This window comes from Hippocampus zosterae, chromosome 2 (assembly GCF_025434085.1).
Source record: "Hippocampus zosterae strain Florida chromosome 2, ASM2543408v3, whole genome shotgun sequence".
Taxonomy (NCBI): Eukaryota; Metazoa; Chordata; class Actinopteri; order Syngnathiformes; family Syngnathidae; genus Hippocampus; species Hippocampus zosterae.
Window position 1 is genome coordinate 28,796,215 of NC_067452.1, and position 72,089 is coordinate 28,868,303.

At 42.3% G+C, this 72,089-nt stretch overlaps 1 protein-coding gene across 1 annotated transcript; it reads right to left on the reverse strand.

Annotated features, from left to right (window-relative positions):
• Positions 1–3,028: 3,028 nt before the first annotated feature.
• LOC127596654 (teashirt homolog 2) lies at positions 3,029–55,349 on the reverse strand. The gene is made up of 2 exons (XM_052059412.1): positions 54,706–55,349; positions 3,029–6,774 (listed from the first exon to the last, which is right to left on the reverse strand). The coding sequence occupies exons 1-2, from the start codon at positions 54,743–54,745 to the stop codon at positions 3,767–3,769; spliced, it is 3,048 nt and encodes a 1,015-aa protein (XP_051915372.1). The 5' UTR covers positions 54,746–55,349; the 3' UTR covers positions 3,029–3,766.
• Between the last annotated feature and the right edge of the window lie 16,740 nt (positions 55,350–72,089).

The window sequence follows — 72,089 nt, forward strand, 5'->3', positions numbered from 1 at the left end:
TTTTTTTCACATGTGTGGAGGAGTGAAGGCCGAGCTGGGGAGGAGTCCATTTAATTCTGGGCCGGTTCCATTTAAAAGGACTTTAAAAAAATGTCCTTTGTAGAAGACAACCATAAATACTGTAGTAGGGCTTTCTAATGTGAAACAACGAGTCAGCAAATTCGAAAGAGAACACATCTGACGAACAAGAATGACAGTAGCTCATCCATAAGATGTCGAACGATCCTTGTCATCTTCATCCTGACTGCTGTCAGGGAGCCACTGAGCAAGGCACCTAACACCTGGTCACTGCAGCAAAAAATATACAGCGGAGTGTGAGATGAATTGCCCCCTGATGGGTTGTAATCAGTGTCATAAATTCAATTTTAAATACTTGATTCAAAAATTGAAATTCAAATACAGTTTCATTCAACGTGATACACCCTCATTTCCACAGCAGGGGTAAAGAACCCCGGTTCCTCGAGAGCCATATCCTGCCTGTTTTCAATCCATCCCAACTCCAACACACCTGGTTCAATTGTTCATGATCGTTTCAGGCCTCGACCTGAGCTTGCTAATGAGCTGATCATTTGAATCAGGTGTGTTGGAGTAAGGACGGATTGAAAACAGGCAAGATATGGTTCTCGAGGAACCAGAGTTCACTACCCCTGTTCTACGGTATGTTTAAACTAATACCGATTGATTTTTGTGTAATTTCCTCCAGTGGTGAATTTGGGGATTTTTATTCGCTGTAAACTATAATCATCAACATTTTGAAAAATATAACCCTGATTTATTTTACATTACTGTGTCGTAAATCTACAGTCATATTAGTATTCATAGTTTATATTTTTTTTAAGCTGTTAATGGATTTTCACTAAATACAAAGCAATATATAGAATATTGCAGGGCTACGTGCTTGAAACAAACAATGAAATTAAGGAACTATAATTTATAGAAGATGGGAGGTTCTTCATAAATGAATGCTACATTTGCGTGTTTACTTACTACTGGAGCTTGTAGCAGACCGCTTCAAACAATAAAGCATATGTCGAAATGGAGTACAACATTTTGTTGGTTTACTAAGTTGTTTGGGTGATTGGGTTATCTCGGGTTCTGAAAGTGCTTTGTTACAGCTGAAGTTGTTGTGAAAATTGAGTGTTTAGGGTTATGACAAACTTCTTTAGTGAGACATTTCAAAATAAAAAGATTGTTGCTGTTGCTGCGCTGATATCATTTTGGGAATGTGTGAGACTGTTTCGTACATAGTGATTGTTTTCATTTTATTCGTAATTTTTCGTATAATTGTGTGCAAGGATGTCATTGTCTAAATCCTCTGTTGCAAATGTGTGTAAAATGATGTTAAAATACATTTTCAATTAAAAAAAACTGTGATATGCAAAGTAGCTCAATTTTCAGGGGTTGAACAGTATTTGAAGAAATTAAGATAAATATAAATATAAAAACAGAGGTCCAGACCCCCCCTTGCTGGTGGCATTTTGCCCCTAAAATTTGAGAAAGTGCGACAAATATTTATCCAAATGTATATCTGTATCTATATGCGCATGTGCGACCAATAAATGTACATATTTAAAGATTTTTTTTTGTTTTTGTTGTTGTTGTTGTTGTATTGCTTACAACAATACTCTGAGTGGCCTCTTGATTAATTTTCCCAATTTTTGGTTTGGGAGGGATTGGTTCTCAACAGAATGGGTGCAAGGGATATCATCCCAAACTGACATATTTGGATAAAGCCATGTCAAGATCTGTCACAGTGTCCGACTCCCAACCAAAATGACAGAACGCTGTCACGACAAAGGCAATTGAAATGCATTAGAGTTTTCAGCTCTGCACACATATTCAAGGAGCTCTATCCATCCATCCATTTTCAACATCGTTTATCCTCATTAGTTGTGGGTGAGAGCGAGAGCCGATTCCAGTTGACCTTGGGCAGGAGGCGGATACACCCTAAAATGGTTGACAGCCACTCACAGAGCACCTATAGATAAACTCACATTTATACTCACATTCACATCCACGGAAAGTTGAAGGAGGGGTCAGTGACCTTTTTGAAACCGAGACGGGCTTCTTGGCTACTGATTAATGTGAAGGGCTATCAATTTGATCCGTGCTTCTGACTTAACAAATTTGCTCAAACTTTCTTCAATTGTAGGTTATGAATAATAATATTAATATATGTGAAGGCAATTCATGATTTTACACAGTTATTATCAATAATTAATAACACAAGGTAAGGAAGAGATACAGTATTACTATGCGGAATTTTATTTCTATAAATCTTTGAAATTATCACTTTTACAACATTGCAAACTATTATTTTTGTCTTTTTTCACATGTAATATCATCCGGTATTTTCAGAGGCGTGGTCACATTCTGTATTCGCTTTATATGCCCCTTGACCCTGGAGAACCCAAGAACCTTTTTCTTCTTTGGAAAATGATGAATTATACATTAGATGACTGCTATATGTTCACTGAACACCAAAATATGTTTTTTCAAATATTCAATGCTTTAATCCTAATTTAGGATTAGGGCCAAATCTGATCCTTTGGGATTTTGGGGCAGCATTTGCGCAGCAGAATTTATAGGGGCCAAAATTGATCCCGGGTTTAAGTTCGCAGCTTCAATGTACACGTGTTGAATTTTTACGGGATTAAAAAAAACAAAAACAAAAACAAAAACAAAACAAAAATCTCCGTTATTGATTTAAACATATCAACAGACAGAGAGGTGACAGTTAATGGAGTTATTTTTAAAGAAGAAGGAAAAACAAATATAACTAAAATAGAATATTTCTCCTCCTTACTGTCATATCGTCGCACGTTATATTTATCTTTTGATTAAAAAAAAAAAAAGATGTCAGACTATTAACGCGCTGCCTCTGTCTCCTGTGATAACCGCTGAAGGGATCAAAGATGCAAATTCCGGCAGTGAACAGGCCCTTCTTAAGTCTTTAATTGTTACCAAGTTGCATGCATGACTATTTTGTACATAGTCAATTATTTGCAAAGAATAAAATAACACGTGCTGTTGTCAAATGTTAACTCTTTATTTGAATATGTAAAAAAAAAAAGGTGCAGGTATCACATGTATCATTTGTCTTGCAGCTTGTCCTCATTTCTTTTTCATTTAAAACATCATTTACATGTGAAATACTTTTGCTTTTGAAATGCTCGATCCACTTTTGAGACTTGTACAGAATCCAAATTGATGATTAAAGATTAAAGTGCTTTCCCCCGACCCTCTACTCTCTCTCTCTCTCTCTCTCTCTCTCTCTCTCTCTCTCTCTCTCTCTCTCTCTCTCTCTCTCTCTCTCTCTCTCTCTCTCTCTCTCTCTTCTTCCATGGGGCACGAAACAGCTTTCCATAGAAATCGACTGCACAGCTCTGCACAGGGCTACCCACTGCACATGTATTCAGGCGTTCTGTATCCCAAAAGTTGCAAAGTACAATTGTTTTTTTTTCAATATGTTGATTTCCAAATACAATTGAAACTTGGCATATCATACAAATAATAAATAGTAGTCATAGCCGTGGCTACGCATGCAAACATCAGCATTTTTTGTTTTCTTCAAGCAGTAATAGACTTCATTACTGGTGATGCATTGGCGCAGGGTGCAAACGTTTGTCTTAGTGTCACCTAACGTTTTTCTAACCAGTGTGTCTTTTGCCACCGCTCCATCAAATGTTGTACAGTACTACACATTGCTAACTGGGAAAAACAAATGTCCGACCCGTGTGTTGAAACAAAAAACGTGTCAATAAAACTATTCTTTGTCCATCTCTACGTACTGCGAATGGTTGTCAGGGGATTTGCTGTGAGTTTTACTCAAATGGAGTTTGACGGCGTGATTACTGGCGAATGTCCGACAACACAGCTTACATTTAAACTTGGAGTCAATGTCCTCCTCCGGGACCAGAGGTTCTGAGGCTCGGACCCCAAGGACCTTTGGGAGCTCCGCCTCGTCCACCTTGATCTGATGCTCCACGGGCATCTTGTTCATGTCTTTGATTTGGAAGCCCAGATGGGATTCAAGGTGGGAAATGAAGGTGGTTGGTGACCTGAACTGGGAAGCGCAGTCATTGCAGTAGAAGACCGGATGACCCGTGTCCATGTTCTTCAGGAATTTGGTGCCTCCCGTTTTCCGCAACTGGTACTTCACGTTTGCTAACCAATGGCTTATGGTGGTCATAGAGAGTCCCGTGAATTTAGAGATGTGCATCCGCTCCTGAGGGCCGAGGTCAGAGAGAAGATACTTCCCCTCCGAGGTGAGGAAGAGGCTGGAGGCGAACTGAGCTTGCAAGATGAGAAGATGGCGAGGATTCCAGTTGGACTGGCGGCCTTTGCGCTTGTGGACGGAGTACACCTCGGGGGATAAGTCCTCAAAGCGCCTGACGTCCGATTCCAGTTTCATCGCCGGGAGCCGAGATGCTACGGGCGGCTTTGGCGTGGTGGCTTTTGGAAGAACTTTAACCATGTCGGCGATGTCTGACAGAGCGTACTTCTGTGGCATTGGGGTGGCGGGCTGCAGCAGCGAAGCCCTTGGGTTGCTGTGTTTCGATTTAGTCAGGTCTATTGGTTGGTCATCCGTTGCAAAAAGAAATGTCTTTTTCGGCTTATTCCTTGCAGTGTTACCGAGCAAGGCCTTGTCACCGCAATTGTTAGCGTTAGCGAAAATGGACTGGATATGGGACGATAGTTCGTCTGCTCGTGAGTTTTTGGGCTTATTTGCTTTGCCCAAATGATTGTTCAGAACTGACTGCAGAGCACTAAGAGGGTTTACAGCAAGGATATCCAGAGTGTCTTTGAGAGGCTCTGTGGCACTGGCAGAGGGGCTCGGAGTCTTGCCCCTGTCAAAAAAATCGGGGCTCAGCTTCCCTTTGATCGGCTCACTGCCGTCATTCCCGCAGTCGGCGTCGAGCTTTGAAGAGAAAGAGGAATCATCCTGACAATCGCTGTCATCCGTCTCCATCAGATCAAGCTTCACACTTTGACTTTCTTTCCCGTCACTAATCACAACCGTCTCCTGTTTGATGTCCGCGTTTTTATGCGTCCCCTGGGGACTCTCAACGCCCGTGGCACCGTACTTCCCCTTTGGGGCGAGCGCCCTCAGCTTTTGGTTGAACGTCTGCTTCAGCTGAGCAGGGGGCGACGCAGCCGTGACAGGGCTGCTTTTGATAATGCCAGAGATCTGATAGGCGGCGTGAATGCTCGGGTAAGCACTCCAGCTTGGCGTACCTGTTTGAGCTTTATTGATGGCTGAGGCCACTGTGTTGGCTAAAGATTTAAGAATGTCACCCCCTCCACCAGAGTCCTGCTCCAGATCTTCCTCACGAAGATAAGGGTACTTAAATTCCCCATTTCCCGCCTTTTGATCTTCATTCGCTTCCTTGTCATCTTTGACTTCGGTTTCTTCCATTTTGTCTGATGCACCCTCTCCTTGGCCATCCCTCTCGCTGCTTACAGGAGAAACATTCTTGGGGGACAACTTTTCTCCGTCCGGTTCACTGGCAGTGGGCTCGGCTAAACCCTGGATTTTCTCCACAGCCAGCGGGTCAAGCGCTAGCTGTTTACCCTTCTTGGAAGCGGAGTTGGTAACCTTGATGAAATGCCCGGTCACCATCATGTGCGTGGTGAGTTGCTGCAAAGTGTCGTGGGAGCTTCCGCACTCCATGCATTTCAAAATCTGAGACTTGCACGTCTCAAACTGCCACGTGTAACTCGCACCATTCTGATAGCCGTAGCGATTATTGTTTGCATTCGCACCAGCGCGTTGGATGTCGCCGTAGCCGGATGCGCCAGTCGTTGAGTCAGGGGAGCACGGCCTGGCGGTTTCAAAGGCGCGCTTCTTTGCCGGTGGGAGTAGTTTGGGTGTGATTACTGGTATTGGCTCCTTCAAAGGCACTTTTTGGTAATGCTTGGTTTTGATCATATGGACACTCAGATCCTGGAGTGAGTCAAAAGAATGGCCACAGAACATGCACTTCAGAACTTTCTGGGCATCCTCCTTCCCTTCTAGATCCTGCATACTGCGTTTCTTTGATTTAGAGGACGATGCGGAGGAATTACTCTGTTTGCTGAGGTTGTTGTCCTTGTAGTGGCCACTCTTGTTCATGTGGACCGTCAGCTCCACTAGGGTGTCATAAGCAGCACTGCAGTCCTTACAACGAAAGCGGCTTGCACCTGTGAAAACTGAACCGCAGGGTTTGCTGCTTTGCCGGTACAAGTGGACAGAACTGAAGAGATTGGGTTTAGACGTCGGCTTCGGCGAGACCGTCTGCTGCAGGGTCTTAGACAGAGCATCCTGGTGCCAGTCGAAGTCACTCTTGGAGCCTCCGTTGGTGCTGTCGCAGTTGGCTTTGCTGGTGTTTTTGCCCAATTTCAATTCTGTTCCGACTCCTGTCCAGTAGGAATCTGAAAGAAAGTTTGCATAAGCTGCCTTCATTTTCTGCAAACTGTTGCCCGTCTCCTCTTTGCGTTTACAGCTCTCAACATCCGTCTGTCCCTCGTGCGGTGAAGAGTTCTTGAAGTCAGACAGTCTATCACAAGTCTCGCTGAGGTGCGACTCCAGATCTGCCTCTTGGTTCGACAGGAGACTGGAGGGAGAGTTCTGGTTGCTGTAACCGTTGCTGCTCTTGTTGTCCAGCTCGCGGTCCTCGGACACTTTGGGGCTCGTCTTCTCTGAGAACTCCTCTTCCGTCAGGGTATCATTCTCTCCATCTTCCTCGACGATGGCGTCGTGAGGAGCGGTGTCTTCATCATCAGGCATGTATACTAAAACGACAGATGAAAGACATTGAAAAATTAATGACATTCAATTTGTTTTGGGGGGTTATTTGGTTGTGTTGCAAAATGCGGCGGGTGGTCCTAACTGTCTGTTGGCTGAAAGAAGTGAAGATATAGTCTAAACAATACTTTCATTCATTCATTCATTCATCTTCCTAACCGCTTGATCCTCACTAGGGTCGCGGGGGGTGCTGGAGCCTATCCCAGCTGTCTCCGGGCAGTAGGCGGGGGACACCCTGAATCGGTTGCCAGCCAATCGCAGGGCACACAGAGACGAACAACCATTCGCACTCACTTCATCATAACAAAAAAAAAAATTGGGGGGGTGGGAACTCTACAATGCGAAGTGTTTTTTAAGGTGCTGGGTCTGACTTTTTATGCTCATAGTCACCAACAATCAGTAAGCCTAAGTGGATTGTTTTTTTTTTGTTTTACCTTGTACGTTTAATGTGAACAAGTTTACAAACCTCCCTTGCGATACTGCAAACATTTGTCCGCTACTAAGTTTGTCGTCGTCTTTTTGGGTTTTACTAAAATGGTAGTAGTTTAAGGAAAAATAGCCTTTGTATTTTAATTAACATGAACATTGTTGTTATTGTGAGTAAAATCACGCATCTTGCCGCAACTTAAATGGTGAGGTCTGAGAGCATAATGCGCAGGGGAAGCTGTCGCACAGAAGTGCAGCTTGCATAATGGTTATTGTAAATGCAGTCCGAGACTCATGACTTGTGTGCAATTACTGTCATAAAGTAGTGAATACCATTCCAAGCGCTCATTCCCAATTCAAAATGCAAACGACACATTTGAGCCATTTAAGCCAACATTTGTGCCAAGTGAGCCCAGCGCTGGACACAATGTCTTTACCAACAGACTGCTGCAGTCTGTGATTCACGACGGGCCATCGACTTAGTGCTGCGTCCAAGGCTTTTCCGGCCTCAACTTGATGTGTTTACAACAGTCATTGGCGACTGAGTGACAAAAGCAAATTGATTCTTCTGAGGCCTGTTAACTGTTATTGCAAATGACCTATTCCAGAGTGATTAAGGAGGCCGTGAAGTGCAGTGAAAATGCGAGCCTTGTGCTTCTCAGCGCGATCGTCGGCTCCCCCGAAGCCAACACAAAAATCTGACGTACTCATGTCGCAACAGGCGCGAGCGACAAATTACAAGTGCGATGGGAAAGCATGACTTCAGCAGATGGTCTGCGAGTGATTCGACATCAGGAAACTGATTTTGCTGACGGCAAAACAGAATTATGTTGCAAATGTGAACGATGATGAAGAGCAATGAAACTGCTCATAAATAACAACTTTCGAGAGATTACGGGCAATCTGTCAGGTCTTTATATTCCCCCCGACAGCCTCATAAACAATAATTAGATCTTTCATTATTCACCTGTTCCTTCTCCCAACTCATTCTGCACAAACATTATTGCTTTCATTAACAGATAATTAAACAACACTATTGCTAATTGGCACGTTTCCAGTCACGATATTTACGTGTTACTCATTAGAAGAAGTCTGACTCAGCACGAAGCGTATTCACGTGGCTGCGGTAGCGCAGGCAAATGTCGTCTTTAAATGGCCGTCGACGATATCACGACTTTGCCATAAATGAAGTTTGTCAGCGCAAATCTGAAATGTTTTCCACCTCACAGTCATGCAGGGAAAATGTGCATTTTGGGAAAAAGACTTGGCAGATGTGCTCCCGTTTAAAAAATGAATGGGACATAACAGCTGTCCGTGTCCGGGTGCACTTATGCCTTTCACGTGGTTAATATTTCCCCTCTCCACAGAGCAGCATTCGCCGCTCCCACGCCGGCCGGCTCGAGGAATGCCTTCGCCTCTTTGCTTTCTGAAAATAAAACTTTTCCTTTTTTGAATCAATATTTCACAAGTGCCTCCAGAGAAAGCCTGGAGGTGAGCTGCTTGCCTGCTAATGGACACAAGATGAAGATGGGCTTTGGACTTTAGAAACAAATATAGAGAATGCGGCATCATGAACACACAAGAGCCCTCAACGTGCCGTGACCTTGATCCACCGCAAGAGCGACGTTTTGATTGGCCGACCGACATCCGTGATGGCCTCTAAAACACACTGGATGCTGAGGGAGCGTGGAGCGATATTTTATTTAGAGTCTTATATATAGAAGGAGAACACCGGCGGCTCTGACAAGCTCAACTGGCAAGAACAAACGTCAAAATGGAGCTATTAGTATTTCTGAGGCTGGAGGGAAACTGAACGCCGATGCTTGTAGTCAATTCCAAAATTTACTTTAACTTCATCCCTTTATAGGAAAATAATTGTGCATTCCACAAGGGAGTCTCGACCCTTACTGTAATATCAATTTTAATATAAAGGTCCGTCTTATCGTGCTGGGAGGAATCGTGGGAGATTAACAGCTGCCCTTCGCGCTCTTCTACGCGGTCCTATCAGATGCCCCGAGTAGCAAACTTCCAGAGGCACCAATTAACCTTCTGGCAGGCAGCGGCGGAAAGTCCCACTCTTGCCTTTCACTCGACGTTTGGAACTCAAATGTTTCCTCACGGCCTTCGATACAAATTGAGATTTGAGAGTTTTCTCTTGAAATAAAATGGTGGAGAATTACAGTAACGGAAATGTGATAAACCCCAGAGTCACATTTACTCAGTGGCAGATAGCAGTGCGCATATTTAGAGGGAAGGCTTTTTTCTTCTTTTGGAAGAGCACATTTTTGGTTATATTTATTCCTATTACAACGTACATACTGTATGAAAATGAATATATTGAATCCAAAACATGTACCTTTTACCAGTGTATTGCAATAATTCACCAGTATGACTCGTAATATTGCTAACCCTAACATTGAACGTAGCTTAAAACAATGCTTCCCGAGGCAGACATTTTATGCTCCAAAAAAAGGTCACGGCACACCACCCAAAAGAATATCACAAAAAGTGGATACGCATCTTAATCATCACTCCTGCAGCCTTGCAGAAGAGCATTTACTTGTTCTGTAAAAATACATCACTTGCGTTGATACAGTAGAAGAACACAGAAATGTATTTAAAAAAAAATCAAATTCATCGAGTGAAATTTCCCGCGGCAGACTGAAATTCTCCTCACGACACAGTGTCTGCGAATTACGTGTTTAAGACATTATTTTCAGGCTATTCAAGCATATTACGCGAGTGAGAGGCAGACTCCCTCGGTTGAAAATGAATCTGACACAATTTGGGCCTTTTGAAATTCACCCTGGAAACCACGAGATATGTCCTAACAAGGTTAACCCATAGACGTGGTAGGAATGAGCCTCCATTAATTGCCACAGCAAGAGATGAAAATCCCACCACAGAAGAGGAGACCAGTCGATCCTTTGTCCATACTGTCGACAAAAATACGACCATGGAGAAGGAAGAAAGTAACCTGACTACCTAGCTTGCAAAACAAGAAGCTGGCATAGTTTACAGGAGATTTAGCATGTCATAAACCACTGTTAAAGCCTCCAATCGGTGTCAACGCAAATTTATACCTTCAGACGGAGATATGCAAAGGTCAAAAAAGCCGATGTGTCCGTCGTAAATCAACCGGCTGGAGTGTTTAGAACCTTTTATCCGTGAAAGCAGGCTCTTGGCATAGTGAGGCCTAGATTTACAGAGGCAGCCGCCTGTTTGTCAGCAAACACGCTCTTTTCCTCACATCTACAGAAAGCAGCTAAGTGCTATGGCCATAGTAGATTACTTTTATGGCTACCTACATTTCCCAGCAGCAAGATGTCTTGGGCATACATGACCAAATATTTAGTGCGACATTTGCAACTGCCTTGCATGTTCGAGAGACGACTCTCAGGATGTGTCAATCATTTGAGGAATTTCCTGTCTCAACATGCCAGCATGTTAGAATGTTTAACCCGCAAAAAGGTTAACACTTTATAGTAAAAATGCTTGTTACATCAATCAAGTTTAAGGATGGGTTGTGTTTTAAGCCATGTGGCTTTCATTTCCCCGGTTCCCAGAGTAACATAAAAACTGAAAATGGATTGTAGAAATATATGAGAAACTACCACGTGAGGCACACTCCCACCACCTGCAGGACTGGAGTCTACCGCAACTCAAGACTTTCCAATTTACAGTTCAAATTTACAACCAAACTCTCTATCAGATTGAGTTTATATAAACATTCTTGGCTGATTCACGCTACATTTCTGTTTCTGCTGCCTGACAAAGCTAACCCGTGTGTGCGTTAAACACAAACACCAATCTATCATCTTTATCATAACATTATATCAAGAGATAAACGTGAAATAGCCTTTATGTATTTGTACACTTTCATCCAACAGAGCAGTTAAGTTAGCGCTGATGCTAGCGCTAATACACTAAGAAAGCATTGACAACATTTAAACACATGAATAGAAAACTAAAAACATTTAAAAGTAAAATGAATAAATAAAAGTAGGCTTCTAAACTGACTCAATTACCGAATGAACTAATAATCTCACAAAATACAGATAGGAATAAATACAATATGTAAATGTTATCATCAGAATCAAATAAATGCGAAATGCAGTGCACGCATGTGGCGCTTTCTAAATCACCAATACTTTAATTAGATAAATAAATAAGAAATAAATAAAAAAAAATCATGACTACATTTGAATTAACAAGTTTTGCCAAAATTAAGAACATTTATTTAAGTTCCTTAAAAGTAAAATTTTAAAGTATGAAATGGGCTATCATTTGCCCACCCTTGGCATAGATGCGCACGTTACTGGGAATTCAAATTAATTATTATTGCACTAAGATGCAGGAACTAACATTTTAAAATGCTAAGTTTCTTAAAACGTTGCACCGTTCCCTTCTTTTTCTTCACAGCACAAAGGGAAAAAAACAGCTGCAAGCAAAAAAAGTCACAAATTGGAAACAGTTGCTTTTTAGTGGGCTGCAAGTGCATACCTAAACTGATGCTAGCTAGCGTGGACACAATATGAAAGGTAGCCAGAGCAATGACGGAAATGTCATCGTCGTTAAATCAATCTCTATGGAGCGTCCACATGATTCCCAACCGACTGGCTTCAGAGTACAATTACTGTATTACATATTGCTGCTTTCATGTAATAAACCATAGTGAAATCGCGATAGTAACACAAGACCATCTTCTTTCGAATTCAAAGTTATCCATGACATATCTGCATGACTGTCCTCACACCTCCTAATACTCAGCTACTTCCTCCAACATACAAACAACCCCCCCTCCCAACACACACACACACATGCACACACACACACACAAATGCTCTCAGGCTGTCTCAGGCTTCACTTTTGCTGCCCGCCGATCAATATTTCTTTTTATTTCTCATTGATTGCTTAGCGGCGGGTGCGACCTAAGCAGGACTGTTATGACATTTCCAGATTTCCCGCTGTCCTTGCAACAATCAATTACATGTGCACGGCAATCAAAACCTCTTTGCAAAATGAACCTGCCCCGTGACATTTTCATCTTTGAGATTTATGCCACGTAAAGCACAAGAAAAATGGCATCAGTGAACATTCTGTGGGTTGCCGCGGTAACTATCACCCTCTCCCTCACATGAAAGTACCAATTAATGGTGCTTGTCAATTTCAAAACACTTACAATATGTGTGGAGGTGTCAGCCAAAAGACAAAAAGTTGGATTCCAAACAAAGTTGAGGTGCTCTTTTTGTGTCGAGAACAAGCGAAATAAAAGTCGTGTCCTCAGCGAGCTATGATTAGAAGGCGGCGCACACCCGCCACAAGGTGTAATATTTGACATCTTGATATCTGACAACGTGTGTGAGTCACGATCAAACGCCGACGCTGTCAGACATCCCGGTGACAGACTTGATGACATGCTTGACGTCTGAAGTTAATTCTGAACACAGTCACAAAAATAAAGGCAAGAAAATGGCAAAGTGTTAATTCCGAGCCCCGCAGCCATCTGTAAATATCTGCGAATGCTTTTCCTCGTCATCGCTTCCTGTCAGGAAACAGTCTTGGTGCATGCGAGGACGCAGACAGAACAATCAAGCTCGGGCGGCCTCCGTTTGACAAAATATGTCTGGAGGTTAATTGACATCATGGGATGAAATAGTATTTGATTTGCCTTTAAACAGGAGCGTGTCATTACCTCCCTTCTGACCCATTATTTCCTTGCAAGTCTTGAGTCAAGCGGCTCTGATGATGCCCTCGGGGGACTTCAACTACTCTGACATGCTACAACTGAGCATTTTAGGGATTTAGCTCGGAGGAGTGTATGGCACGCTGCGGCGGGATAAGCACATTGGGGATGGTGATTCCAACTCATTTCCTTGATGAGTAAAAAGGGGGGGGGGGGGAGTACCAATAGTTATGAAGTTCGTTTTAGACATTGAAACAATGCTTCAACAAAAGCAAGAAAGAAGGCAAAGTCAGTCTGAGACAATTAATGACTGCTGTGTCACTCAAAGATTATCCAAAGCAATTATCCTGTGGTATAGGATTTGTTCAGAGTTCCTTTCAATTTGGTCGGAAAATGGTTGGTGATTATCCCACGGATTGGACTGATAGGATCTTAAAAATAAAAAAATCTAATTAATGATCGTTCATGAACTGTCCTGTTTAAACAAAGCAACTGCATTCACAGTGCCAGTAAAAGCTTCACAATCAAACAGAGTAAACATTATTTTTAGGGCTGCTGTATGCCCAGTAAAGTGGCTGAAAATGTCAGTGAACCATCACAAAAAATTACAGATGGAGAGTCATCGCGCGCGCACACACACACACACACACACACAAAACAAACAAAAAAAACAATACACGAGTGGTGCCTCCATCTACACGAGGCTCCACATACAATGAACTGCATTGTGATAGTTTTCATTCAACCACAAAAAATAGCTACACGGTCAAGGGAAAAAGTCGATGGTCGTAAAGGAAAGGAAAAGGGTGAGAATAAGCAGACAGTGTAGATATTTTGAGAGAATCTTGGCAATACTCAATCGCCCCAGTCACTCACTGCACCTGTGCATTTTGACAACAGAAATTCTCCATGCTTTGACTTCTCGCCACGCATATTTATTCAATTATAAATATAGTTAGGTATTATTGTAAACCACAAGCTATTGTAATATATTATCATAAGACTGCTTGGGGGGCGGCCCAGTAGTCCAGTGGTTAGCACGTCGGCTTCACAGTGCAGAGTTACCGGGTTCGATTCCAGCTCCGGCCTTCCTGTGTGGAGTTTGCATGTTCTCCCCGTGCCTGTGTGGGTTTTCTCCGGGTACTTCGGTTCCTTCCCGCATTCCGAAAACATGCATGGCAGGTTAATGGAACACACTAAATTCTCCCTAGGTGTGAGTGTGAGCGCGGGTGGTTATTCGTCTCTGTGTGCCCTGCGATTGGCTGGCAACCGATTCAGGGTGTCCCCCGCCTACTGCCCGGAGACAGCTGGGATAGGCTCCAGCACCCCCCGCGACCCTAGTGAGGATCAAGCGGTTCGGAAAATGGATGAATGGACTGCTTGGTTAAATGCTTGAAACCCAAAAAGACGGACGCACGACTGAAGTGAAGGCGGCCTGCAAATGCTCACTCGGCGGCGGCCAAACATAAATCACTCGCAAGTGGAGCTCTTCTTGCAGGTCCATATAAACATACTTTGTGCACGCCAATCTCCTGTACCAACTCAAGTGAGTCTCTAATACTTCTGTCACGTAAACCGCACGCCTCTCCTGTGCTCAATTTAAAGGGAATGAGGGGGAGCCTCTTCGATTGACTGGGAATAAAATCGGTTGTTTTGAGTCCCACAATGGCGCAAAACGCCCATTTCTGACCCCCGAAAGTGCGAAAAGAAAGAAACTCCACCCATGCGCACATTTAGTGCTCAACTTGTGCTGGCCATGAAATTTGGGCCTCAAGTGTTGAAAAGCAGCTGTCCTGAGGGGAGCCTACCGGCTGGCAAGGCTGGTCTGACGCTCACTTCTCTCAGTAGTGCCTCTGGGTAAAAAGATCCGCCAACTCTCACGCGATAACAGTGCAAGAAAAGTGGGTTTCTATAATTGTTCAGTAGGTATTTTGAATTAAAAAAAAAAAGACAATATGTTCTTATTTGCATAACAATTCTTTCTTTTATGTCTGAATTAGTTTGGGATCAAGTTGAATGCAAAAGGAGCATTAGAAATATTCCCAAATGTTAGTAGTCAAAATGTCGCACACTATCTTGGGGAAATAATACAGTGAAAGAAAACCTCTTGTTGTGTCTAGTGGTGTTAAAACCCAAATATTCCATTTCTCTGGACCAATAAAAGTGAAAGTGAGCAATTTTCCAAGGCTCTCTGATTTTTCGAAGAGACGCAAAACTGCATCAAGTTTATTGGTCTCTTGGAAGGTTATTACGTTTCACAAAATAAAATTGATAAAAGCATTAAAATGAAAATGCTTTTACAAAAACTAGTTCAAACTATAGCCAATGTTTATAAAACTAACTAAAAATATATAATTAAAGAGAAATATCCTTTATTATTATAATGTAGTTACCACTTAATACCACATGAGCTTTCAAAGTAAATTGTAGATATATTTGTTTTAGCATTGTTGTATGTCTGTACAAAAGAGCGATATATATATATAAGACTAAAACTAATACACAAACTAATTAAAAACAATATATAATGGTAGAATTAAATAAAAAGTTTAAATGAAATAAAAACCCTGGTGTGTTGACACACTTTGATTTATCTGAAAACTCCACACGATGAACCCGAAACAAAATTTGACACATTGATTTATCATACATATTCCCAGATAAGACCATTAAAAAGCATCTTTAAAAGAAGGGTGCTGAGTTGGTTTTGGCTCCAAAAAGCACAAATGGGGAAAAAGCCCATCTTGACTTCTGTATGCATGACAGAGGAGCTACTTTAAGCACATTACGTCCTCCACTAAACACAAGTTATTCATGCAGATAAATGCTTCGTTCTTGTAGACCCTCAACCTGAATATTTGATGCCCTAATATAATCACATGAAAACTTGCGGCTCAAAGGAGGACAACAGATTGTGTGCGCAGGAAACGATGCTCAAGTGGACCCGGCGCCAGATTAATACGATGAGATGGCGGATGCGACACCATCTTCTGCCATCTGGCTCTTCATTTGGCCAAAAAGGATCACAATAATTAAGGCAATTAATCAAAAAATGTTTTCACAAGCCACATTTGGTAAAAAACAAAACAAAAAAAACCCACTCAGCACACATCCAACTCTAATGAGCATATTCACTCAGCCTCCACCTCGCTTGTGATGTCATCGAGTGAGGTGGACACCTCGTTTGACGATAGCATATTCCGCCTCGGTCGGCCCAAAGCCTAATTGGAAGCGAGCTGTCCAAGAGCGACACAATCTGTCCACCGGAAACCACTGTCATCACTTTGAACAAGCCACGGATGACGCATCACATGAGGCCGCTGCTGCACCTTCAGATCCGGATCCAGATCATGCACTAGCATGCATACACGCAGAAAATAAATAAATAAATAAATAAATAAATAAATAATATATATATATAGTATTTATACACACACACACACACACACACACACCTAATTCATAACACCATTGTCATATTTACTGTATTGTTTAATACATTTATATGACTACATCCTGTGCTCTCCATTAACATTTGCTGTGTTAATCTTTTTGAGCTGTGAACTTTGTACTGCTTTTAATTGAGGTCAGACTGTAAACTGTAAAATGTAAACCAATTAATTAAATTAGGAAATTGAATTACTTTAATGAAGTAACAGCTTCAAAATCACGATGACCATACATTGCCTTATAATAAGGGTGAGGTCCCCCCTCCCCCTCCGCACACACACACACAAACACACAGCATCAACTCCTTTAGCCGGCTGTACTAACATTGAACTAGTCTCGACACCTCTCAAGTTGCTTTAGTCCGAGCTTGGAAGGCAACATTCCCATTCACAGTAGTGAACAGTGGGGGAATTACCTACCTCCCCCACGCCCCCGCACACACACGTACACACACAAATATCAACCAATGTTTACCTCAAGACATGATGGAACACTGAACACAAGAAATGTCTAGCATGCATGTTCCCTGTACATCGTAGTTGTATCCTTCTGGACATCCTTGAATTCTTTATGATAGAGTAGCCAAGATGCACAGCATACACTATGTGCAATCAAGGTTGGGTAATAAAGGCGATTATGTCTTTTGAATGACATTAATATATGAGAAAAATGTCTAAGTTCATCCAAAGAAATTATGCTGAATAATAAAAATGTGAACAATGAACCAAGTGCGGGATACAATTACATTTCACACCCACAGGAGGAGCCCTAGAGTAGAATAATTGTTACTTGAGCATTACTTTCTATCATCTTACTTGATTTCTCGCATTTTCCCGCAAACATCATTTGACTATGGCGCGTTGGTTAAATTTGCGGTTCAATGTGACACAACTTTGGTGTGGCACAACTCGGATTTAAATACATCATGGCCCAAAAAATTAAAAAGGATGGAATCACGCCTTTCCCAAATGTGGATGAAATTTTAAAACATTTTGAAAAGCTACCAATCCAAGCTTCATGTCATCAAAATATAAATGGTCTGCCTAAAAACCAAGGTTATTATTATAGTGAATGAAAACTAATTTGGTGCTGATCCAAATCATAGCCACCTGGCCAACGGAGAAATGCAAGCAATATTCCAACATAGCATGTTCCTCTGCTAACACGCATAGGTAAACAAAAGAAACCGCAAACGTGTAGGAAGTCTTTACAAGCGAGGATGCTCAAAGGCTCCACTTTGTATTTGCCGGATTATGAATGATCCCCCCCCCCCCCCCCCGCCCCGGCTGTTCCAGGCACAGAAACTCACAGTTCCAATCACAGTCGACTTAACCGGTTCGCGCTCGTGACATGGCTTTCCTGCAGCAATGTGATGAGGTCCGATGCTTCCTTTCTGCAGAACAGCAGTTTACCCCTCGTTCACCCTTATCAGAGTGGAGGGCGAGCCATCATCTCGCCATACGCCACTCAAAAAGCGCGGCGCATATTGGAGTTGACCGCTCCAGCAAACAGGGCGGCGCTAATAAAAAGAGCATCCTGCTCGCCTTCAGATTTCCCTGATGGAGTGTCAGTCAGGAATGTTTGCGTGGCGGCCGCCAGGGAAGTGGGCAGCCGTTTAAAGGACCTCGCAACACATGAGGCCTTTGTTCCGCTTACGAGACACTGAGCGCCTCATTTCACTCACTGTGTGAATGCTGAGAGATGAGCTTTCACACTAACGCTATGGCACAGCCCAAAATCTGCCTTCTTTTTTTTCCAATCCTTCATTCGTTTGTCTTTGTATTGTGATTAATAGCAGCAGTATCTCCAATGAAACTTCAAATTACCAAAACATTGTGGAGATTGCAGCATTTGTACCCAATTAGTAAATGAATTCTTCGAAGTGCAAACTCTTTTGAATGCGGGTTCAAAATGAGGCCTTTCAGGCATTGAAATCGATTAAAATCACTGCAAGTTTAGGAAGTAACATTTCTTTACTTTGCTTAAATATTTTCTTTGAAAACGTGGTTCATTCTTGTCACTCTGTAGCCACTCTTGTGCTCTTTGCTTTGCCTTTTGGATGTCTTCATGTGGTCATGTGGTATGAATTTGTGGTTAGCACGTCTGCCTCTCTTTTGAGGAGGTTTGCGGTTCAAGTCTTGGTCCAGGCCTTCCCTGTGTGGCGTTTGCATGTTCTCTTCGTGCTCGTGGAGGTTCTTTGACGGCTACAGCGGCTTCGTCCTACGCTCCAAAAACATGCTTGGTAGGTTCACTGCAGACTTGAACTCATCCATCGGTTTGAATATGAAGTGTGAGTGCTTGTTTGTCTCTATGTGATTTGTGATTGGTCGACTCAGTTGCGACAGGCTCCAGCTTGTTCTCTTCCCTAATAAGGACAAGCGCGATAGAAAATGGTTAGATAATTTTTTTCTCCCCCTCTTCATCTTCAGGCAACATTCGCGGCCATTCCTCAATGGAACAATTGTTGCTCCAGACATTTTGATCGCTTACTGCATGATCTTCAGAAAAGCGATGAGGTCGCAGCCGCGTGTTTCGCATCAGATTGCTCTGAAGTCACATTCGTACTCACAACTAGGGGCATTTTGCAAGATGTCAGGAGGTTGCTTTGACGTGGATTGATGGCACGCATCCTTTTCTGCATTAGATAATGGACAGAATTTGAAAAATGTCATGGCTGCTAGGAATTTGGAAATACCTCAGTCAAAGCTCACAAGCTCTGACCTCAAAGTGTTTCTATCAACTGTCAACAAAAAAACACGGCTGACCATGACAAGCTAATATTTGTACAGCCGAACCTCGTTACAACGTATCTTGAGGGACATAAGGAATCTGTACGTTCTAAGAGTAGTTGGCTGTACCCATTTCCCATAAAATGGCCGCCCACTACGATATATAATACAGGATGAAAATTTATAGTTATAAAAAACATGCAGATGTAATACAGGATAAACATGTCAATTACAAATATGCGTATATGAAGAAAAAATGATTTTATAAAACATGACACACTTGTTTTATGTTGTCTTGAGAGGGAAGAAATTTCATCTGTGCTGTACATTTGAAAATAAAGTTGGATCCAATCCAACAAACAACCGTAGCGCTCCCACTTCATCTATGGGGGTGTTCATACAGCAACGTTCATACGGTGCTACAACTCCGGTGCAGCACCTGGGCTGCCCCCCGTAGAGCGTTCACACGTACAAAGTTATACCGGTGTAGCCCCTGAAAACAGCTTCAACCGGAGCAAATTTAACCCTGCTCAGGAGGTGGTTTAAAAATATACTCTGGGAGTATATGCTAATTTGCATGGCAGCACCGATATAAAATGGGACGCGTGAACGCTACAGGACTAGGCTCGCTACGCGTGAGAAGAGTTGATTACATACGGGTCTTGCATTACTTGCATCCTGGGTATTTTGCACTCCTTTCCTTTCTCTCTCTCATCCTTTTACGGGATCTGATAGACCTCAGCGTTGATTTGTCTGAAAAAGTATAAACCATGGTTTTTCGATATGTCACAAACAAGGCGGGGAAAAGGAAGTTTTATTTCCGTATTATTAATTTCTTGCATATTTCCGTATTATTATCGTATTGCATAGCCGCAGAAACTGCCGTGTGAACGTACAGTAAGTGGGGCTGCACCGGGGTTAACACGCTTCTCTTTACTAAGCAGCTTGATACATGTGAACGCTCCACAAAATTTACAATGGTGTAAGATATATCGCAACAAAATACATCGATGCAGCACCGATGCAAATGTGTGCCGTGTGAACACCCCTTATGAAAGCATTCAGTCAGCAAATGTTCCTCGCCGTAGGCAACTGCCGCCGACTTCTGGGAGACTCTCTTTCGAAAATGAGAGACAACGTCAGCCTTGACACACAGCGAGATTTGCTTCCGTTTACCAGATGCGTTTTCAGACCAGGTGCTCAGGACCGCACTGTGCCTACAGAAGTACAACACTGTGCGGGTCGATCAGTAACGTTGCTCAGTAAATCAGTAAATTATTTTGTTCATAAGCAAGTTCGTGGCGGCAGCAAGCTTCTCACGTTTCGTTTACGTTATAAAGGTGTTTGTTGGAAGCAAAATCGGCAAATGGAAAAGGAAAGATGTGAAATAGGGACTTTGAAATGCAAACGTTATCGTGGTGAAAATGTCGTAATACGCGGTACGTTGAAATGAGGTTCAACTGTAATTATATGTGACATGCTACAGAGTATTGCAAACCTCCCAATTTATTTGTTCCTTTTGATATGTGGTATGTATCCCTCATTCTTCGCATGCAATTTCTCAGGGATATGCAACAGAATCCGAATGCTTATATTGCCATTATAGGCTGTGCCGTTAGCAATAACGTGCAAGACAGATCACTAATACAGATTTTCAATCCAGTCGTTTTCAAGTGCGCTATTAAAAAACAATAAAAGCTTTCTAAAACTACAAATCGCTCGAGACAATGTCAAGTTCTTTCCCGTTTAGCATAATAATCAGACATTGTACGCCCTTGTGACGTCACTTGTTATTTCATTAACAGTATCTCACTCATTCCCGGTGGGACCCTACGAAGACTCCCCCTGAGATCACTCTCTCCCAGCAACATCACCTTCATGTGAACCCAAAACAACGACCTGTCCTCCCCCGAAAAAAAAGCACCCTCCATCAAGGTCAGGCTCTGATGAATGTGATAGTGCAGCTGTGTGTATCCTATTAAAAACAATCTGCATGTCACTAACTCCTCCCGGCTGCTCTCTCTCTTTTTTTCTTTTTTCTTTTTTTTACGAGGCTGCTGGATGAGCTCCAGCCACAGCTTTCCTCGTACAAGCACTTTTAAGTTTTCAGCAAAGGGAGGCACTTTTTTAACATTCCCACTTCATTAATAGTAGATTGCCACTTTTTCCCTTCATTAAATACAATGAGGAGGCTGCGGATGGAAGCTGCGAGTGCGCTCCGGCCCGTTTTTTTCTGGCGGGAGCTAAAAACGTGGCAAGACAGGGAGTGTTTTGAAAAAAGCTCCCAATAAAAGCTCCCCCTCCATAAAATGCTCATTTTTAAGTGCGAAACTTCAATGGAGCTTTGTAATTCTGACAGCCCATTGTGACAACAAGGCAGCCCAAACAGCGACGGTGCTGGAAGAACGCGGTTGAAAGTTTCCCTCTTCCAAAACAGACCTTCTGCTGATCAGTGGCTCTTTCGCAACGTTGATATCTGTATGTTGATTAGAATGAAAAAAATAAGTGCTTTGAATCAGGGCTCCCCAGAGCAGCACGTCGGCCATTGTGTCACAGTGACACTCACTCCATTGAGCCAATTATTTCTCTTTGACAAAAGCTGCTTAAAAGACTGCTGTCACTGTTGGAGTCATAAGAAGAAGAAGAAGAACCCCCCGACATAATTGCTATAACATACAACCCACTAAGTATTGCTTTTACTACTTGGAAATGATTCCTTTGTCTGGTTAAAATTAACCCTGTGCAGGATTAACCGAATCATGAACCGGTTGGAACTGAGATGGTTAAAAACTTTAAATGTTGAGTTCAGCAGGCAGGGCAAAAAGAGTCAATATAGCAAATGACCAATGAAAACATGCTTTATTTCACTGTGTTTTTAACGGTTATTGCGATTTATCAGCAGAGCCTATCAAACATTTACGCCCAAGCTGGACCTACCTTCTATTCGTTTGACAAAGAAAGGACACCAACAACATAATTAAGGCGAGAGCCGACCCTTAATTCTTTGTGTTTACCCACCGAGCGCTGACAACCTTGAATCATGCTTCCACTGAACCGAGTCTGATAGATTAATGCAGGTCAAAATCTGTTGGCTAAATTATCCATTAAAGTACGAATTATGCTGATGTAAAATGTCAATTCCTTGATGTTATTGTGAGCTGGTTTAACCTTGATGCACGTCATGACAAGATGAGAGGAGGTGTTAGATTAGTGTGCATCGTAATTGGGCATGCCAGACAAGACGAGCATTAACATATATATATATATATATATATATATATATATATATATATATATATATATATATATATATATATATATATGTACAATACATACAGTTGTTAATTGTGTAAAGATATATTGATGTTTCTGGTGCTGAAATGTGATCTTTGTAGAGGTGGTGCAAAGATAGAGGTTACTATATACAGTTAGCACGCTAAATTGAAAGAGTTAATGCTTTATTAGCGGCCTGAATGAGGGATCTTTTTTATGACTGAATATATGAATGTCTCTGTAAGGGAAAGTAAATGTCTTGTAAATTTGACACTTTGAACAACTCTGCCAAATCTGTCATTGAAACTTCAAAATGATGAAAAATCAAGCAATTGTTTTCGCTTTCAAAGTCTTTGTGCCCGCTGAATGCGTGAAACTGCGGCTCGCTAAGAAATAGCTGCTACTTCATTGAGCGTATTTCTTTTTCATGCACATCCTTACACTTTTGTACCGCAAAAATGTATCCCACTCGATCATCCCAGGGCTACGCACCCTCCAATGAGAGGTGCTAGCCACCAGCTAACAGGCTTGGGCTTCGTTATACAGTCATACCTCGGTTTTCGACCATAATCCGTTCCACAAGGCTGTTTGAAAAGCGATTTCTTCAAAATCTGAAACTATTTTGTTAGCCCATGATTAGGGGCGAATAGACTTTGCAGAACTAACGTTAAAAAAAGTCTGATTTGCGTAAATCACAACAAACACGTCTGCTCGCAATGAACGCTTCACGGTGAAGCGCCACTTCCTCGTGTAAGGAAGCCAGGGGGGCATATTTTGTTTGATCAACTTTCCTGAGTCTACATTTGTAGGGTCCGATTCTGTCCGGAACGTTCGGGACACCTGGCAGCAAGCAGTTTTAAACTGTCGTAATACGTGCTACTAAAGTGCTTTTTGATTCGCTAATGCATAGTGACCACGTGACCATGGTTGCAATATATGTCGGCATATTCGCGTGTAGCGTTGACCAATCAGTGAGATATCAGCACCCGTTGGTCTACATTTATCATCATGCCGGGGAAAACGATCGCAAAGACGAATGCAATGAGGAATAGCTTATCTTTTACAATGCCCGTTTCGATGAAGAGAGAGTGGTGAAGCAGTTTGTGAAAGAGAAATTTGAAGACAAGGACCGGCCTGCACCAACCTGGAAGTAATACAGGTGTTGATGTTAAAGTTTCACACATCCATTTTCAACAGTCGACCGCAGAAAATCATGGGGAAAGGTTGGGCACCTTTCCATTGGGTTGGGTCCAGAGATTCTCCTGCTACTCTTGTTGGTAAATGGTCCCAGAGGTTCCCAGTCACAAAAGAGTGGCAAAAAATTGCTAATCTTACTGTCTCAAACAGCCACTAAAGCAGGCGTGTGTTTTGGGGTTGTGCCACGTTGCGAGGTGGTGGTGGACCCCAAAAAGCAGGCAGGAGAGAGGAGCGGGGTGTATTTGAAGAATTGTATTTAAAACAAAGAAAACTAAATCCAAAACACACAAAGTCCAAAGTATCAAACAAAAATCCATGACTAAATCTAAAACATAACAATGAACTAAACATGACAGAAAACAAGAGCAAACAGCAACACACATAACAGTAGCGAGAAGCAACAATGACCCGACACCGAGTGTTTGGGTAGGAGTCCTTTTATACAACTAATTACCAAATGACCAACGGGTGTGCAGCTGCCGGGAGAGCCCTACAGTGTCCCTAAACCGAATCATGACAGGTTGGGTTTTTTTTGTCAGCGTTCGTTCGTACAAACAGTTGCAAAGACATTCACCAGACATTCTCAAACTGTTCTTCTTCTTTTGCACATGTTCAAAATTTCTTTACTTTGCGACATAAAAAACAGTTTGTGACCATTAAAATTCTGGGCCAATGTCTTTGCGACCGTTTGCGAATTATGACGAACCCTGACGAAAGAACAAAATTCACCAAGTACGCACACGCTTGCAAACCTACGCCGCTCAATCAGAAATGGCCAAAATAAATCAACAACACCGGCCCAAAAATTCACGTGTTGACTCTAAGCATCCCTGAAAGTCTCTAAATGTCGCTAATGACTGAATTTCATCAGCAGTTGGCAGAAAAGTTGATGAATACAACCTTGCTGCTCCATGAGCTAGCACCTCTCAAGAACTTGTGTTGGCAAACAAATCTCTGAATTCACTTAACAGGGTCTGTCAAAAATCAGTTGAGGAAGGAAGATAGACCCACGTAGCATCTGCTGCATGATGCGGCCCTACACCTATCAGCTCTTCAAATATTGCCACCGTAAAAGTCAGTGTCACAACAACATTTTCACTGCGTGACATTTGCGAGGTAAGAGAGGAGGAGCAGGTCGCTGACTTTTCTTCTTTATTCATGGCACGAGTGAGAGAGGAGAGAGAGAGAGAGAGAGAGAGGAGAGTGGTTAATTTATTGAAAAGAAGGTAGGCGGACGAAGCAGCGGCATGGAACTGATACCCAGCACGGCTGTAGGTTGTGCACCAAAAGAGGGGGTGGTGGGATGGGGGCGGTAACAGGGGGCCGGAGGGGGAAGGGAGGGGCGCGTGGACCATTGCGACAGAGGAACAGTTAATGGAAATGAGTGACAGGCTTTCAGAATGATTTACAACGGGTGGCGCTGCGGCAGAGGCGGCGCTTGATGGATGATCCTGAAAGACGGAGACGAACCATAAATCATGTCTGGGAATCATTGACAGAGATAAAGGAGGGCGAGAAAAAGCAACGGCATTGACGTTCATTCTTCCAATAATGTACATTGACGAGTTACACTACGGAGCCTTAATTAAAAAGTGAACATGGGTTCTTCCACCCCCTCCATCACCACCGCCCCGCCGTCCCTCCACATTCCCCCTCCAGTTGTCCTCCCCCAAGCCCCTCTGCATTGGCTTATCAATGGTAATTAAAGATGCAGCATTCTGGGCCTTAAGACACTTCCGCCACATGAGATAAGTGCTGTGCCAAAAGATAACGTCCATGCCACTTCCTCCCAAAACAATATCTGACCCAGACCACAGGAAACATCACACTCAGGCTCCGTGCTCATATTTTTTTCTTTTGGTGTTGAAAAAAAAAAGCCAGATTTTATACAAATTTGCATTTGGCACTATTACATGGCAAAGGGTTAAAAGTTTGGAGACAGTTTTGAAACAGAATGTCGGCATTGCATTAAAACCGATCAGTAGCTTGTGTAGTCTAGGATGTAACACTGTGAAAATGAGGTGTCACCTGGGTTTGACAATGATTGATTTCTATTTGAAATTGAAAGCAAGGCCTTTGTAATGATTGCAGTTGACTGGTTAGAGTCCAAACAATGTTCTTCAACATCCTACTTGCTGGTAAGATGGAGTCAAACTACCCTAAGGTGAGCAAAACTTGAGTACGTAACAATTTTCTGACTTGCTTCCATGTGATTTTGAATGTGGCCTGAAGACTCTGCAAGACCACTCAACATGTGGACAGCCAACAGGGGATGAGTTCAAGTCCATGATGTAACATTTGGCCAACCAGGCAGTTGTGAAAATGAAGGAAACGTTCACGTATAGAGAGACGTTATACCATCCAGATCGGGTGAAAGGGTCTTGTTAAATATTTCATGTCTAGTGTTTGCCACTACCTCCGGGGTTAGAAAACTACGGAACTGAATGCCAGAGTCAAATGATTGTATTTGTGGGTACTGAAAATGAATTTTCTACTTTCAGAAAAAAACATTTTCATGACGATAAGGCATTTCTTCTGGCCACAAATGCTCTCACTGTGGGTTTTGATGATTACTTCAATCAATCGAGGACAATTTGCTCTTTGTTGTTGGTGTGTCTGACATGATTTTATGATGGCCAGTATTCACGCGAAAATGATGAAAGGGCATCCACATGGTGCCCGACTGCTGTTTTGTATGAGCTGTCTGAAATTGATTCAATAAAGGAAAAGTGTATCGGATTGAAATTTCATAATGCGTTTTATTTAAAGTCGTGGAGCATGTTTTTTTTTTCACCCCACCGTTGAGTGTTGCAATGGACATATTACTACACTGTTAACACTACATTTTGTTGCTTTCACACAGTATTGTGTGTTGAACATTCAACACTTTCATCTTGTTCCTTGAACACTAGGTCGTGTGGACATATATTGACACTTTGCCAGTGTTAAAAATTAACAGCCTATGGAGTTGAATTAACACCGGATTTGCAGTGTACTCATGTACCAAACAAAATCCCCAAATGTCTGCTAGCAACAGAGTTAGTGACAATGCTAAAAGTGACACAGTAGCTACCTTGTGTGACCAGAAACAGTACTTTTTTTGTGTCAAATGTGTCTTCTCAAAACAGAAAAAGTACAACGTATAAAACTGGGTTTAGTTGATGTCCAGTTGGGGTTCAATCTTTTAATAATTGAGGAGTGTGGTCTAGGAACTGCTTCACATATTAAGACAACTTCTGTTGTGACTTAGCGCCATATAAAACGAAGTGAACTGAATGGATAGAAAAGTGGGTTTTTTTGTAGTTGTTTTTTTACTGAGGTAAAAGTGTTGAATATTATTTCTTTGTTATTGTATTTTGACTTAAATACAGATTATGAGTATTTCGTCCACCTCTGGACATCATGCATATCAAAGTGGAGCCCATTATTTGAAAACCAAAGTGCTCCTCACTGTTGCTTAGAACAGTGATCATGAATGACCACCGGTGTAAATGTGAGCGTGACCGTTTGTTTGTCGACTGTTATTTGTTAGGTATGATTGACTGGCGACCAGTGCAAAATGTACCATCTCTCTATTAGTATCAGCTGGGATAGTCTCCATCTCACCCATGAGCCTGAACAACATAAGCAACAAAATGGGAAGGGGGGATGTATGGATGTATGGATGGATGGATGGAGGGATAAAGAATGCCAGGCTTGCGTAACTTCAAACAAAGCAAACTGACGGGTATGCGTTATCTGAGTCTGAGTTGCATGCAAATCTATTTCTGAGCATGCCATCTGTCAGCGGTTAAATGTGTGCCCCTTTTTTCTTTCATTGTTTTTAAGCATCCACTTCTTCTATTCTTTGCGCTTTGTGCACTAGCCACAATTGTGTTCTATGAAGGGTTTACAAATTGTACAGCAGCCCTGAAAGTTAGCACGTCTGATTTATTGTCTTGAAACACACACACACACACACACACAAAAACAAATAAAAAAAAACAATACACGAGTGGTGCCTCCATCTTCCCACCGTGAGCCTCTTGAAGATGGCGTCAGTGTGTCTTGAGTGCAGATGGCACTTTGATAAACAGGAGGAGCCCTGCAGGAGTCAAGATGAGTGGCATTCCACATCAGCTGAGCTCGCTTTACGTGCACACAATAGAGCAATGAGGTGAAAGTAATCCTAAACATCTGTCTGCTGGGTCCGACACGCACACGCTGTTTGTTCAAGTTCAAGAAAAGATATTAGAAGGTGGGGGTGGGGTTGATGGAGGGCTGTTAGAGCAGATATCACTTCATGCTCTCGCTTTCAGAGGGATTAAGCGTCTGTTGTCCCTCGTCGCAGTGTTCGCAGAAAGAAAAAGTCAAATCCGTTCAATTATGAGCCAGTAATACCGAAAATGGTACACATGCAGTATACTATCACAAATAAAGTGAAGTGATAAACTGATGAAATGTGAAAAATCCAAGATACTCAAATGGATATACATTTTATACCTGATTACACAAGGATTCACAAATATCTGACTATTCTTTCAAGTTAGGGTGTTTTTATTGAATTTCTTAGAAAATATTTTTTTGATTGTGTTCAAGCTTATTGTGACACACAAAACGCCTTTTCATTGTGAGTGAATGTCATTTATCAATCTGAAGTACATTAAGCATTCAACTTGGCGAGAATTGGCTGTTAGTAGACCATGAAATGATGTTGAATATTTTTGCACTACCCTGCAGAACAAAATTAGCTCTAAATATTTCAAAGTTGTACGTTGTAGATCAGTAACACAGAGTGGTCAAAAGTGAGGTCTAAGGTGATGCCATCTTCTGGCCTGTTACTTAATGTCTTTTACATGTTGATATGCTCATCATTCTCGACTACGATCATTATTTTCTTACACTTGATTTGTTTTAATTGAATGTGAAAGACATTTACTGTAGCATTGAGCCGCAGATGCCATCTAAAACACATGGAATCATATCACCATATGTAAAGAAAAATGGCACCACACAATTCACAATAAGGCATCATTAAATACATCCATCCATCCGTTCATATTCTGATCCGCTTATCCTCACACGGGTCACGGGGGGTGCTGGAGCCTATCCCAACTGCCTTCAGGCAGTAGGCGGGGGACGAACAATACTCACACCTAGGGACAATTAAGAGTGTTCAATCAGCCTGCCATTCATGTTTTTGGAATGTGGGAGGAAACTGGAGCACCCGGAGAAAACCCACACAGGCCTGGGGAGAACACGCAAACTTCACACAGGGAGGCCGGAACTAGAATTGAACCTGGTACCTCTGCACTGTGAGTTCGACGTGCTAACCACTGGACCACCTCATAAAATACACTCACATAAAACTATGTAACAGGTGAATACTTATTATAAATATAATGATGATTTTTCAAAATTAGAAAAATGTATGCATTGGAAAATACTTTCATGGGCATTGTAATCCTAAGCAAAAGGCAGATGGATTGATTTAGTCATTTCAACTGTTCTAATATGATGTCTTCATTCTATTTCACTGCTCGTAAAAATAACAATTGATAATTTGTCTTTAATTCCATCCTTGGCACAATCAAACTTAGTCGGCCCATGCGCTATGAATGGGGCGCTTGTGGGGGTGGAGGTGGGGTGTTGCGGGGGGGGGGGGGGGGGGTGACTCAATCTCCCACCATCCTGCTGTGATGAGACATGTTGGCAGGCTGGAATGAAAATGAATAGACAATGGCCATCGAGCGTTGAGAAGCTGTGGCGATAGAATCAATCCTGAGTGTGTGTGCGTGCTAAAAAATCATTTCCATTTGAAGGCTTGAAGTTGTTCGGATCATGTTTGATCGCATCCCTGCATCAAAACACACTTTGATAGACAAGGCAAATAATTAGGTGTCACTCAAACGTCTGACTTCCAACTCCTCGCTGTTCCTGCTTTTATATATTTATTTATTTTTCGACTCTTTTTGTCTGCTCACCCAACTCAAACCAAAGTCCTCCAACGACTATTGCGCTCGACAAGTCGAGCGGGTTACAAAGTAATTTACTTCTCCGACTCATTAGCAGACCGTAGCTCCTGCTGATCTTTCACGGTTTTAGAAGATTATCCATACGGTAATGAAGCTGGGTTCGTTGCTGGCTCGGAGCCCAAAAGATCAAATCCTCAAGAGATACGGGGAAGTAACGTGGCACTTTCCTCCTTTTTGACACTTTTAAAATAAAGGGGGGCCTTGATTCCCAAAGGCCCAAGATAAGATTTCAGAGTGATAAACTGAAAAAAAATGCACAACACATTTCATCAGTATGAATTTTGCTCAAATATTCGGTTTGTGAAAACATATTACAACATATTAAACATATTTACAAATTTTGAGTGGGATATAAACAAGTGAAACTCCATTTATGTGTGTTTTCTTATACTTGTGCAGTGATCCCACCACTGTAGCATTCCAGAAGATGACACGATGGACAGGAGGTTTCGCTAATTTCAGTGTAGCAACGTGTCGCTAGTGGCTACTAGCTAGGCAAGCTAATGCTGTTTTATTTATACAACACATTTCATACATAAAGTATCTCTCTGCTCGATGATAAATCACCAATGACAACAGAAGAAGACGGGAATGTACACCAGACAGTACGCTAGGTTTAATGGGAAAAGACTAAAACGTAAATTTTATTTGTTTGGCATTTTCACATTAACATTAACTTATGTTTACATGACTTTACTTATATGACAGTTCACAATGGGCAAACGTTGCATATATACGTCCTGTACAGTGATAAAGGTTTTATGAAGGCAACAACATGACGCTGCGATGAGTTTTTTTTATTTCTAATGGGCAAAATGAATCTGAATGAGTCTCGGGGGTTCAACAGCATCACAGAATCAGACTTTCGCAGTTGAATCATTTGAGATTCAACTGCGAAAAAGAAAGTATCATTTTGATGTCTAAGTATTGTAAACCAGAGCATGTTTTTGCCGGTTAACTGTGCCTGTGCACCAGCAGGACGTCCCACAACGGACTGCAGCATGTACTGTCCGAAAGCCCAACCCCTCCCTTCTCTTCCCCGCCGCTGCCGCTTCTGCCGGGACCACCCTGCCGTCCGGGCTGCGCCACATGACAGGATGCTGCTGTACAGAGCTCAGACCCGTCGCATTGTTTTTCTTGGAGCGCGCTGAAAGCGAATCGCAGTTAAAGGGCCACAGAGCTCGCAGTAAAAAACAAAAGCCGTGCAGTCATTCATCAAAGTCCAAAAATACCCCCAACAGCCGACAACCCACCCACTCCCCTCAAGGTCCGGTGTGCCTCCCACTCTGAGCTTTAACTAGGACTCCAAATAACTCCAGAAATGACAAATGATACTTATATCTCTGGTCTGTGCCGAATCAATAAGCATGCAGAACAACGATCCATCTTGGGACGTATCGACAGATGTGGCTCAACATCTGTGCGGATGCGCTTGGCAGTTTCATTGCGGTGGGCGGGGCCAAGTGCATCTCACCTAAATGCTTTAAACAGAAGGAGGGGGTGCATTCGTTTGCAAAGAGGAGGCCTTTCACAAAAAGCGGGATACGGATGAGTCAGGGAAGGACACCTACGCAATTGCATGAACCCAAACTGACCCCCTTGCTCAACCCCCACAACTGCCCTCCCAAGCACAAGAGCAGCTGACAGATCGCACTTCATAGCAGCTTTAGCTCCAGCTCCCCTTGAGGGGCTGTGATGGATGACTCGCCGCCACCTCCATCCTTTTTCCCTTCCAATCTGACTCCTCGCAGGTAGACCTCAAACCCGCTCGCACGTTTGGGTGTTCTATTCTGACACTCACGACGGAGCGCCTTCGAAATGGCAAATTAACAACAGATTCCGACTGAGTCAACGGAAGCAATCCTGAGAATGAGAGATCCAAAAAAACAAGCCAGACAATGTTGTTTAGGGACGAGATGTCATTAGTACAAGGGGGGTTGTTCAGACCCCTGCTGCTTTGAAGGCATTGAGGAGCAGTTAGCTTAGCCATCTGGTAGACAATTACGGCGGAACAAACGCACCGCCTCAGCAAATAAAGCTTGGCTCATCAATCACCACAATGGCCGCAAGTCGGCCTCGTATTGGCTCTGATTTAATAACCCGATGAACTGCGGCGATGTCAGCTGGTGAGTATTCCTCCAGCAGTTTGTATGTCCGAAGGCTCCAAATGTAAATAACTCAAAGAGGTTATTCGATTTATTTTATTTTATTTTTCTGGCCTTTGGCAGACAGGTTGACATACGTGTACTACTAGCGATGGCCATTGGACGGTATATCCTTCATAAAAGATGGGAAAAATTAAGAATCAATTCATTCGTCAATATTTTATTTTTATTTAAATAGGGGAGGACCTCTCTCAAAATGTTCTGATCACTATGCCTGTTTCCGTGGCATTTTTGTATTGTTTCTCACAAATGATGTTTGGAGTAGTTGAGCCACATCAAAAGTCTTCAGCACGCATCACAACTCCTCACAGCTAACTTCACGTTGGGCCTAAGCAAAAGAACCGAATCGACAGCGCCTCCGCTGGTAGCGGACCGCTCGCCGCATTCCAGCTGGACTCGATTGCTCTAAGACACAATTAACCAGCAATCAATCCCACACAACGGAAAGAATTGTTAACGGTCAATCAATTGATTAGTCAGTCTGTCCCTAGGTATGAGGAATAAAAAGTACACTCACTCATTCTTAACAAGCTTTGACTTCCAGTATGCACGGGCGAAGTTGTGTCAATCTATTACGTACTAATTAAACTCGCAGAGCAGAAAAAAGACACAAAGTCGGGCATCGTTTTTCATGAGAGCTAAGAAAGGTTACTTAAACATTGTCTGAAGATTTATGAATGACATTTTGAGAATGACAATCAATGACTGTTGTACACCCGCTTTTATGTGTACTTGCGCATTTGTGCCTCTTTTGACAAATTTGTGTGGGTGGGGGGGGGTCATCTTTTGTATTTGAGTTTTTTTCCCCTTACCATATCATAAAGGGAGCAGTTTCTCCAGTGTCCACAAAAACTAGATACAAGCAGCGATGAACACCCACAATTATGAAGCTGTAATGTCAATCAAAATCGAGCCATCAAGCTTACGTTTGGTGCAATTAGAACTGTGCTGTAATCGTAGTGTAATTGGAAGTTTGGGAACCTGGCACATTAACAGTCAAAATAATAGTGCTAGCATAATGTTGTTCTTAACTCTTCTCTTCATCTTCTTAATGATGTTCTTAACACTAACAGAACAAAGACAAAACAATGTGTTGATTGTGTCTCTGTTGTAATTTGCACCGGCAAAAATGGAAATTTAAAAAAGGTGGCAGAGGTTAAATGTGACAAACGTTTAAAAGATCCCGTTTCGGGTTTCAAGTAGTGTCCTTAATTAGCGTTTGCCTGATGTTTTTAATTGCAATCACACTCCCCCGTGGGACCCAAGTGTGGCTCGTCTGGTAATTGCATATGTTGATATGAGATGATGGTGTCGCAGTGTCAAGTTTAACTGAAGAACTTACAACAACAACAACAAAAAAAAGAGGAGGAAGAAGAGGACGACCGCCGCCGTTGTGGGAGGGGAGGAAGAGGCTGAGTTTCACCTGAATGCAGGTCAGTCTTTGTCAGGAACAAACTGAGCTGTGTTTCTGGGTTGTGGCCCGTGTGGAGAGAAAAGAAGTAGGCCACCGTCGCGGTCTCCGGTTCTGCTTTGTACACGCGTCACCTGCCAACTCGTGTTGTCCCGTACAAAGCCGGACGTGAGCTGCTCTGGCAACAAGCAAATGTTTTCGTTTACCCCGGGGGCAGCTGCACTCGGTGGCAGGACCAGGAAGGGTCACCCATTTTTGGTTTGCAAAAACCGCACTATGGAACTATGTGCGAGTAAGGCTGTAGATCAACTGCTAAGGCTAGCAGACTGGTCAATGACGCCATAGGACATGCACCAAATTAATTCTTGATTTACAGTCATGTCCAAAATCTAGCTCACTGCTAGCCTAATGTGTGTGTGTGTGTGTGTGTGTGCGTGTGTGTGTGATAATTGTGGATTTTGAACCTAAAATTAAATTCAAAAACATTTGACCAAAATTTTGTCGAGGATTGTTGAATGTGCCAAGAAAGAAGTGGTCACATTTTCATGAGGATCTGGATAAAGATGCAGGTATAGCAATCTAATTGTTTGTTTATTTTTTATACACACATATATATGTATTGGTGGAGCAAAGTCTGAAGCTCAGAGTTAAATATCTTCACATTCAAATGGACATGTCAAGTGCTAAGAAAATAAAGTCTTGAGTGGAACGTGAGCATGTCAACGTGTGAAAGCAGCCTCGTCAGCCAAGCAGACAAACCAAAGCACACAATGTACCAAAGTCATAGATCCGCTAACGTCATCAGTCGGGGGAACATGACTCCATCCTTGACACCTGTTCTTGCCCTCTTTGCAGGAGATTTTACGATTTTCTTTTTAAAATGGTCCTGCTCCTGACTTTGACTCGCTCAGTTTTGCTTTCTTTGGCAACCCGTCTAGTCAGCAAACTAACCGGGCCTAGATTGACCAGTATACCTTTTAGCTACACATGTGATTGACAGGAGCTCAATTGTTGTTGCCCACTGCTGAAATTGCTTTGATTTTGCAAATTTTACACTCTTGTAAAAACTGTTAGCGATCAAAACTTGATTAGTCATGCTTATCCCTAGTCAGCTAACATGAAGTTGGTCTTTGAGGAGTGCTACGGTGCCAGGGTGGTGGCTAGTGGCAGCCTAGCCATTGCCAGATTTCCAATGAGTTTTTTTGGCACCTTCGCAAATGCATTCAGTTTTCTGGAAGTTGCACTCAATTAGAGCAGCGGGGGTTAGCAGTGTGTTTTTCGGAGGACACGTTAAAGCTCCGCACATATTTATTTGCTGCCACCGCGGCTGAGGAACCGATGACAGCTTGTCACGAGTCGACTTCTTTGATCAGCCGTCTCAAAAAGAAAACATTGGCGGGCTGGGAGGGAGGCGGGGGTAGTAACCATTCCTGACAAGTGAAAAGAGAAACCCAAAAAGTACACAAAATGTTTATAAAGCACAATTTGAAGAACCAAGAGGCAGAAAAGAGCTGATAAAAGACGGACAAGGATCTGACAAAAGCAGCGCTAATCAAATGATCAAACAAGGGCGAGCAGCCTCACAATCGAGAGCGACTTCGGAAGGACTCAGCGGGACGAATCAAAGTTTAGCTGCTCATTTCAAACCGGAAAATCGTATCTTTGAGACTATTAGCGGGGCAGCCAGTCGGCGCAGCGGACTGAGGAGTTACTCATATCCTCCCTCCGTTTAATGATTCACCGCCGAGGAGCGTCCACATGCTTCCAGGAGGATTCAAATCCCTTTTCCCACAGCCTCTTTCAGTCGGCATGATAAATGACACCCGTCATTCCACCGCTGCCAAACAGCACAGAGGGGAATTGTACTGATATATGATTCACAAGAACAGGAAATAAACCCGGCCTTTCAGTGCAGTATTCTCGCTCGCCAAGTAGGACGGACCTGGACAGCGTCAAGCTCTCAGGGAAGAGGCAATAGGAAGGGAGGGGGATGGTTCTGCCTTAGCCCAAAAAGGGAGTCGACAGCGGGTCCAAAATGCTTGCTAACGACTGATGAAAGACACACAAGTCGCGGCAATAAAACAAAAGCGAGCTCGGGAGGGTCGCGCTGTTTAACGGAGGCTTGGCTAAACTGTGCAATTAACAAATGGAGGAAAAATAGCAAGAAACCAGAATGTACAACCTCCCTTTGCCCCCAATTAAACCTCAGCGAGCAGAGCTAATTAGTACTTTGTTGATTTGAGAAAGAACTCGCACAGATCTGATGTGAGCTCAGGCATTTCTTTCAAAAAAAACAGCCCGCTAATTTTAGACTATGTGCGCTTTAATGTCCAAATAGCCACAAAGACAGCAGGAGGGGTTGGGGGGGGGGAGTTCTGTGATGTGACCTTTAGGAGTACTAGGCCTCCAAAATCAGAATGCCAAATAGGGCATGAAAAAAACAACCTTACTGAAATAGTTTTGCCAAATTCGATTCAAAGCACATTTTTAAATCGTATACTCATTTTCTTTTTTTCTCTTCAGAAAACCTCAATTCAGTACAAAATGTCCTCAAAGTGATTTTATAAACCATTTCTTGTCAGCAAAATAGTGACTAAACTAAGTGAGTAAAGTAATCTTTTTTAAAAAAAAGTGAGCTTCAATGAATTGAAATGTGTAGTTTGTTTTTTTTAACATTGACTCCAAATCTGCCCTGGTTTGTTTGTTCTGGACCACATCAGGTTTTCATATTATGTTCATTATTATTGTGATTAATGTTGTTATATAATCTATTCAGTAACATTGACGATTTAAGCGTTACATTCAGCAACAGCTATTTTTTATAGTGAAGTACGGCTATAAATTAAAACACATGGTAAAATCAAAGTTTAAGAGACACGTTTTAAAATCATTTAAAAGGCAAAGGCTTTTCTATACAAAATAATGAAAATATGTCAGAAACCTGCTCTGCTGGAAAAAAAGACAACAACAAAAAAATCTGGGAATTACAAAGCCATCTTGCTGTTGACCAGTGTTATCATTTCACTTGTAAATTCAAACAAGCTCTATGACTGATAATGAGTCTCATATTCACACTGAGTATTTCATGGAAAAACATTTCCCAGAAGTCAAGAAAATATAGATTAGTACCTCAATCAAAATTGGTCATTGAGATCGACAGTGTAAATCCAAGTGCATGGGGAGGAGGCATTTCCAACTGCAGACCTTCAGACAACCCCCCCTCCCCCCCAACTCCCCCAACCACCCTCTCAGGCCAGCGAATAACGGTGGCCTGCCTCTGGGCCTCATAGCGGCAAGATGTGCCCACGGTCGGGATCAGCAACACTCAATCACCCGGACAGCGACATCCTTTCGCCATGACTATCAGAGAGGCCCCTTTTGGAGAGGGTAGGGGGGCTGCTGGGGTGGATATTTATGTGTGGAGTTCTCACACATGCACGCACACACACACACACACACACACACACACACACACATGCTTGATGATATACTGTGGACTGAAGCTGTGTAGTTCATCTCCTCCTCATTTCCAGCCTCTAAATACATCCCAGTTGTTTGTGACCCGCACAGCTTCCCAGGTCGGACTTCGGAAATTTAAAAGTGACTGACTGGAACTCACTATCGGAGATTGCTGTGTTGGAAAATGTGCACCATGTGATCAGAAATAGGTAGGAAGTACTTCTGGTGCTAGTCGTTACCAAAGTCGCTTAAAGTGATGAGTGGCTATAGTTTAAAGGAGAAGAGTAAGAAGACCAGGATCAAAAGTATGCTCAAATGGTATGAGGAGGCAGCATTATTGTCTCACCACAAGGGCTCGGTCTTGCTTTCAATTTGTTCATATCGTTTCAAAGTTACAATGCTAACTCGGCAAAGTCACGGGTTGCTAAATTCTCAGATGGGCGTTGACACAATTGTGTTTTGAACTGAAAATGCATACAACAATCTGGAATCGTGTCGGTTTGTTTATATATTGTCCAACAAGAGGGAGGAGCCTGAACTCAGCCTAAGCGCAAGTGTGTCAACATGAGTACTTTCCGACCGATACAACAATGGCGCTGTTGATGCGTTGGTGTTCAGAGCAAATCTCTCTCAAAGTTAGTCTATTCACTACACGAGTAGTTCGTTACATACTGCACATCAAATCTTACATACTGCACATCAAATCTTGAACGTGCATTGTCTGTATACCATTGAAGAGTATCCAATGAAGTGACATTGCCAACTGCTGGCCTGGCATGCACATAACAGTAATTTGTCGGCCTGTGTGCATGACAATTGTTTTGACAACCCCAGCCATCTCAAAGAACTTGGGGTAGCATCTTCTTTTAAACTGGCATTGATTATTTCGACAGAGAACAAAATACCATGACAAACGAAAAACAAAACAAAATAAAAACCCTACTCGAAACAGAGGCAGCTCCCAAAAAGGTGACTTCTAAAGGGTTTAGTGCTCATTTTCTCTTTGTCACAGCAAGAAACCTTTTTGATGATCAAACTTACCCCTGCAAAGCAAAAGCACCATGAATTTTAAGTTAACAAGGTCCATGTTTTGCCATTTGATCACAATGAATGGGTGATGTGTGTCACCTTTCTTATTCTGCAGAAATGTGACCGTCTCACCCATACGGAACATTTGACTCATCCCAGTGACGGAGGCGAAAGCCTGTGTCATTCACGGAGTTTCAATCAAAGTGGGTCCAGATGAACAGACCCAGAAGTGATCATGGCCCGCCCAGAACTCCTCCCCTCCACCTCTCCGGTTTGCTCTGTGCTCAATACTGCTTAAGCAAAATAGAAATAAATGCATGGCAGTTAAAGGCCATTATGCAGGCATCCGCCAATTAAAATTTATGTTTGAATCGCTCATGTAATTCAACGTGAAAATATGAGACACCATTCTCATCTATCAGCCCCTAATTCAGCAAAGGAAAATATTATTTAAAAAAATTGTCAACTTGAACTTGCAATGGAAGAAATCTTCCAGCGTAACAGCGGCCAAAACTTTAAAAATCATTAGCTTGTCTAACATAGCCAAGGACGAAAGTCTGTGTTTTTGTTTCCATTTTACCCACTTTTAGCCATTTGGAGCATTCAAAATAATTCATTAATATTTTTCCTTTAATTAAAAAAATGTGTGTGTCAGAGGTAGGACTAAAGGTGGATTATTTTTTACTTCTGGCCTGTCGCGTCAGCAACCTGAATGGTGGTATCAACTGCAGTTGTTTACATTTAGCTGGATGGCGTTAAAAATCGGTATTTTCTTCTTAACAGCGCAATGACATACAGTATGTGCTGTACGTTATATTTAACACAATATAAGCACTGTCTGGTATTTTAATTGGAGGCATGTGTTGTGTTTTATGATGCGATGGTCGTTCAGATGTTTGGGGATTCTTATGGGGTTGCATACACCAATGTTAGAGTTAATGAAGACCAACACAATAACTAAAACTAAAAAAAAAAAAAGATGAATGGAATCAAATAAAAATGAGAGGTCTTTAAAAAAAAGGGTAACCAACTGAAACGAATAATATATTGCCTTCTGTGCATGTTTTTGGAATGTGGGCGGAAACCACAGTGCCCGGAGAAAACCCACCTAGGCACGGGGAGATCAAGCAAATTCCACACAGGAAGGCCAGGACCCCGAATGGAACCCCCGGACGACTGCACTGTGAGGCGGATATGCTAACCAGTCGACCACCGTGCAACCCTGATGAAAACTAACTTCATATTTAAAAAGCAAAAGTAAAAAAAAAAGTAAAAATGAACAATAATGAAACATCTAAAACTATTATAACCATAGTACAAAGCTTGATAGTGGATGTCTCCTCAAGATCATCGTGACCTAACATTCTGGTGTCGGGTATCATTGGGATGCGACTTATGAGTGGTTTCCCACCCCCTCGTTCCCCTGTTTAATAAACCAACAAATATCTTATGTATGTGTTCAACACAGAGTTGGGCCGAGCAACAGAATCAGTAACTTGGAAGTGAAATCTGCCGATTGAGAAGCGGACTTCAAGCTTACGCCGTTGCTGGAAACAAATAGAGGAGTAACTTGTTGCGTTGATAAAAATATAAATACGTAATATAAATGACAAGGAGACCTTTGCACCACAAAGTGATTAGCATGTCTTACTTTTTTTTGTGTTAGCACAGACATCGATGCGAGGAGACTCACGATTGTCGGCGGAGATGTCATTCATTATATGCGGTGTGCTGTGTCGGTCATTTCAATGATACTACAAACCATAACAATCGACAAAATGCACCAACGAATATTTGCTCCCTTTTGTGTGGTCTCTCACGTTTTAGAAGTCGGTTAAGATGTTAAATATCAGTCTGTGTGTAGACTCCTTTAGAAAACAGGCTCCCAACCATGGGAAGCTTCAGCCTCCACAGGCTTACTGCACAAAAGGATAATGCTGTTATCACACGTGGCCCAGATTCACAGGCCAACAATGGATACATAAGGTTCCGAGGGACGTAAATCCGCACCAGACACCTCTCAAGCCAACCGTTGGCTGTGTTCAGTTTTGCACACGACAACTATGAGCTCTGCAACTGCTAAATCAATCCAAGGGTAGCTAAAAACGTGGTGTGGATTGATTTGGGCAATCCAATCAAAAAAAAAACTAGTAATCAGAAGAGTAATAATTGTAATGCCACGTAAATGAACAAAGTGAATCATCAATCATAATCAGATGCTTGGAAACCCTTCGCCATGCACGCGCCCCCATTTGCATTCCAGCTCTTTACGCAGCCTAAGGTGGAGATGATCCACTCCTACGGCGGGAGCTTTCTTTTGTGTACTCATGTGTTTTTTGGTGTTGCTGTGACAACGGGGCCGGGCCTCCACGCCCTGACTGCTGCGTTGCATAGCGAGGCAGGAGCGACTCGGCTACCTGAGGTACGTCATCAAACACGACCGACAAGTAGAGAGCTGATTTACGACCGTATGTTATTTTGATGAACATTGACTTCCCGTCTGGGCCGAAGCGTAAACAGCCACCCAGCAGTTTAATCACAGTGCAGTTATCTCCCTCTGTGATATCGCCCCGCCCTCGTGACTTGACACTGAATGCCATATTTATTTTATGGGGTGGGCTGGTGGTAGATGCCTATGAGGAGACAGCCAGCAGAAGCAGTCATGTGCACAGCACAAAGGGGCCAACTTAACTACAATAACAGTGTTAATCAACGGCCGACGCTGCCTCTTGAGGTTCTACCACCAATTGAAATGCAGGCGACCTTTGGCGGGAAATCAGATCGGCGGGGGCGGGAGCCAAGTCGGCTTTTCATCACTTCAGCCAAATCAGAGAAGGAAATGAATATGGATGTCCTCAGGCAAGAGGGGAAGACATTTGAGGGGCTGATGAGGTCCCTCTAGGAAATGACTGGACAGGACTATCAACTTCTCCGGTGGGTCATTGCCAAATTCACCCACGCACGCTCGCATGTACGCACTGGAAAGACCCACCAGGCATCCGTCAGATGTTCATTACATGACCTGGCCCAACCCATTTTCGGCCGATTAATGCAAAAAATACAGAATGAATACAGTCAACCCTTACTATTCGCAGGAGAAAAGGACCAAGCCAGCCTGCGAAAAGTGAAAATACACGTATAATTGACATACATTTAAATGCATGAGGCGTAAAAATAAATAAATAAATAAATAAATAAATAAATATTGATGCGTTATCTTTTTCCAAACCCACAAAATTCTTCGAAAAAATGCTCACGTTTACATTGACTATACATTCTGGGGGAAAAAAGGGGGGCAGAGGACTTTTATTGTACATTTTTTTTTTTATCTATGAGTATGCATGGGTCAACTGTAAAATAACATCCTTTTTGATCCCTTAACACTATGTAAATATAACATAATAAATATATCAGTGAGCAGACCATTTTACTGTTTTATTCCAAAAACACTCGCAACCTCGCCTACTGCCTGAAGACATCTGGGATAGGCTCCAGCACGCCCCCCCCCCCCCCCCCGACCCTTGTGAGGATAAAGTGGATCAGAAAATGGATGGATGGTGTCACGGTTGATCTGTTTGGGACCAACCGTTGGCTCTGTTTGGCTTCTCCTACAGGGTGACACCTGTTGGTCATCATGTCATTAGTCGGTTCTCTGTTAAAAGGACTCCAGACTTGACCACTCATGGTCGGCTCATTATTTCAATCACTGATTCTGTTGGTTAGTGTGCGCGTGCCTTAATGCCATGACTTGTTGTTTGTATTGCTTTCACCTTGTTTTTGCGTCTGCAATGGGATTTTGTTTAATCCTTTGGATTCTTGTTGTTTTAAAGACTTAGTTTGTTCTGGATTTAGGTTTTCTCAGTGTTTTGTGAATACAGTTTGTCAAGTTCACCCTTCTCCTCGCTCCTACATGCTTTTTGGGGTCCCCCACCACCACGCTCATGACAGATGAAATCAGTGGCCCTCGTTTGTAATACTATACAGTGGGTTTTTAATTAATAAAACAAAATATATTTTTAACGTTGTAAAAGGACTCCATTTCCTTTACCGCTTATAAAATAAACAAAAAGGAAAACTGTACATAGATTAGCCATATTTCATATTAACTAGCACCCAAATGCTATAAAGGTGCTTGCTCATAGAATGAAGAATCCATTGGAATGTCTACATTTGTTTTGTTTTCATTTTTGCATGACTCCTAATGAAAAGTGCAGACATACAAACATTTGTGTATATCTATTTTGCTGATCCAAATTAGGCATCGCTGGCCTTGGCGGAGGTTTTCTCTCTATTAAGTGCCATGATAATGCAAGATGTGTGACCTTGAAAATAAAAGGTAAAAAAGAAAAAAAAACAGCTGTGTCAAAGCTGACTACACTCTGCCCGCGCTACTTGTAAAAAAAGCTGCTGCCAGCTGGATAAGGCCTCTGCTATTGCTCAATACCTCAGCGTGGTGAATAGTAGCGATGACATCAGCGGCCGCCCACGGGAAGTGTGCGCGTGACGTGTCTGCACAGTTCCCACCGATGGCCTTTGTTTGATGCCAGTCGAACAAGACGCTTCCTACACAAAGACCTCCCTGTGTAATATAAATCGTGATGATAAAATTGTAAATCCTCCTAGCTTTAATGTCATCAAGGGGTGTGGCTTTAATCCGCTGTAAGTGCCTGAGAATGTCAAAGTCGCAAACTTAGTTTTTTTTCCCCTGCTCACAGGCTAGCCTACAGTAAAAACATCAGGGAGAGATTTGATACACTATTTTATCAAATGAGATCAGCTTGATGGAATATGACCATTCTGAAGAGAGTACAAAATTATTTTTTAAGCTTCCACTGTATTCATTTTCTCCTCTAAATGGCGCCATTCGTCATGGGATCATTTGCGAGACAGTCAATTCCAAAGGCCTCCAATATCAAACTCAAATCACACTCAAAGCACATTCGTCATTTGTCTGACACCAGACAACTTTATTGTATGCGCGAATGTAATATTGAGATGAATAAAAGTTTTGAAAAGTTATCATAACTGCAACTTTAGATTTATTGCGCAGCGCTGTACAATGGCTGATAACGGGTTTTAAATGTGAATTTGTATACAGTGTACTGTATTCTTGTTCATGGTGGAATTCCAAGAATCTATTTTTTAAAGTGTGTGGTCTTGTGTGAGGTGGACTGGTTTACAGCCACAACACAACCACTGCAACAACAAATCACACTCACATTCACACCTTGGGCCCTATTTTCATGCCCAGTGTACATCGTTGATGTCGTTTTTTTTCCATTGGTATTTTCATGTATGGACACAGTTACAAAAGGGTGTTTGCACCACTGTGGGAGTGAACAGAGCTGACTTAGGTTTTGGCCAATGAAAGTGGATCCACTAATTCCCTTTAAATTCAGCGCATGCACCCTTTAAAATTGTAGAAGCAGACATATAGACTCACTGGAGTCCATGACGAAGATCACAAATTACGTTCATAAGGAATTGCAAGCAGCGGTCGACTTGCGGATTATGCAAAGAGCGATCACACACACACCTCTGAAGGGGGCACTTGGAGCCCGCCTACCACCCTGATCAATTGTGTAGGATGTTTTAAAAACTATAATAAAAGTCATGATAATAATGTGCTCAATGAATGTAATACTACGAGGGGTCCGATGGTTTGATGCACACCGTTGCCATACGTATTTCTGATTTAAATACAATGACATCTACCATACATATCAGCGCAGTTCAGAATCTGTCTGCTCTTTGATCGAATCGACCAAATTCGCCAAATTCGTGTTATGCCGCCTGCGCTCCAACTTAGACCTGTTTTTACCTAGTCTAATACCTAGTCTACTTTCTGTCATCAACCCGTCAGATGCGCTGGGGGCGTGTAAAAGAAAACACTCTTGGTCAGCTGGGTCTGCCAAATTCCCAAACAGGGTAAACTAGACTTGCCATGGCAGGAAAATGAAGATGCTCCAGTGTGAAATACAGTACCAGTCAAAAGTTTGGAAACACCTTACAATTTGAATGATCTCATACACACGAAACAAAGGGAGGTCCTGCTGCAAAGAAATGAACTCTTGATGACGCACAGATGTGAACTGAAAATCGTTTCAGGTAACGAATATTTTTTATGTTTGCCAAAATATTCTGTTGATATTTCCACAGAATGTTGATGACTTTAGTTTTACAGTGCATTTCAGGGCGTTTCTCAACTTGTGACTGGTACTGAAGAGAATCTTGAGACAAATCATTCTAGGGTGCCAGTTGACCAGTTAGACTAATTTTACAATTGCAAAGAATTTAAATGTAAGGTCACCTTTTAAATATATTTTTAATTCTACATTTTTACATTCTTAACTGCCTGTACAAGAGTCAAAAGTAATTATTCATCCACTACGCGCTCTTTTTTTGACAACATCACGAGCCCGTGAAATTTCACTCGTTTTGAATTAAAGGTTCGACTCCCGAGGCGTTACTATATTTCAGGATGTCCCGCGGGTGCAGCGGGCCGACACACTCGTCAGCCACTGTTGTTGCTTCTCTTCATCAAGTTGTGAACACAACACAATTATTCCACATCCATCACGGACACTGAAGCTGTCACCGCTGTTTAATGAGTATCAATTAAGTCTTTTCAAACGACTCGCTCAGCACGTTGTGAAGACACAGGCGGGCAGGTGACCGCCAAACACAAAAGACCTTCAGGCACAGTGAGTTTAACGTGACAATATGTCGACATTTTAGACTCCAATCATGGCTTCATTTGGATGCTCTGCTGTCCTATAATCAGGAGATTACAAATACTCTGTCTATTCCTTGACGGTCTATAATAACTAATAATAAAAGGACAACTTTGCTTTTTTTTGTTGTCTTGGGCCCAGAGCTGGAGGGGTCCACGAGAGTTGGCGAGCGTAAATTGGACCACATCAATGACAAAAGAATAACTTTGCTTGTTTATTTTTTCATACAGTAGCGGCAGGGCGTATTCAGTGTGCAAATAAAATTGTACCATTTAAAGTAATTATATACTGTAGAAGAGGCGGCCAAACGAGGGGATTATCCTGGTAAATTCTCATCAGAGATTGCTTTATGTGTCCTAAACGTATTTTTGGTGCTGATTTAAAAAAATGGCGTTGCTTTTTTTTTTCTAGCACAACATGTTGTTGAGATGTTTTTTAATTAATGAATTTATTAATTTATTTATTACATTTGACCGATAAAGGTTTTGGCAATACCGATTTGACCATGTATTGTAATTCAAACCTATGATGTTTCAGATTTTTTTTTAATAACTGTAAAAAAAAAAATAAACAGATTTTTTTTTCTCAAATTTTTTGGACGGTTCAGTTCACATGTTGGCATCAGTGGAAGTCTGCACATTGCTGGGAGCCCTACTTCTTTTTAAATACATGACAAATGGCAAGTAGACCCCGGCAATATGATGATATACATCACGAAGACAAGAAAGTTTGTACTATCATGCCTATCATCATTTTTCACCTACAGTCAAATACGAGTGGTGAGAACGACTGCAGATGCTTCAATTGACAGGCAAATGCTTTCACTTATCATTCTTACACAACCGAGTTGTCACCAGGTAACAACAGAGAGATGTGGATCATATTACACGGCCATCATACATGAGAGACAATATAACAGTTGATGAAGATGAATAAATAACAGAGTGGATGAATCCAAATTACAAATTGTACCAAGGGAATGAATGAGCAATAACAAACCGGTAATTATTACGAACCACTTACAAAAAAAACCCAAAATCGAGGCATGCTAGTACTACCGGTACTTCAATTTGCACATGACGCGAGATAAACTGTTTCACGAACAGAGAAACTAAATAATAATTTTGAACGTCCCTGCCATAATTCATTTCCTCTTTTTTTTTACCCCCCCCCCCCAACTGCATTTAAAAGAAGCCAACAATGGCGAGTGACCAAATCTCATCAGCGATGCACGAGACCTCTGTTTGACCCCCACAGGGAGTTGGAAAATGGCGGTCCAGCAAGGTTAACGACGGCGGCCGAGCATCGACTTGATTCATCAAATTAGGTCGTGTGTAATTGCACCGCGTGACAACTCATAAAACACGGGGCACATAAAGCTGTCGGAGCGCCATCAGCCTGGCGCTAAACGAAGTTTCCAAAGGTGCAAAGTTCAGCACTTCATACAGTGCCGCAGGAACGTGGTCCGCAGCACGTCTTCCGCTCGCATGCTCTTCGTTCCCGCGGAGATGTGAGCTGAGCATCCTTCCCAGCCCGAAGCCCAAGTACGCCCAAGTATTCATGCAAGCTTTACGTTTTAGGCTAATTGGTCGTCGATGATTTATGAAAACATCTATCGCTTAATGCACCTTAACAGAATGTTGGAGAGATGCGTTTTCAATTGCACACTGATTGGCTCACAAACAACCAATCGTATCCCTCGATCAGAGGGCACGCTGACATTGTTAGTCCTCATAAAGGACTCAAAAATAACATAGAAATTCCAATTTTCACACTTCAACAGCATTACAAGGCAGTTTGACCTTGAAGCTGTTTTTTGGTATGTTGTCAACATAGTTAACAAGATAATTCAGCAAGCAGTCAAGAAAATGGATGGAATATTTTTATATTTTATTAACACGTTGAAAAAGCCTAAATGCAGCATTTTGCGGTTCCTACAGAAACATTTTGAGCAAACACTCAAAACTAAATGATTTACTTTTTTTTTGTTTTTAACTTCATTTATAAGATAAGAAAAGCTTTATTAGTCTCACAATGGAGAAATTTTACTTCACAGCAGCAAGGTTATGAAAGGAAGAAGTGGAAGAAGAAAATATAATAATATACGATTCAATATTCAATTTAAAAAAATTTCAAGATAATAATTTAGAATTGTATTTCATTAATGTTTTTCAGTATTCGCATTATCAGGTTTGTTTTTAGCCAATCGGTTGGATGAAACCATGACTTCATAGTTCAATCGCACCCAGTCACATCAAAACAAGAAACCAAATTTGGTTCCTTGATACGTCATTACATCTGTAATGTAAATGAAAGTGTGATGTGATGTTTACATTCGACATTTTGTTGATGGCTCGATTAGCGACCCATTATTGTATTTGATGCGCAGTTTTATAACAGAGGAAGGCAGTTCTGTACAACATATTATGAATGGCTTTTTCAATTAAATCTTAATCCCAAGAAGACAACAGAGCCAACGAATCCCTTTCACAATCACTCTGACATTGAAAACAAAGACAAAAAGTGAGCAGAATTTAAAACAATAAGTTCTGTACCAAAGTTTGTTTTTTTCCTGTTTATTTTCATTTTTCGACTGCAGCCTAAGCTAGTTAACTGTGCCCAATAAAAGAAGGCATTTTTGACATCACCTGAATATAAATGCCCTCACAATTGACCCACCCTGAGGTTGTGACGATGATTTTCCTTTGCAATTATCACTGATCACCCCATTAGCATTAGCCACAATGTTGTCATCGCTCCTGCAGTCACGAGCAGCCGAGGGTTAATTTACATAATTCATCTTAATTGCGGCTCATTACGAGATTGATAAGAAGCAAATCAGATAACTTAAGATGAATGTTTTCCGGGTTTTTTTCTGCCCTCCTCCCCTTTCATTTTTGGAGCATGAGCCTAATTCAATCAATTGTCCGCACATTGAAAAGGCTGTATTTCCTCTTAGATGAGACAAATGTACTTTTTAAAAAAAATCATGTTATTTAACAGGGCCTGCTGAATAAAAGCAGAACATCATTTGCTCTCATTCAGTGTTAGGTACACCGCTGCTCAGGTGAATCTAATCTGTTTATGATTTGTTTTAAGGCCTCCATATGGCAGCAACCCCCCACCCCCCACCCCTTCCCCACCTCCTCCCGACACTACACATGTAGGTCAACAAGTACAAGATGAACGCCTAAATCTCTACGCATGGAAAAAAAAAAATGGAGATGACGTGGGGCCGCGGGCATAAATTACAAAGACGAGAACTCGGGCAGGAATGTTCATCGTAAAAGTAACACGTGAGGAAGTAAGCATTTCAGCGCAAAGAACATAAAACACACAACCTCAGCAGCAGTGGGTAATCGATAGCAGGCCCAACGCCGCTACCGTATCCTCCACATGAGGACGACGCGTCGGATTAGCCATCTTGCACGAAACTCACATTCCAGTCTTCCACTTGCTGTCAGACTGAATCAAAAATCCACACCGCCACAAGATTTTGTGCATATCAAAAACAAAGTTTGCCTGGAAACTGGCACACGTCTCAAGAGGGAAGTAATGTATATGAAAACACGTGTGTACATTCACATACATACACTCACTCTGTAGATTCTGTTCTGTCCGGTCACGTAACATCACCATTTACATGTACACGCCAAAGTTAAAAATCTGTTTGTGTATTCACTTAGACACGATATTAGTATCTGTGTCCACGTACAAATGCAAACAATGTGTCTGTCTACTCAGATGTGATGTAAACATCTTTTCGTGCACAGGAGACTCGCTCCCTTGTCACGCACAAAACACAACTCCATTCACATGTGTACCCACGGCAAGAACGGCTAGCCTGCACCGCGAGCAGCACCTGCCACCAGAACACCCGATTTGATATTTCTCCTCATTTTCGAGTAAAAAGTTGCTGATGAAGAGGAAGTTTTTAGAGGAAGCTCGACGGGGGAGAGGGTAGCCTAAAATTGCAAACGCTGCACCACAGTGCGCCGCGCTGGGGGAGACTGCATTTGATCAAAACATTTGTTGACGTCAACCTCGTCGCGCAGAAACACAGAGAGATGTAATGCCCGCTAATGACTGCATCACTTTGCAACTTCCTGAACCTCGAGCCAAAGTTTGGCCCCTCAAAACATTCTCAAGTTTCCGCACATTACCGTCAAAATAAAGTTACACAACTTTTCGACTTTTACGTTCTGGGTTTTTTTTTTTCTCCCCTTCCCCACCTTTCTCGGGGTGAGCATTCTATGCTCAATAATCAACACTTGAGCTTTAGGTACCGTAGCACCGTATTTGATCGTCCAAGGTAAAGGTGCCAAAATGTGGTGCAGTGTGGAACAGATAAAAGTGGGAAAAGGTTGTGAATTCACCACTGTGTTTTTTTTTTCTTGGCATGATTACACAATTAATTAATTTCGACCAAACTTTTGGAGAGTTGGAAACTGGGCCAAATTAGAATGCATCAAATACTGAGCTGCAGACACGTCTTTACATTGTGGGGATTTTCGACATGCCCCTTCATTTGTTACTGAGTAATTGTTGAATTTCATCCCAAACAGTGAAAAATGAGCAGCTACAATGATGTGCAATAATACGGTGCCCCAATTTGGTCTTGGTGGAGCTCTGTGTTCTACTGAGTAACTTTTGTCATCTTTTTAGACTCAAAACATTTCCCAAAATATATATTTTGAACAAATAAAGCATGAAGATAGTTCAAGGGAAGGTGTCCTACTCCTCAATAACAAAAGTACAAATTTCATTGGTCGCTCTTTCAAACTGGACTAGATTTTCCCACCTCAAGTAGATCAACAACATCTGCCTTGATGCTCGGATGTTTTCTGAGCATACCACTTAGGAGGAATTTGTGCAAGGCCATTCCCACAAGCTGCTGTCAGTCACGAGCTGGCGCTGCAACACTTAATGCCTTTGTCTGCTCTCCAATTCATCTTGTTAACAGCAAATTGGGTTACAGGCACGGCGCTATTGTAAAAATTAAAAACAACAACAGCAAGAGGGATCCTCCCACGGGTCGCGCAGTAACATATGGCTCCTTTCACTCAAAACGTGAACCTTGCGCTATTACGGCGCCTTTAAACGGAATAAAAACACAACATGTGGCCGATAACCTCTCATATTGATGAAGATTCATTGCACTTGAGGAGCTTTCTCGAAATGCTATTAAATCCATTTTGGTTCTTCAGCGAAGACCTGTACGGTTTTTAAACATTCATTCCATCCTGTTAAAACATTTCCCTCAGATTCTACAAACGCATTTATCTTTCTATTTCAAACATAGATCCAATGGATCGCTCACCCGCAATTTTGAAAAAGAAATTGAGCTCACCAAACCACATGATCAAATGTTGCCGATGTCAACACACTTCACATATGTTGCAGGTCTAAAAGCATGCTCCTCACACATTCAGGAAAACCGAGTGAACCCCACAAAAACTATGCTAGTACTGTAGATGGATAGACAGATTTATTCATCCCATAAAGGAATTTAGACACAAAGCTCTTCCCAGTTGACATTTACAGTAAAACCACGTTAACTATGGTCTAGAAAAGTCTGCTAGCTTAATGCTAACACACAATGTAAACTTCTATAGATGTCTGTCCTCGTGAAACGAACATTGAGGGTGTGCTACTTATAAACCTTTACAAATGTGTATTTGAACACAAACGGTAGCAACACATGCAGACAGAGCATATCGTAAGACTGACATTTGCGAAAAACGAACATTAAGCAGCTGAGTTGCTAACTTGCCACAGTTTTCTTCTGGTGTTTTATCTTCTCATTTTCATGTCGTATTTGTGCGCAATATTACCCGCTGATGATAAAGGTGCACTCACAGAAATGAGTACCACAATGGCTATTGAATTATCATAATGCGCGTACCGTTTTAATTGTCTACATTACATTTTATTGTTTTTGTAATATAATCACTGACAGTAATACTTTTCTAAAGACCTGCTACTAAAATAATTGTTGTTCTTTGAGTGCAACAAAGACACACTCACACACACACACACGCACACGCACACACACACGCGCGCGCACGCACACACACACGCACGCACACACACACACAAGACATTTTTGTTGTGACTCATGGCTTGTCCTATCAGGGCTGACCTCCAAAATATAAAATATACAGTAGAATAGCCTACCTAATAATTGTTTGCTTTGTTTTAGATTTTGAATACTTGTGACATTTTATTTTAAATTTGTTCGGCCTTGGGGCAGGTCTGTTGTCGACTGCGTGCGATTCTAGCGTTGGGATTTGGAATACTCCTCTTGTATTGGATCTCATTAGTTTGTGCAGGTTTACTTAATGTAGTCTGCGGTGGGTGTACTTAAGATCTGACATTTCCTTATGCACCTATTAATAAATGCTACAATTCCCAGAGGAGCATCCTGACTTCTCCAACAAGAAGGACATTGCATCTTTCGGGGGCCCTACATCAACAATGAACACATTTAAAAATATATTCCTTTGCATCTTGTGTGCACTTCTTTCCATCCTCCTTTCTCCTTGTTCCCGCTGCACACATCATTAAACATATTATTATAACATGACTGTCAGCCGCCGTCTCCGCTCGCTCCATTCTTGCTCTGCCAGGTAATCAATTTGTCGTCACTCTCTGTAACCTCAGTAAAGTCATCAAGTGAAATGAGTTACAGCTGCAAAGAGCCTTCAAGAAGACTAGGAAGAGGATGAGGAGGAGGGGCGCGGAAAAAGGAGAAAAATGACAACGAGGGCTAGGAATATTCCACCGCGTCACGGCGCCGTCGCAGGTCTCGACGATGAAATATTAATGCACAATTTGTTTATCTGCCGGCCCGCATCTCACAAGCGCAGGGCTGTTAATTTTCAAGAAGAGGGGTTTGGGGAAGAGGGGGCTCGCAGACAAGGGATCAGTCAGTCATGAACTCTTCACAGCCATTAGCGGGCCGACATTTTGATGAAGTATTCCTAATGTAGTGGATAGGAAAGAATGAAAACACTCTGCCTGCCAACTTTTGATTGACCATTAAGCCACTGATGAATGTGCCTGTCAGCCAGGAGACAATTACCTCAACAATGAAGAAACTCTTCTGGAGGGCTTATTTGTACGCTCGCAAAGGCCCGACACATTTAGGGAGCGTGTAAAGGGATCACTTAGGCACCGTCTGAAAAGTTCCCCCAACCCGCTTCCAAATAATAAAGGCAAGGGCCACTTTGGAGGTTGAAATGTGGGAAAATTATTCCGCGTGTTGAGCAGGGTGACCATATTTTGCCAACCAAAAATAGGATGCCTCATGAATTTGGTGCCTGTGCATGTGCACGCGCGCGTACGTGACTGCGTGCGTGTGTTTTGGGGGTGATTAAATGCATTGCCTTTTAGACAAGCCAAAAGAAATAACAATAATACCAACACCTCTGCTTTTATTTGAACCTTTGTTCTTATTCACCTAATGAAAAAGGAATAGATAGATATTCAGGTATGTGTTGGGGGAAAAAACTATTTGCCGAATGGTGGGGGTGGGGGGATAGTGTAGCCATCATGCATTGAAAAGTTGTTTGTCGACAGGACGTCATGTGTCGAAATATATACAAAGGGTTGCGGCAGTCATGTGTTGAAAAATGATCGTCAGAGGGTGGGGGGTAGGGGGAGTGGTTGGCCGGCCGCTATGCCCTAAACTGGCCCGGAAAACAAAAACAGCCCTTTGGGAAAATTAACATACTTCCCGAAATTCCTGATGGCCACCGCACATTTGTGTGTTTGTGTGTGTGTGTGTGTATGTATATGTACATGGTATGTTTTTGTCCTAGAGGTCAAAATTATGATCAATGAGAATTTCAATTCTAAAAGTGGAGGACACTTTTTTTTACATACTTATCTGCCTTTACAGGGCTATACCCTCAAACTTATGTAACTTATTTAACAATCTATAATACAACATCTCACTAAATACACAGCTGCAGTGACAAAAGAAGTTTGCCCAAGTGCTGTTGTCGTCACACTTCTGCTGCAGATGAAGTTACAACAGTAATGATTGACACAACACCAATCACTGCTGCTGCTATAATGGTTGACATGACTGTCTAACCCAGGGGTCCCCAAACTACGGCCAAGGGGCCGGATACGGCCCGTGCGCACATTTGACCCGGCCCTCTAACCCTCCTGTTGTCCTCGGGTCAAAATGACCCGTCACTGTGTTAAAAACGCCTCAAAAACCCCCTAAATGATAATTTTTTAACTTGAAATTTTATGACTTTTCCTCGATTTTCCCCAACTGCAGAAAAATTTAAATGTTGTTTTTATTCACATTTCCATGGAAGCTGTACAAAAAAAAGTACAAAGGTGGTCTTCTGGCCAAAATGACCCATGACGCAAATAGGGTTAAAATCAAGGTCACAAAGTTATTTACACACCATAGAATGTTTCAGTGTTTAGTCGTGTCTCAGATCAATTAGTAGAACACATGAACAAGACGGTAGCAGACGTAAACAAGACAAGATAAGTGGCGTTCTCGTAGATGGCAGAACTCTTTTTGTGGATGTCAAGGGGCGATAAAGAGAGAGTTGTTTAGTTATTATTTATTTCCTGTTTTTTCTGTGAAGAACTCAGAGAGGGTTATTTATTTCATTAATAGCGTTATTATTTGTTTCCTGACTTTTTTTCTGTAAAGAACCTGGAAAAAGTTATTTGGTTATGTGTGGCTTTCTGGGAAACAATAAATTTTTTAAATTCCCCTACGTTGATGTTACAAACTGACACCGGCCCCCCATCAGAGAAGGGAAAAGTTATGTGGCCCTCACAGGAAAAAAGTTTGGGGACCCCTGGTCTAACCCATGACCGAGGAGTACAAATGAATAGAAGATCACTGATTGGATCTCAGATGCATTTTGAAGAACAACCAATGTGAGATAAAGGGGGAAAAAAATAACAATAGGGAAATTTATTCTGATTTTGTAGGGTGAGAAAAAATCATCTGGGGAAAAGAGGATGTTTGGTCACTCGTATGTGGGGGGGGGGGGTATGTTTATGTGTTGTGTGCATTTGAGATCTTAGTATCTTCCTCACGTAGAAAAGCGCTTCTATTATTGGCGGAGAAACAATCGCCATCTGCTTGCAGCATCCGCAGCCATAATAAAGACTGATAACTTCACACGCGAGAAAGAGAAAAAAAAAAAAACCACAAAAAAAGGCATCCTCCGAAAAGACAACCTAAGGGTCGCCGATTGTGGTACCCTTTAGGGAACACGCTTAGCAAACCGAAAGACTAAAAGGATTGTTAAGACAAATATATATTACAGCCAGCCACCACCAGCAAAAAATGTGTCTATGTTCGTAAGATGATGAAGAGTTCACAGAGAGTTCACAAGCAGGATACAGCCACCCCACGCAACAACTTGCAGCCAAGGAAGGCATGACTTCTTTTTTTTTCTACTAGTTCACATTGAGGCATGCGGGACGCGTGGATCCTTGGAAGGGTACGGATTGGGATCGTTTTTTGTTTTTGTTTTTTGCCTTAATGATACAGATAGATAGAAATTTGCCACATAGCTATACCCGTTTTAAGTTTACAATAACTAATTGAATGTGCCTGTGGAGGTGCTGTTGTTTCAGTCTTATAAAATAATAATACAATTTTGGTTGACACCTGGGTTTATCTGAGATGAATAAAATATATATGAAATTATCCCAACAAAACCATTAATTTAACATATCTGCTGTGCAAAATGATTGCTCTTTATGAAGTCGTTTGACACAACAAGGTAATATGGAGCTAACTATTTGAGATCTATGTACCTTTTTTTTTAAATCCTACAGAAAGAATTCTACAGGGAATGACATCGTTTGTAGATTATTGCCTGCCACCAAATTAATAATATTAACAAAATAAAGTGCATCATTCCCCTTTTTGGTCAGTCAGGGAATTATCATCACGCTTCCATCCAAAACCATCTTATTAGGAACAGCTCTTTGAAAAGCTGTCAAAAACTCCAATTCCATTGAGAGCATGCGCTCCACAGAACATAGGCGGATGTTGGGCAGGTGTACCTAATAAAGTGGCCAACTATCTTACTTTTTAAAAACTTATTTCAGTACATTAAAAATGCTTTACTAAATGCAGTGTACAATATATACATATTGTACACTGCATTTCATATGTATAAGAAGGTCCTGCATGAAACCAAGCCAAAAAAGTTTGTTGGGAGGTAGCAACGGAGGGCTGGTGGAAGGAGGCGTAAAGGTGAACCGGTGACCATGGCAACAAGGGCAAAACAAACCGAACAATGTTTGTAATTAAAAAAAAAAAAAGACAGTGAAAGAGGCGTCTTCTTACCCGCAGCCCGTCGAGGCGCCTGCTGCTTCCTGCGTGGCATGGTGACGCGGGTTGGCCGTTCGCGCGCGCGTGCCCAGGTGCAACCACAATGCGGGGCCACGCTCGTGCGCGCATGAGAGTGTGCACGCGCGCGTGGAGTACGAGGTTTTTTGGGTCGTTTTGATTTTCTTTACGTCGCTCGTGGCTCTCAATCTGGCTGCCGGGGAGAATCCAGTTCGCTTTGTGTCGCGAAGCAGATCAAAACAAAAATGAGTAAAAAGAAAAAAAACAAAACATAAAATATCTATATTAAAAATTTAAATATGCTGTATATATTTGAAAAACCAAAACAAATCAGGGCTTCTTCCGTCTTCTATGCGGGACGGAGCGCCCCCCTCCTCGTGTCCATCAGATCGCCGCTCGCCGCGTGTGTGCGCGCTTCCACTTCCCCCTCCGTGGACTCACAACGCGTGGTGCGGCTCAAGAAAATCAAACGGAGAAGCATTCAAAAAAATGGGTTTGGCACCGCTCGCGTGCACTGTTGGCTGTCGGGTGGGACGAGCAGAGCAGAGAGAGGCGATGTCGGCGCGCAGAGATCCACGCGAGAAACTGAACATTGAAAACTCCTCCCTCCCTCCCTGTCGGTTTCCCTCCTTCCACCGGGCCGGACCTGACGACGACAACGATGATGATGGCAGCGAGACATTTGTGAGAACAGATAAGCAGCAGTTTATTAAAGGAACAGAGGCTGCACGCCGCTTCCTGCCATTCCGATGACTTTCATGGAATCGTTTAATCAAAACTGATTTTGAACCTAACTAACTTTTTTATGCACTATATATACATATATATATATATAGAGAGAGAGAGATAGATAGATAGAGAGAGAGAGAGAAATGAGAGAGATACATGTGTGTGTGTGTGTGTGTGTGTGTGTGTGTGTGTGTGTAACTATGCATGTTATACTATAATACATATATATATATATATATTATCATATTATATATATATATATAATCCCTCAGTCAGGGCTAGACCTGCCCCCTCACCCCCCCTCCAAAATTTTTTTTTAAACAAAGACCAGGCTGATGTCAATGATTTCGAATGGTCTGTCGTGGTTGCCTCCGAACGCCCTCAGTGGAGTTGAATGGCATTCATCATCCGGTTTCTAAGGGCATGGTTCACAATGTAGCGGTCATCAGCATGGGATGTGTCCAAATGACTTCTACATCTTTCTGTGACGCTTCCAGTCTCTCGGCATCAATGTTTCAACGTGCTGATGACGCAATGTGACACTCTAAGGCACATTGATCAGATCATCAGCAAGTTCTGCGGAAGCCTGGCATTGAACCTGTTCATTTGAATCAGGTGTGTTGCAACAGGGAGACTTGGGAAACATGCAGGACAGCGGCCAGCCAGAACCTGACTTTGACACCCCTGCACTAAGGTCAGTGGCCAATTCCGTCTGAGAATGTCCTGTTGGAAGCGTCATGATGGCAAAGTACTGTTGATCGATTGTTAGGTGTCGTCTTGGTCTTATGATGTCAAAATGTGAACAGCATGATGAGGATGACTCTTTAAACACCAGCTCGAATTGAGCTATGACATTGATTGGTCAATTGAAGGGTCAAAAAACTGTTGTGAATTTTGCCATTAAGATCCTTGATAGGGAACAGCAATTTGTGCAAAAAGTACTGAAACATGTAACGGTTGGACATATGCCTTCAAAAGATTAGAGAAGGTCACATTAAGTTCAAGGTTCAAGGTCAAGAAAAGGTTTGAATATATTTTAGGCTCATCCTGACATTTCACCCGAAAGCCAAATATCCTGAATTTTTTTGTGAGTAGAGTATATAAAACAATTGTAGGGATGATACAACTGAACTTTATTATTAGGAACAAAATGAATCAGAGCTTTTGAGATTGCGCATGGCCTCGCTGTCTCAAGTGACAAGTGTTCAGAGAATAGCAGAAGATGCGTCTGTATGTTGTCGTTGCCCACTTTTTTCAATCATTCTCTGACCGCGCTACATTCATAAGCGAGATTTAAATCTTTTCTTGTTTTAAACGGCAACAACAGATATATTTATAGTTTACAAAAAATATTTATATCGATATCAGTATCGGCCACACAAAGCAGGAAATCATTGGTTATCATTATTGTTTTTGGTTTTTTTTTCATAACCCCTTAAAAAGAAGTCAAGGGGCGAAAGGTCTGGTGAACGGGAGGACCACTCCAATCTCCTAGGTACCCAGACTTTGTGGACACCTTTTACAGAATTAACCGCAAAAAAAAAGTGTGCAATGTAACAGCACATGCAAAACCGAAAGCAAAAAAATATGTGCGCTGTGTTTTCACAAAGTAAGCCGAGCCCATCATTTTGAATAAAGAAAAAAAAATGACTGAGGAAAGTTCCCCTTTGAGGCGTTAAAAATGGAACCAAAATCGAATTAACAACTGCTTGATGGGTGGAAGCATCAAATGATGCCGTCTCTTTTCAAGGGTGGTAAATCGGTCTACTCCTGTCTTGTGACTCCCTGTATGGAGGCGACTGACATGACTTTGGCTCACACAACACGAAAAACTTCTGAAGTCGCGGAGATTACATTTTGGCGCGTATGTGAAAAAAAAAACATTTAAATTGAATTAGAAAAGTAATATTCAAGAAGTCTTGGAAATATCTGAGGCTGGATCATTTGTCTTCTATTTATCTCTTTGCTCTCTTCACTTTTAAATCACGACTTTCCTCAATAAAACGTTTCATATCATTCTTATATGATGCACCTGAAATGTTTCATATTTCATATCCATATTGCGTTTAATATGATTCCTTGACTTTCTGCATCCAAAATGAACATTTATTCTGTGAAATCCAGTTTGCGCTCACATTTCCAGAAGATCTCACTTGCCTTGTTGTTCTCTCAAGCCATGTCCTGATTCATGTCGTTCAATATGGACAGAGGAGTGATATTATTAGTCCAATCATGTTATTTTTATTCGTCCTTTCCACTGATGACAATCATCAGTGAATGCGCTCAGCTCCTGTTTCATGGTGTGAATTAATAAATTGAGTTCATTCTTTAACCCCGTTGATCGTCGTGTAAACAGCCAGGTGCTTCTCAGTGCATTTCAGACGACCGGTCATTGACAAACTTGTAATTGCATGGGCCTAGCAGCATTGAAGGCAAACAGAATACTTTCTTTAGATTTTTTTTCTCTATCCTGGGTTTTCTCCCCCCCCCCCCCTCTCTTTCCTACCATAGTGAACAGTGCAAGGAAAGTTACAAGGAAATTATGGACTGGATTTCTCGTATAGTAGGACATTTTCTTCTCCATTAAGTGGAACGGATGAGATAACGACGCACGATAGATAACCTTACCTAAAACTATAAATGAAGGAAACCCAGAGATTTATGATCATCCATCCGTCCATCCATTTTCTGATCCACTGCTCCTCACAAGGGTCGTGAGGCATGCTGGAGCCTATCCCAGCCATCTTCGGGACACCCTGAACCGGTTGCCAGCCAATCGCAGGGGAAGCAGAGACGAACAACCATCGGCGCACACACCAACACCTAGGGACAATTTAGGGTGCTCCATTAACCTGCCATGTATGTTTTTGGAAGGTGGGGGGAAACCGGAGTACCCAGAGAAAACCCAAGCGAGCATGGGGAGAACATACAAACTCCAAATAGGAAGGCCAGAGCCGGAATTGAACCCTGCACCTCTCCACTGTGAGGCCGATGCACTAACCAGTCGACCACCAGGCCGCCAGATTTATGATCATAATTACGTGAACAATACTAGCCCATCTTTTATCCGTGAATTACCTGACACTATTTTTAGTCGGCTCTTTATGCGACCCTGACGTTCATATTAACCTGTACCACTACAAGTGGCAAATTAATCAAATTTTTAAATAAAACAATGACGGTAATTGTAATAGTCATTGCTTGAGATTGCTGGAGGCATGGAATGCAGCTAACGTTACTTCCATCAACTCGAAGTCTCTCCACCACCCAAATGTTGCCGAGTGAGTTACACTATTCTGCTATTCCGCTCACTCTATCCTGCAGTTTCGAAGTCCGCCATCACCGGTGGCTGCTCTGCGTCTGCCTGCTGCTGCTTCAACCGGTCAGCTGTCCAACTTGCAGTGCTGTCGCAGTTGCAGAGGCTTCAGTAGCCAACTCCAGCCAACGTACAGTATGTGTGATTTCATCATATTATGCAGCACCTTAAATGTAATTCTCCCTCTTTTGCTATCAATGTAAGAAGTCAAAGAAAACGAACAAGCAAAATGTTAATCCTTCATGATAGGGCAGGCCCTAGCTAAATGATAACACCACGAAAGACTTGAAACTATTCATTTTTAACGAATAAATCAAATGGAGTCCTCATTCGGGGTGCGCAGTACGAATTGGCGTTGCTTTGACTCAAAGTTTGAAATTCATCTACGGGAAGATTTGGAAAGTGTCTGTCTCTCCTCAAAAGCTGCTCATGACTTCATCCAACGTGAAGCTGAGGTGATGGATGACTTCATTCCAGAGAGACAACGCCCCACCGAGATCCGGGCTGGGCCCACATTACAAATGGCTTCCTGATTATATTCCATCAGCCTATTTTGTGTCTGTCACTCACTCAAACCGCAACCGATACCGCAGACCTACGCTGAACTCCGCCTGAACCCGCGCAATCAATCACGCCTCAGATCACAGCTGAGTCGTACCTGGCTGACAGCTGTGAGCACCTTGTGTTTACGCAACCACCGCCCTCACCCCAACCCATGCTCCACACACACACACACTTTATCACTTCCAAATTTTACTGCTGGTGCCCACATCTCCACAACTCCTTTGAGATTCAGAGTTTTGGCAGCAGTGCAGATGGTGACAGCAGATTGATGTCTTTCTTGGATGTGTGGTCATAACAGATAACAATAGGATTCCCCAAATGAGACTTGACACGAAAGGAAATTTGCAATTACGCTTCCACCCCGGATGAGAAAAAGTCCAACACAATTGCAGGTCAGGGCAATTCCACACACAATGAATGTGAATATTTCGACATTGGTTGTACAAAACCTTCTCTGTAATCGGGCAGCAGATCTCGCAAGGCCTTAAAAGTCTGTTGAGCAAATGTCAAAGGAGAAACTCTCTGGGCTCTATTTTCGTCGATGGCGTATGACAAAATGCTAGCCCATGATGAGTTTCGTGCCAGTCGAACATTCGCTGCGCCTGTTTGCCAATTTGACAGACTTCTCTGCGACATGGTGGGCGTGCCGGCGCAACAAGTGCGTGCCCTTGGACATGCACCCGATGCATCTGACAATTTGGTGTCTGCCTGACATCGAAGTCCGGTCTAGTTTTGGTCTCACGTGATTTTTGCCATATCCTGTTTTGTTTGCTTGTTTCCTGCGTGGGTTTTCCTTTGTGTGGCATTTCCGTAGACTTTGATCAGCAACGTTGATCAGTATTTTGTCTTTGGACAAATGGCACATAGATGCAGCGATATTGCTCTTTGCTAGTTGCCATTGCCTTGCAGACCAAGTTACTATTTTGTGCGTTTCGGTGTCCTTCCAGAAGTTACTCCTGAGATTTTCTGAAGGTACTACTGTGGGGTTTTTTCTTGTCTCGTATGAAGATGTATAAATGGATGTTGTGTGATTGATAAGCACTTCAAAAACAGAAGATCTATGAATATAAGCTACAAAGTGTAGTCATGTAAATAACACTCAGGATACTTTTTTGCTCAAAGGTTCTTTTCTGGGAGGCATTGAGCAAGCACAGGGGTCAGAGATCCACGTTGCTACAAAAAGAGCACATTGAATTTGAGTGCAGGCGAAGTGGATTGAGTTGACGTGAGAGTCGCTGCTGTTGAAAGCAGTAAAAGCAGCTTTGTGGCTACACGCCGTGTTGTGTCCTCAGGGCTGAATGTAACAGATGACGGAGATCATCCGAACCTTTTTCTCCAACATCACTCAGAACCTGACGTTAACCCAGACTTTTACTTTGTACTTTCTACTGTGTTTTGTATGTGTGTGTGTGTGTGTGTGTGTGTGTGTGTGTGTGTGTGTGTATATACATACTGTATATAGTAATGCCTCATTTATCACGGTTATTGCAGCCCAAAACTACCCGCGATAAACAAAAATCCGCAAAGTAACGACCCCCCCATATAGGTACATGGACATGTGCATGAGTGTAAAAAATATTTATAAGGCCAAATTTAACGGTATACATGCATGTAGAAGTAAATTTTTAAATTTAAAATGAGAAGCAGAAAATATTGTGGAGGGCCGGCCCAAAAGTTCGAAATAGAAATAGAAAATAAAGAAGATAGCACAATATCTTTGTATGCCAGTAGTAATGTAACATTCTCCTCCACAATCACACTAAGCACCGGTTCTCCTCAAGGATGTGTACTGAGCCCCCTGTTTTTCACGCTCTACACGTTTGACTGGTCTCCGACTCTTATTAGCGTCCAGTCCAGTTTGCGGAACGTTTTTAACATGATAACAATAAAACCATTCTAGGAAATGTTCATTTACTCGAGCCACAAGCAATTCACTCTGAGCATGGAAACTGCCAGAATCGGACTGAGTAAGAATGGCTTCCTTGTTTTTCAAAGTCTTTTCAAAGTCACTCTTCAAAGTGTTTGGGTCTTTCCGACTCCAGGCGTCTCCTGAATGTTTCGTACTTTGTTACCCACTTCGTTTAATCAGATACAGTACATATCACTTTCCCTTCCATGGTCATTACTCTCTCCCTCTTTCTTCGTCTTCTCCTCCCTCCCTGTGCTCTGCAACCTGAATTAACTGCGCCACCTGGTGTTTAAATACCTGTCATTACAAGTCCAAACGAAATGAATGCAATCAAACCTTAATTGTGCACCAATCTTCGGCGGGCCGGATTAAAAAGACCAACGGGCCGGATCCAGCCCGCGGGCTGTAGTTTGCGCACCCCTGGGTTAGTGTATTAATAACAAAATACAGTCAACATATATGTGCAGTGCTGTATATGTTTCTCTATGTGACTCGTGGTGTTTTGCTGACTTTTGCTGTTTCTCGTGAACCGTTTGCGAACTTTTTGCAGACTTAAATTATTATAATTTTTTTATGAATATGTTTATAAAAATCCGCGATGCACTGAAGCCACTATAAACAAATGGCAAAATAGCGAGGGATTACTGTATATAATGTTTTTTACATTTATTTTTGTGTATGCGTAAGGCATCACGGTGATCGACTGGTTAGCGCGTGGAGTTTGCATGTTCTGCCCGTGCCAGCGTGTATATATATATATATATATATATATATATATATATATATATATATCTGTGTGTGTGTGTGTGTGGCGGGCAGTGAGTGTGTGGCGGTCAGTGATTTTTTGACCTGGGCCTATCGCTGACTGTGCATGTGTAAATTGCCAACTCTCATTTTTTTTGTGATGGTCCAATTAAAGTCGGGTTAGGCTGCATCGCGCAATGTCCAGTGGCCTTTCAAGACATCTATCATGCCATTTTTACTTTGATCAGAAGTGGATAAAATGTTTACATTTGACCTTACTGTCTGTAAATGTGTACCCATCTTAAGTGGTTGCATTGTATAATATGTATGTAATTATCGAAAATTAATATTACCAATCAACAAAAGCTCTTCAACACAGGTGCAAAGAAAAAGGTCAGGGTAAATGCAGGATGTCCCGGTGACCCAGATGTAACCCTTCTGATCATATCTGCATTTAAGTGAGTGAAGCCATCAAAGGTGTGTATTGTTACTCTATTGTTGGCCATGGATTGAAGCCCCCCCCCCCCCCCCAAAAAAAACGCCAGCTATCGCACTCACGCTGCTGCTTGACCTATTTCCTCTCGTGTAATGTATCGTTAAAGCAGCCTTGTGAAAACGCTTAATTATTCATGCTTGATTTCAAAATGAAGAGCTTTTGAGAACATGGCTCCACGGGAGGATTGACACACGCAACACACGCAGACGCACACACGCAGATGCACACACGTGCGCGCACACACGGTTGTGCACAGCGCATTAAAGCACGAGTGAAGATAAATGCCCTGTCAGCGCCTTTAATGATTTATTTCAAACATTCCACTGAATCCAATAAGGTTGCAAATCCATGCTAGGTAATTGTTTGTACAGCAACGAAATTGGAGGGCCTTTTGTTTTGTTTTATTGAGCACTGAACTGAGCAGAGAACGCACTCACCACAGAGGGTGTATCTTGTGTCTCAAACAAAGAGAAGCAAACATTCAGAATCAGCGCATTTCTCATAATCGCCAGCAGGTGACTTCCTGGAAGACAAGAAACAGTCTTTCCTTCCTGTTCACCTGATTTGGAAGTTTACTCAGGAGATGAAATGTCAAAAGATGTCTTTAACATGTGCGTTAGGTTTAGGGTTAGGGCACTTCTTCTGAAATACTGAAGTGGGCCTCCCATTGACTGCAGCAAACAAGTTTATTATTATTCTTTTTTTTTGGCCATATTAAAATAGTGTAATTGCAAATGCATTACAGTAGGTGGCAGTGGCGGTCATTGTCTGAGTGTGCAAGCTCTGCAGGAGCCTGAGAATGATCGTGATCATTTGAATCAGATGTGGCAGACAAGGAAAAAAAAATCTAAAACACGGACGATGCCGGGCCTTGAGGAGTGGAGTTTGTGACCTGTGCTTCTGGACAGATGACACATGATTAAGATCCTCTCCCAAAATTATGAACAAAATTCTTGACTGTGCTGGGCCATTATTGCCAACGCAGGGTCAAACTCAGGCAAACGCTGCGTGTGGGGTCAAGTGAATTGAGGAATACCGTGTCCGTCCAGAAGCTGTCATGCCAGCATTCTGTCAGTTGTCGCTCCGCATTGTATTTAGTACGCCCGGACTGTGGGTCCATGTTGGGTTTGTCAGCGTCTATCCCGACCTGACCTGTCTGCTTGAGCACACGGCCGCGCGTGCTGATGGACGTTTCCAGCGCTTCTTCTCGGTGTCCATCACTCGGTACGGGACGTTTGCCTGACGCGTCTTCCTTTGAGCTCCTGAAATCTGTTGACAGCTGCAGAGGGTGGTCTGCACTTGTGTCAGTCCCCATTACGCCAGACGGGACGGGATCTTGACGGGAGGGATGCAGGTTGCCTGCTGTGCATAAATGCTCAATTGCGGTCGTTCGATCACTTGCTAATAGGTTTTGAAAATTGACAACAATGCGCGGGGAAGGACGAGTAAAAGCGCCGCTGAGAGATTTTCATTTTTTGGCTTGTATTTTGAAAATCCAGCCCACAGGGCTAAGTGAAGGTGGGGCTTTGGGGCATGGCTTATTTATTTATTTGCCGTCAGGCTGGGTTAGAGTCACTCACAATGCTTTCATGTTTGTTGCTTTGCAGCCACTTCATCTCTTGTTTGTTCTCTTAATTTGCTGCTAGCCTCCGAAGAGAAAGACGCACTATTTAATTAGCACTCCCTCTGTTCTGCTGAAACTGTTTTATGTAGCAAAGTGTGTGTGGGTCTGATTCCAGTGACGATGGAGACCCCCCACCCTCCCCACGCTGCCCCCCCCCCCTCCCTTCCTCCTGGAGAGGACAAGTTCAGCTTTTAATAAACACGTAATAAGAAAGAAAACAGCTGGTAGCGGCTTCACAGATGGCGTCGTTCTTGGCATCACCGAGGAAGGGACCTCACACATGCAGATGGCTCATTATGCCAACATTTGGTGATGCATATTGCACAATTTTTTCCCAGATTCTTAACAACGAGGATAAGCCGTACAGGTGTTACGGCGGTGTCTTCAAAGAGTTCAGACCCCTTCAATTTTCTTCACATTTGGGGTATGGGGGCGCCGTATGCTGCATGCAATCGGTACATTTTTTTTTCTCCTTCTGGAACTTTCACCACACAGGATGTTTGGAAAAGCCCAGCATGCAAGCCACCATGCACAATCTACAGTGGTACCTCTACTTATGAAATTAATTAGTTGTGGAAGAAATTTCTGAACTAGAAAATTTTGTAAGTAGAGACGTGTTTTCCATGTAAATGCTCTAATTCGTTCCAAGCCCCCCCCCCCAAAAAAAATTCTGACATAAGGCGCCATACTGTATTTTGACCTTTCGTATCTTGAAATTTCTTTCGTAACAAGAGGCAACATTTTCCTGTTCAGACGTTTCGTAGCTTAAAAATTTCGTATGTATTTAGACAGCGGAACCTGATGAATTAATGCTGAAGTCACATCGGAAGTTTTGAACTCCATCATCACATGTCCATTTTTCATTGTTTCCTGCACGATACAACCTTATTAGAACATGCCATAATCGATCACGAGCCTCCCCGATTGCTGTTGTGAAGTCATTACTACAGTACCGGTAATTATTTGTATGAAAACACTACTAGGCGATAACTATGAAGCTATCCAATGAAAAACAATCAGCATGGTGGTAACTGTGCATGCCTTCGTATGCCGCTTGGCGGCGCATTCTTATGCCGCTGTGCAAGTAAGTTTATTGCTTGTCAGTTGTAACCTCCCAACAGTGTATATCAGTACGGTCTAACTCCAAACCATATGTCAGGCAGAATACTAAAGTATTTTACTGTTAGCTGTTCTTTAGTTCTTTTTTCACATGCATGGCAATGAAGAATGCTGATGTGTCGGGTGCATCGGCGATGCAGCGCACCTTTGCATTTGATTGCTTTTTTATGTGTCAACATGAATGCAATGAAATTGCTTTAAAACATAGATGGCAGATAGAGATGGTGCTTAAAACATTTCTTATATGGGTAAAAATTGGTTTATGATCATGGCAGTTTAAGCCCAGCAAAGATTATTTTTATTTACTTCCTGTGGGATTTTTTTTAACAGCTCACCAGCATCTCAAAATAGTTAATGGTGGTCTGCCGCTGTTGTGATAATTTATTGTAATTCATCATTAAAGATGTTTTTTAGTGATACACTGATTCTATCTTGGCTAAAGTTTAAGTACACAACTTGAGCCAACCAAAATGGGTATGTGAAAACATCAAGACCCCATAGCACCACTGTCAACTTTAAGACTTCTGCTATGCATATGTAAAAGTTTTATTTATGTAGAAAAACGGCACTGTGAGATTGCAAACACACACACATACACACACACACACACACACACTGAATGAAACAAGGGAAAAGGGGTTCATTCCCACGAGAGAAATGTGTTCTTTGTTGAGTCTTTTTTAGGTTGACTGTTTTAAATTACAGATGCGCTCTAATTGGCCACGGTCAAATAAAACCCACCTAATGAGGCATCGCAGTCATTTGCTTCTTTCCTTTCAAGTGGTTTCCCTTTGGATCTTAGAGCAAAGAGTTTGCTCCTGTGCTCACTTCTCTTCTTCGAGACTTCTGGAGTTTTCTTTGTCTCGCGTTTATTTTGCCACAAATAAACCTGAAAATATAGTTTTTTTTTTTTTTCCTGTAATGAAAAGTTGGGGGGGAAAAAGTTGAGCAATTGCTGTATTATTGCAACGCTTTGTGCACACACAATGACTAAAAATAAAAGTTCAAAGACTATCTATCTGTCTATCTCTATCTTTCTCTCTCTTCAGATTAATAATCAAATGAAAAAAATGCAGAACTTTATCACCATCCACCTCCCTTTGTTTTGTTTTGTCTTATTTTGGTGGTTTGTTTATTTGCTCTGCAACTGCCCTGGTGTCATACTTTGACTGTCCTGTAACGTGTGCTGAAATGTATAATTAAAAAAAAAACATGCAAATAACCAAATTTCCTCAAACAGAAGGCTCCACTCGAACAGACGCTGTGTCTCAATTAATCGTCACGGGTGTGTCGTAATTGATGTCGCCTCAAAAAGATTGTTCATGATTTACAGATGGCGATTATCCAGTGCATTCGTCGCCTCTGTACTCACTGGTCAGTTTTGTTTGTGTCTATTTCTATTTTACACACCTTCAGATTTGTTCCATTATGGTGGGATTTACATTGCATGGTTTCAGGTGATGTTGTCTTTCCATGCAAGCAGGAAAGTTTCCAAGCCCCTCCAGGGAGCCAAATAGCCAAAGAACTTCTTCTAAACGTGCTCCAGAGCGCCATCATCCCTATCCAGCACGTTCTTATTTTAACTTGGTCTTCATCTGATATTTATCCTGCGCCCCTCACTTCTTACTATACACCACGCAGCCTTTTCTTAATCTTTGCTTTTTTGTTCTGGTTCTGGAAGAGAATCGGACTGTAGAAAAGTAAACCGAGCTAAAGGTCGCCAAAAAAATATTGATTGACAGCAAAAAGTGGCGCACAGCCGACAAATTACAAATAATGAAGCTGGTAGACACACCAGGAGAAAATGAGAGAAACCAAAAGCTCATGCATAAGGCAAAGGGAAAAATACAAACAAAAATAGCTTGCCACCAAAGGACAAGATGACCCAATCGTGAAGATACCAAAACCGAGAGTAATAATAAACACAGGCAAACTACTTATGAAAAGCGGAGAACCAAGAACTGAGAATGAGCATACGAAGAAATATTGAGAACATCTAGAAAACTGCACTTGAACAAATGGCATGAAAAAGACGAATTATCTGACAATCATTTGTCATCCGAGATGTCCTTCCTGACTCATTTTGGTCTGAAAAGAAAAAATCAAGTTCTGCAATTTTAACATCTCTGTACATACACGCCCATCAGCATCCAGAACATTTGGACACATTGAACGGATCTTATAAATCTTGCTACCAAGAAGCTTTTTAACCATCTTGGTGATTCCCCCCTCAGAGATCCCAGACTCTGCTTCCTCATAGAAAGTAGAGTCGGTGGAATTGGGAAGGTCTTTAAAGTATTCTCCCCACTGAGGTCACCAGCAACGCATCTCCACTATAGAAGGCGTTGATGGTTCACGACATCCCCCTACTAAGACACCGGATGGTGGACCAGAATTTCCGAGAAGCCATCTATAAATTCACTTTCCATGTCCTCACCAAACTCTGTTCAAGACTGAGGTTTTGCATCAGTGACTGCCTTAAGTGTCCAAAACATGCGACTGCAAGTTTGATGATAATACAACAACAGTCAGGACCCACCTCTCCACCGGAAGATGGAGGGTCCCCGGCAATAAAGTACCGGTATGTCCATACCTGGTACCACATCCCTCGAGCCAGCTTCTGTTGCCGGGGATTAGACCGCCAAGTTTCCTACCTTTGGCCACCGCCCAGCTCACATTGCATCCGACCTCTTTGGCTCCTCCAATGTTTGAAGAACCCATGACAAAGGGGATCCATGTTACCTTTTATGGGCTGTGCCCAGCTGGACCACATAGGAACAAGATAATGAACTGCATGCAATACACAGTATAGTAGGAACTCATATGTAATGTACCTGCGGTCCGGTGGTCCAGTAGTTAGCGCATCAACTTCACAGTGCAGAGGTACCAGGTTCAATTCCGGCTCCAGCCTTCCTGTTTGGAGTTTGCATGTTCTCCCCGTGCCAACGTGGGTTTTCTCCGGGTACTCCAGTTTCCTCCCACATTCTAAAAACACGCATGGCAGGCTGATTGAACACGCTAAATTGTCCCTCGTGTGAGTGTGATCATGGATGGCTGTTCGTCTCTGTGTGCCCTGCGTTTGGCTGGCGACCGGTTCAGGGTGTTCCCCGCCTACTGCCCGAAGACGGCTGGGATAGGCTCCAACGCCCCGCGACACTTGTCAGGATAAAGCGGATTGGAAAATGGATGGATGGATGTACTGTACCTGTATGTAGTGGAGTCCAATACCTTGCAGAACTTTACCAACTCACTGTTTACTTTGCCATTTGAACTTTAATGTGATGATTAAGCGTGGAGTAATCTCAAGTGTGATTGAAACATATCGCATTCGTTAGTGTGTTTTATTTGTGTGTGTGTGTGTGGTAGTGCGTGCATGTTCCAAATCATCTGGGGGATTTTCTTTCAGCCCTCCTCCCCCTTGACACTCGCTGTATTGCCCGAGCTGTCCTGTCCAATTTAGAGCAGCAGCCAATGTGACCTTTATCCCGGCGATGACTGTAATGGACTTGAGCACGTGTCAGTCTCCCCGCTCGTGTCATATGTTTTGTCGTGCATGTTTTACACTCACCGGGGAGCCACGTCATGTCTTCTTTGCTGCAACCTATTTGACTTTAAATTCCACTTAGACAGTTGATAAGCTTCAAAAACACAGAGTGTTTTATTCCTCCCGAGACACTTTACAGAGGGATATTTAATAAACTATGTCATATAGTCTTACTTCTATATTACATAGTTGGAACTCCTTCCCCTCCTTCCTTTAAAACAGAAACTGTTCAGTCGTCAAATTTGTCAATTTCTAGGGAAAATATGGTGAGGGTTTTTTTTCAAATTATTCTTTCACATGAGTATCAGTTCGGATGAGAATATTAATCGTTTCATTAATCATTGAACATTTTGCTGAGCATGTGGTCTTGAAAGGCAGCACAGCGCACTCGTGGTTGGCACGTCTGCCTCGCAGTTCAAATCTTTGCACAGCCCTTCTCTCAAATTTTCATCTTTTTTGACTGGCTTCCACATGACAAGAACATGCATGTAAAATTTGAATTTCTTTTTTTATTATTATTATTTCGAATTGCCCATAGGTGTGAATAGTTTGTCTATGGGTGCCCTGTGATTGGCTGGTGGCCAGATCTAGAATCCCACAGTCAACTGGAGTAGATCCAACTCCCAGGACCCTAATAACGAAAAGTTGCATTAAAATATGGACGTATGGATCGAGGTTTACAACACTTTTTTGTAAACTTACACCCAATTTTTCTAACATGCACCTACCTGCAGCATTTCAAGATTTTGATTGAAAAAAATTGGAGCGGTTGATTCATGTTACTGTATGTCATGAAGTGAGCACACACACACACACACACACACACACGCACACACACACACACACACACACACGCACACACACACACACACACACACACACACACACACACAAACATACAAAATCTCAAGTAAGATAAGTGGCCTGAAAGCTAGAAAACACATATAATTGTTTCCGGATATACAGTATAAAGTTATCAAGTAACTATCAATATGATGTCACTGTGCATGTATGGTAAGGTGTGTAGCTCATCTACTCCGTTAACGTGTGTTTTCCAGAGAAGAAATACAGCAAACAAAAGAAGCAAATGGCAGTGATGTAAATCACTTCAAAGCATAGGTGGGCCGCACAAAATAACTGTCACATGTTTTGGGCTCTAATCCACCCCCCCCCCCCCACTCCCCCCATGCTGCTCTTATTGCTCATCAGCTAACTTGTCAGGTCCGCTACGTCCCTTTGATGGCATCACTGACAATTAGCAAGACGTCGCCACACAAAACCATCTGGACAGGCACGTCGCTCGCTGCTGAGCGAGACAGTTTTGCGGTGCGACAAAAATAAATCTCAAGGTCACTCGCTGTCACTTTTCCAACAGCACAGATTCCTTCAGAGGTGGATTTATTGGGATTGGAATTTATTTTGAGAAGGTTTACTCGCTAATGACAGAGTCTCTTAAACTGAGATGAGGAATTAAATCAGCACTGTGTGACTTGATGTCACATTTCACACTCGGCTATTATTTACTTATGCGTTGTGTAGAATTTAGCTAATACACAATTACATAAATCCATTAACTGACACAGCTATTCGAAGTTGTTTATTATGTGCTCATCCCACAATTTAAAATTGTTGTCTTCGTAAAAGGTCTTTGACATTCTTTTGTCAAAGTATAATAAGGATAGAAACCCTACAACATTTACCGTATTCTGTTTTCGGGAGCTGGCATTGGAAGGTGACGAGTGAAAACTTGGCTGAGAAAGTATCCCAAGAGATGCCTTTTGTGCTACTTTTGTGTGTGTTTGTGTGTGTGTGTGTGTGCTATGCAGTGCTGTATTTCCTTTTTGTACTGCTGTAAGATGATCATTCGACAAATCGCAGGGCACGCTGTAAAACCGTCAATGTGAATCTTGCTCGGTCTCTTGCATTCAATCTTCCAGATCCACTAAGGTGGAACTTGCCATTCGGAACAAAGGTCATCTCAAATTTTGCCACAGTTTGCATCAGAGCGTCCCTCCAGAATACGCTGTCATATTGACATCATAACTAAGCAATCTGTTCTGCGCACAATGACACAAGGACTTGTCATTCTGATGGCACTTATATTTACTTTTGAGAGATGAACTAAACATTTTGAGAAAGAGGCTGTCTTCCCGCTGGGGATCCATGACAAACCATGATTGAGGATAATTCGAGGAATGTACCAAAGCACCTGAAAAAACTGCAACTGGCAGTCTACTTTAAAGGGCGGGGACAATTTTGTTTGTATTTCATTTCATTTCGATAGGGAAAATTGATTTGAGGGAATTGAATTGCAAATTTGCTGAGGTCAAGGTTCCACTGTGTTCTTAACAACCAGGCCCAAACCCCACACCTCTACAGACCATCTCGCCAACTTCCTCGTGTCGTGTCCTCAGTCCTCCCAAAAGCGAGATACGGTCCGAGGAGAGTTTTGTTGTGAGATGGCGCGGAACATCCCATGGTCCCCGGTGATGAAACCGATGCTAGAAGTTCAACACACGTGAGAAACATCTGTCATTCTGACAAATAATAAGAGCAGAGGGCCTCCGGGGGAGAACGAGGAGTGCAAGCTCCATTTTTTTTTCTTTCTGTAGAGGGTGAGAGTGTACTTTAGGTGTAATGCAATGCACACTCACACTGGCAATTGACATTTTAAGGGCATTACCCTTGACAAGGCGACCTGGACAAATGAAAGGAAAAGGCAAAGTGATTTATAAAGCTGCTTGGCAAATATATATTTCAATTTACATTCATCCTCTCTCGGGGGCCTTTTGATTGATATATATATATCTATATACATATAGATATATATATATATATAGGTAGATAAATAGATAGATACAGTATATCTATATATATATTGCGCGTCGTCCCGCACGCGGTCTGTCCTTCCGTCTGTCCCTTTTCAAAACGTACCTACTTCACCGCGCCGCTGCGCGCCGCCACTGCGCCGCTCAGGCAGTGGCTCACTACGATCGCGCGGGCATCTTAGCGAAAAAATGTTGTTTACCCACTAGCATTGCAATGAAATTGTTAGTTATTTAGTAGAGCTAAACATCTCTTTATTTTCGCGATAAGCAATGAAGATGAACAAAAAGTTGAACCAAGCAACAACACTTTTGTGGGCCGAAGGCCCACCTTACCAGCCTTCCGCAGGAACTAGCTGATGAGCCGGGCGGCGAACCAGCTAGTACTATATATATATATATATACAGTATATACTTTTTTTTTTTAAGAACACACGCAAAGTTCACTCTACGGGCGATATTTGTGTGTTGTTGTATTGTGTGTGTGTGTGTGTGTGTGTGTGTGCGTGTG

Coding starts and splice junctions, on each gene's coding strand:
- LOC127596654 (XM_052059412.1), bottom strand. CDS start 54,745: ATGCCACGCAGGAAGCAGCAGGCGCCTCGACGGGCTGCGG. Junction 6,775..54,705: donor GGCGCCTCGACGGGCTGCGG/GTAAGAAGACGC, acceptor CTGTCGTTTTAG/TATACATGCCTGATGATGAA.